The 56,379-nt window shown below is 43.8% G+C and overlaps 1 protein-coding gene across 1 annotated transcript; it reads left to right on the forward strand.

Moving 5' to 3' along the window:
• Positions 1 to 16,130: 16,130 nt before the first annotated feature.
• Positions 16,131 to 54,494, forward strand: LOC148042269 (serine/threonine-protein kinase MRCK gamma-like). Its single transcript, XM_087703067.1, has 9 exons — positions 16,131 to 16,296; positions 35,511 to 35,602; positions 38,802 to 38,885; positions 40,129 to 40,224; positions 41,717 to 41,865; positions 44,632 to 44,725; positions 45,830 to 46,030; positions 50,501 to 50,749; positions 54,411 to 54,494. The coding sequence occupies exons 1-9, from the start codon at positions 16,131 to 16,133 to the stop codon at positions 54,492 to 54,494; spliced, it is 1,215 nt and encodes a 404-aa protein (XP_087559193.1).
• The last annotated feature ends 1,885 nt before the right edge of the window (positions 54,495 to 56,379 follow it).

The raw sequence follows: 56,379 nt of genomic DNA on the forward strand, positions 1-56,379 counted from the left end.
CAAGATTTGGGAGGGGCAAGATTAGCTGCATTTCTACCCCCCTCTTTGCAAAAGGACAAGAACCTATTTCCTCACCACAAATCCCAATTAATCTCTAATCTCTTTAATCTCCACCTGTTGTCCCCTGCATTAAAAGCTGAATTCAAGAGTTGTGCGTCTGGATATTTGTCCTCCCTGAAATCCAGCGCTTGTCCGTTCCACATCCATTTTCAGCCCCCACAGATTCTTCCTGGAATTTTTTTTTTTTTTAATTTCCCCGCTTGGGGCTCGTTTTGAATGTGGAGGACTAGAAACTTGGGTTGGGGTTTGATTTTTTTGCAAGCCTGGTCAGAAATTCCAGCTGGGGCCGAATTAGGCATGATGGTGAGGTGGATCCCAAAAGCAGGAATGATTTTGAGTGCCCCCCCCTTTTTAGTTTTCAAATTTTTGCCATTCAACCTCCTGAATCTTGGAAAAGCTGCTCTAAATAAATCCCTCACACCTCCCCGTTTCTCGCTCTGCTTGTTTAAATGCCTGTGGTTTCTCCACAAATTGTTCTGCAAACTAAAAGCACCCATCCGTTTGCAGAAAATGTCTAAAAAAAAAAAAGTACATTAAAAAAAAACACCACACAACCTATAATGTATTCCCAATATCTGTACAAAGCCTTTGGAAACTTTTAGGAAAAATTAATTTACGGCCTGGCTTAAAATAGAAGCATCTGTTTTGTCAAAGACAGAATTGGTTTCAGTCACTCCTTCGCTTGGAGACCTATGGATAATGTTCAACTCTGTTTCCACATTACTTTCCCACTGAGCTGGCTGGGGATAATGAGGACTGTAGTTCCTAGTTAAATGTTTGGATTGGAGACTGATATTTGGGGGGGGGGGGTGTACAGCCATCTGTAGCTTGCAGTGCAATTTTATTTGGGGGGGGAGTGGAACGGTGTGTTTCTAAGCACTTTTCAAACAAGCCATGATTAAGAAAATAGGGGTTCTGGATCTGATCGACATTTACTTTAGCAAGGTTTCTTTAGCTTTTAGGCCGGCAACTTTAAACACTCAAAAGAGCAGTTTGGATCATTTCCAACTCAAAAATAAAACAGGAGCCACAAAACCTCAATAAAAACTCAATAAATTGCATGCCAATGGGTGTTGCGCACTGGCGTGGTGACACATTGTGAGCAACACGGAGCCACAGCAGAGGGGTGAAAGAGCCACAGGTGGCTGTCCCCTCCTCTTAACCAGTGGTTCCCAAACTTGGCAACTTTAAGACTTGTGGCCTTCAACTCCCAGAATTCTCCAGCCAGCAGAGCTTAAAGTTGCCAAGTTTGGGAACCACTGCTCTAAACAATGCACCAGTGTTATTGGTGGAAATGTTAAGAGCAACCCACCACTGGCCCTGCCCCCTGCACACGAGGACTCCCCACTCCCCTCCAAAGCATGCGCAGTAGAGGCCCGAAAACCAGGGGGCCCAGCGGGAGGCAGGCACACATCCGCAGGGGAGCTGAGCCATCCCACAAGCTGGCGATCACGGCTGTAGGTCATCTAGTCCAACCCCAAATCTTGCCGACTTTGGGGTTAGGTTCTCTCAGCCACCCTGGAGAAAAAACGGGTTGAATTTTGGTTTAGTGCAGAGTTTTTCAAGTTTGGCAGCTTTGAAGAGGCGTGGACTTCAGCTCCCAGAATTCCCCAGCCAGCATGGAGTCGAGGTCCACCCCTTAAATCATGTTGGCTGGGGAATCCTGGGAGCTGAAGTCCATGCCTCTTCAAAGCTGCCAAGCTTGAAAAACTCTGGTTTAGTGTGTTGTGTTATATCTGTATACTTTTTGGGGGGGTTCTCTGGTGTACGAAAGAGGCACCCTGGTGCTACACAACGGGCAGGGCAGGGCCAAGACAAAGCTTAATTTTGATTTATAAGAGTATTCCTTATTTATTTGGGCTTTTTCTCCATGATATTCTTTTAAATTTTTCTTGATACTAAGATGTAGCAAGTGGGTAACAGTTATCAACCACACTTAATTAATCCTGTCTGACCTTAAAAAAGCAAAACCTCAATGGGAGACTGGGTAATCCTCGGCGTATGAGCACAATTGGGACTAGAATCTCAGTCACTAAGCGATGCGGTCCTTAATTAAGTCACACTACCTTTTTCCTGGGATCGTTGAACAAATCTAATTTCTGGAGGCCAGTTGCAATGCTAAGCGCATGCATTTTGATCACATGTACAGGGGTGATTCTGCAGTGGTTGTAAGTGCAAGGACCGGTCATAAGTATGAGGACTGCTTGTACGTGTGAGGACCGGTCACAAGTAATTTTCCTCAGCATCGTTGTAACTGCAAATGGTGGTTAAACAAATGAGCGTAAGATGAGGACTAAAGGAATTCCAGAGTTGTAGTAGAGATGGAGAAGTTGGAAAATTCTCTCTACGAAAAAGCAATAAAATAAAATCATGTTTTAACGCTGAGAGGTCACCAAATCTTTGAAGGCAGCTGAATTTTGCCTCTGTGAAGAATTCTCAGGATTCTAGGGCTGGAAGGGACCTCAGAGGTCTTCTAGTCCAACCCCCCTGCTTAAGCAGGAGACCTTATACCATTGTGGGCAAACGGCTGTCAAATCTCTTCTTAAAAGCCTCTAGTATTGGAGCACCCACAACTTCTGGTGGCAAGTTGTTCCACTGGTTAATTATTTTTCACTTTCAGGAAATTCCTCCTGTGGAACTGCATGCTCCATGATGCAAGGAGCCATCTACAGATTATACTTGACTCCAACCAAAACTGGTACTGGAATTCTGTAAATAGTTAAGGTTGGAAGTCAAGGCACCATGAGATGGGACCAGAATTTTTTTGTTTTAAATCCTGGTTGTTAAACAGATCTTGCAGTCATAAGCTGAATACACTTTCCCGAATGGGCATTTTTTGTTGATAAAATGCCTGGTTGTAAATTGAGGATTACCTGTACTACAGTCTTTCAAGAGGGAATTGAGCTTGCCTTGGGGGTAGGGTGGGATAGATGACCTCTTAGGTTCTTAACTCTAATTCTGGGGACGTTGCTCCCTCTTATTTATTTATTTTTTTGAAGGTGCCGTCCAACTGAATGATGGTAAAAAGCAATTTCTCCACAATTGTGAGCAGGAGAGGTGAGTCTTGTTGGGTTTAAGTTCCAGGCGTATTTGGCACTCCCAAAATGTCAGTAAATCCCGCTCCCCTTTCGCACACAGATTTCCCAAACTCGATTCAGAAGGGAAACAGATCTCGATGCCCAGCAGGATTTCGGAAGTGCAAAATGACTCACCATGATGTCATCTGCCAAGGGCTCTTCCTTCCTTCCAACTTTTGCTCCCTACAGAACAATCGTATGGAAGGAAACTTAGGTTACCAGGAAGAAATATCTGGAGGTGGAAAACTGGCTGAAATTCTTGGCTAAGTTTGCACAGGACAAAACACCAACACCAACACACTAGGTCAAATAATAAGTTGTGAGAAGCAGGCCTGCTGTGTGTCTCAACTCAGCATGTCAATCAGACGATTTCGTTCCCATTCAATCAAAATCTGGATCTAAAGCAGTGTTTGTCAATGCACACTGCAAGTCAATTCAGCAACCAAGTTCTAAGCGTTTGTGAGAATCTAACCCTTCAGCCAATATCCCTAAATAAGCATTTCTCAAACTTCTCAACTTTTATGATAGGTGGACTCCAACTCCCAGAATTCCTTCATGCTGGCTGGGGGATTCTGGGAGCTGAAGTCCACCCCTCTTAAAGCCTGCTGGCTGGGGGATTCTGGGAGTTGAAGTCCACCCCTCTTAAAGCAGGCTGGCTGGGGGATTCTGGGAGTTTTAAGTCCATCCCTCTTAAAGCATGCTGGATGGGGGATTCTGGGAGCTGAAGTCCACCCCTCTTAAAGCCTGCTGGCTGGGGGATTCTGGGAGTTGAAGTCCACCCCTCTTAAAGCAGGCTGGCTGGGGGATTCTGGGAGTTTTAAGTCCATCCCTCTTAAAGCATGCTGGCAGGGAATTCTGGGAGCTGAAGTCCACCCCTCTTAAAGCAGGCTGGCAGGGAATTCTGGGAGTCCACCCTCTTAAAGCTGGCTGGCTGGGGGATTCTGGGAGTTGAAGTCCACCCATCTTCAAGTGGACAAGGTTGAGAAATACTTCTTTAGAGATCACAAGCAAGGGCATTGTGCGCTACCAGCCTAAAGCTGGTGGATTTATTGCGGGGGAGGGGGGATTCCAGACCTTTGGGGACGTTAACCCTGGTTTATGGCTGAGAGCAACCATGGGAGTAAAGTGTTAGTCCTTGATAGCCAAAACAACAACAACAACAGAAGTTAGGTGAGATAACTCATCATTCACCTAACAATTCCGCCTTTTAATCACACTTGTAAATTGGAAAATATGCTAAAGGGGGTGAATCACTTTTATCAGTGTCGCTATTGTTTCATCCTAACAATAAGCCTTCCTACCCCACTCGGGGTTTGACTCATTCAATCACAAGGTTGGAAGGGACCTTAAAGGTCTTCTAGTCCAACCCTGCCACTCAAGCAGGAGACCCGCACACCATTTCAGACAAGGGACTGCCCAATCTCTTCTTGAAAAACTCCAGCGATGGAGACCCCCACAACCTCTGGAGGGAAGCTGTTCCACTGGTTGGTTGCTCTCGCTGTCAGGCAGGGGGATTCTGGGAACTGAAATCCACCCTTCTCCTGAATTCTAGGTTGAATTCTGCTTTAATGATCCTGCTATATCCAGGGCGATGGATTCGAAAGGAGGCAGGGCCTGTATCTGCAGCAGTTGTGTAGAATATGTACACATCTGGCTAGTGGTGCAATGAACTGGGCTCAGCAAAACTGTGGCTGAAAAACATGACAGCAGCCTTCCAGTATTTGAGGGGCTGCCCCAAAGAAGAGGGGGTGAAATTATTCTCCAAAGCACCAGAAGGGCAGGACAAGAAACAAGGGATGGGAACTAACCAAGGAGAGAAGCAACCTGGAATGAAGGAGAAACTTCCTGACAGTGAGTGATGCTCCATCACTGGAGGTTTTTAAGAAGAGACTGGACACTTGTTTGTCTGAAATGGTGTAGAGTCTCCTGCTTGAGCAGGGGGCTGGTCTAGAAGACCTCCAAGGTCCCTTCCAATCCTGGGGTTCTCCTGCCTCGACCTCTCGATTTTATTTCAAGAGCCCCGCTAGGGGGCAGCAGCTGACCAATCTTGGCTGATCTTTGGCTAGGAAAGAAAAACCACCCCTGAATTGTAAGCGCAGGGAAAGCGTCCTCCTCCTCCTCCTCCTCCTCGGCCGGGACAGCCAGCATGTGCAGCCCGCTGGAGCGGCGCCTGGCCGGGCTGCGGGCTCTGCTGGGGGGCGAGGGGGCGGCGGGCCTGGAGGGGCTGCTCGACCTCCTGCTCTGCGTCCACCAGGAATGCAGCGCCGCCCCGCTGCGCCGCGAGAGGAGCGTCCAGCAGTTTCTGGAGTGGGGTGAGTCGGGGGCTGGATGGGGAGGGGGCTCCTGGGCACGTGCAGAGTGCGGAGGCTCCAGCGGAGGAGCCTCTGAGCGGGACGAGCCTGGGACAGAGGTTGCTTCGGAGCCTCCAGGCTAAGGGAGGGAGGTGGAGGGGGGGGGCTTGGCTAGGACTGGAGAGAGTTTAGCCCACCCCGCTTTTGGAGAGGGGTCTTGGCTGGAAGAGGTCCCTCTTTCTTCTTTCTTTCTTTCTTTCTTTCTTTCTTTCTTTCTTTCTTTCTTTCTTTCTTTCTTTCTTTCTCTCTCTCTCTCTTGCCCATCTCTGCAAATGATCTTCCTTCCTTCCTTCCTTCCTTTCTCTCTTCTTTCTTTTCCTTCCTTCCTTCTCCCTCTCTTCTTTCTTTCGTTTTATTTATTTCTTCTCTCCCTCTTGCTCATCTCTGCAAATGATCTTTCTTTCTTTCTCTTTCCTTCCTCTTCCTTTCTTTCTTTTCCTTCCTTCCTTCCTTCCCTCCCTTCCTTTCTTCTTTCTTTTTTTACTCTCTCTCTCTTTCTCTTCCTTCCTTCCTTCCTAGACCTGCTTTCACCCCAGTTCTTGCAAAGTTCTGGGAGTTGAAGTCCATATTTCTTAAAGCACGTTGACTGGGGAATTCTGGGAGTTGAAGTCCGTATTTCTTAAAGTACAATGACTGGACAATTCTGGGAGTTGAAGTCCATGAATCTAGAAGCATGCTGAGTGGGGAATTCTGGGAGTTGAAGTCCCTATATCTTAAATTGAGATGACTGGGGAATTCTGGGAGCCGAAAGCCACACTTCTGAGGTGGCTATGGTTGAGAACCATTGCCCTAAGCACTTTCCCATCTCGAGGCTATGGTAAATTCCCAGCAGATGCCAGGCAGGATGAGCATCCAAGGGAAAAAAAGGTGTAAAGAAGATTTCAAACGTGTTTGCTGAAGAAACCACAGTCCATTGGGGCTATGAATCACCCTGAGCGGGAAGCTGAGGCTAGCAAACAGCAGTTGCCGAGTTCCCACAAACAAACCACTGTGTGGCTCAGTCGAAGAGCCAAGCCTGAGTTAAGCCTGCATTGATTGACTCTTCCTTGCTTCTCCGGTTCTCTTCGGGGAGCATCTGTGGTTGGGTTCCCTTTGGTAGCTGCCCGGTGGCAATTCCAGCTCCTGCGTGGGAGGCTGAGCAGATGCTAACAGGGCAACTGAGGGGTCATTATTAACCCCGGGGTGGCCGACCTTGGCCACTTTAAGACATGTGGACTTCATCGGGGCGGGGCGGCGGGGCTGAGGCTGCTCCCATTGCGGGCTCCGCGGAGGATCCGGCCCGGCGCCCGCGTCCTCCTCCTCCTCCTCCTCCTCCTCCTCGGCCGCGACAGCCAGCATGTGCAGCCCGCTGGAGCGGCGCCCGGCCGGGCTGCGGGCTCTGCTGGGGGGCGAGGGGGCGGCGGGGCTGGAGGGGCTGCTCGACCTCCTGCTCTGCGTCCACCAGGAATGCAGCGCCGCCCCGCTGCGCCGCGAGAGGAGCGTCCAGCAGTTTCTGGAGTGGGGTGAGTCGGGGGCTGGATGGGAAGGGGGCTCCTGGGCACGTGCAGAGTGCGGAGGCTCCAGCGGAGGAGCCTCTGAGCGGGACGAGCCTGGGACAGAGGTTGCTTCGGAGCCTCCAGGCTAAGGGAGGGTGGTGGTGGTGGGGGGGCTTGGCTAGGACTGGAGAGAGCTTAGCCCACCCCGCTTTTGGAGAGGGGTCTTGGCTGGAAGAGGTCCCCTTTCTTTCTTTCTTTCTTTCTTTCTTTCTTTCTTTCTTTCTGTCTGTCTGTCTGTCTGTCTGTCTGTCTGTCTGTCTGTCTGTCTGTCTGTCTGTCTGTCTGTCTTTCTTTCTTTCTTTCTTTCTTTCTTTTTTTAATTATTTTTATTTTTTTGTTACATAGACAACAATGGGAAAGGGAGAGGATGGAGAGAAAAAAAGGGGGGGAGGGAAAACCAATCTTCACATACAATATGTCGTTTAATCACAGGTGCATCCCTACTAAGTTTATACATCCCGTATCTCTCTATTGTATATTTAATAAGCACCACAATAAGCTAGGGTTTAAAAAACAAAAAACAACAAAGTAAAACAAGGGAGAGAGGAAGAAAAAAAAAGGGTGGGGGAAGGGAGGGGAGGCCAAAAAGGACAAAAGAAAAAAAAAAGTTCAAAAAGAGAAGGGGAAAAGAAAAAAAAAGGGTGGGGGGAGGGGGGAAGGCCAAAAAGGACAAAAAAGGTCTAAAAAGGGAAGGGGAAAAAACAAAAAAAACAAAAACAAAAACAAAAAAAGAAAAAGAAAAAAAACCATCATCACATGCAGCATGTCGTTTGATTACGGTTGTTTTAACATCTACATCTTCAAATAATGTTTACCATCTCAGATATTTCCTCTAATGTAACTAAAGGTCTCATTTTCCTTCTACCATATATATTCAGTTAACATTAGCATTGTTTTCCCCCAGAGAATATACTTCTATTCATTGTTAACCTTGCATTTCATACCTTCAAACAGAGATCTTATTCCTTCATTGTTCAACAAGGCATTGCTGCCTATATATACCAGTTTTCATTTGTTCCCCTACTAGAATTACCTTATCAGCAGCGAAATATCATTATAATAAATTCTTAACCTTATACATTATATCACCAGACCTTATATTAGTACTTCCTTATATCATTGTTGAATTATTTCACAGCATAATTATATCATCATTTACTTTTTCCAATTAAAGCATAAGTATATCATTTTTCATTTCCAAAATTTTGTTCTTTTTCCCTTAGCCATTGATAAAACAGGTCCCATATCTTATAAAATTGTTCATCCTCTTGCTCTCTAATTTCAAATGTCAATTTACTCATTTCGGCACAGTCCATTATTTTTCAAATGATTTCTTCCTCTTTTGGTATTGTTTCATTTTTCCAGTTTTTTGCAAATACAATTCTGGCTGCTGTTACAACATTTACAATCAAATATTTTAAGTCTTTATTGTAGGTTTCTGGTAAAATTCCCAATAAAAAGACCTCTGGTTTAAAGTCTATTTGTTTATGTATCATTTTCTCCAACCACATGTGGATTTTAGTCCAGTATCTTTTGGCTTCAGTGCAAGTCCACCACATGTGGTAGTATGAGCCAGGTATCTGGTGACATTTCCAACACTTTTCTGATTTATTCTTAAACATTCTTGCGATTCTGGTCGGGGGTAGATGCCACCTATAAAACATCTTATACAAGTTTTCTCTATATGCAGTAGACATTGTCATTTTGTAATTTTGAGACCACAATTTCTGCCAATTCTCTAAATCAATCCCATACTTAAAATTTTTCCCCCAAGCAATCATAGTTTCTTTAACTTGTTCTTCATGCAATTTAAACTCCAATAAATATCCATATAGTTTTTTAATTACTTTTTCATCGGTACCTGTTAGAATTTTATCTAGCTCAGTCATTTTATTATATAGACCTTTAGTTTTTCTATCTTCATTATATCTAGATTGTATCTGTACATATGAATACCAGTTCATTTCCATCCCTTCTTGCTTCAACTCTTGACTAGATTTGAGCTCACCCTCTGCATTCAATAATTCTATATATCTAACTGTTTGTTCCTTTTTATGTATTATCGGATACGAGAATGCTTCAATTGTTGATGTCCAGACTGGAATTTTTAAATAATGTAATTTTTTAATCTTTTCCCAATTTAACAACAATGCCTCCCTTATATAATGTCTTCTAAAGTAACCATGTGGTTTAGTTCCCTTATACCATAAGAAGGCATGCCATCCCAACAGCAAATCATGACCTTCTACGTTCAATAATCTAGAGTTTTTTAATGATATCCACTCCTTAATCCACATCAGGTTTGCTGCCTGATAGTATAGCTCCCAATCGGGTAAACCAAAACCTCCTCTTGATCTAACATCTTGTAGTAATTTAAGCTTTATTCTAGCTTTTTTCCCTTGCCAAATAAATTTCAAAACTATTTTATTTAAGTCTAGAAAAAAATCCTTACCCAGTCTAATTGGGATTGTCTGAAACAGATATAAAATTCTAGGTAGAATGTTCATTTTAATTGTAGAAATTCTTCCCATCATTGATAAATGCAAGTTTCCCCATTTCTCCAAATCGATTGCTATTTGTCGTTTTAATCTGGTATAATTATCCTCTTTAAGAGTGCTACATCTAGGTGATAAATGTATCCCCAAATATTTAATTTTACTTGTGTTTTGAATCTGCAACATTTCTGACAACTGATCCTTTTGTGTAGCTGGGATATTCTTTGTCATGATCTTTGTTTTATCTTTGTTTATTTTCAAGCCTGCTACTTCTCCATATTCCTCTATTCTTTCTAACAATTTGGGTGCAGTTTCTAATGGGTCTTCAAGAATGAAAACTAAGTCGTCTGCGAACGCTTGCAGTTTATACTCTTCTCTCTTAATTTTCATTCCTCTTATTTCTTCTTCTTCTCTAATCTTTCTGTTTAAGACCTCTAGTGTTAGGACAAAAAGTAGCGGAGATAGTGGGCAGCCTTGTCTTGTACCTCTCTTTATTTCAATCGGTTCTGTTAGTTCTCCATTTACCATTATCTTTGCTGCTTGTTTCTGGTATATCGTTCGTATACTTTGAGTGAATTTCTTGCCAAAGTTCATCTGCTCCAGTTGCAAAAACATAAACTGCCAATTCACATTATCAAAGGCCTTCTGCGCATCGAGGAACATCAGTGCCAATTGTTTTTCTGGGTGGGCCTCATAGTATTCCAAGGTATTCAAAATTATTCTCATATTGTCTTTGATTTGTCTTTTAGGTAAAAAGCCATTTTGATCTGAATGGATGAAGCCATTTAAGTATTTTTTAAGTCTCTCAGCTAGTATAGATGCAAATAGCTTGTAGTCTGAGTTTAATAAAGAGATTGGTCTATAATTCTTGATTTGTGTTAAATCAGTCTCTTCCTTGGGTAGTAATGTGATATACGCTTCTGACCATGACTTCGGTATTTGGTTCTCAGTCATCACTTCATTCATGACTTGTAGGAGTGGGAGGGTCAATATTTCTTCAAATGTTCTGTAGAATTCCACGGGTAGACCATCTGGTCCTGGGGCTCTCCCATTATTTTGTTTTTTAAGTGCCTCTGTTAGCTCCATCATTGTTATTTTACTTTCTAACATTGTTCTAGTTTCATCTGGTACCTGGGGGAGATTGGCATCTTGTAGATACTTTTTGACTCGTCCCTCCTCCACCTTCTCTTGTTCATAAAGTTTAACGTAGTAATCATGTATAATTTTTTTCTTTTCGGTATTTCCATATTGAATTTCTCCTTGTTTGTCTCTTAGTTGTAGTATTTTCTTTGTTTCTCTCTCTTTTTTCATCTTATATGCTAACCACCTGCCTGGTTTGTTCGCATTTTCAAAATAATTCTGTTTGGCACCTCTAATTTTTTGTGCCAGTTCTTCCTTTTCTAATAAGTCCATTTTGTGTTTAATTATGTCCATCTTTATTTTAACATCTTTTTTTTGTGGTGCTCTCTGTAGATCTCTTTCAAGTATTTTATAGTCGTTGTCTAAAGCTTTATGCATTTGTCTTTTTTTGGAGTTTCTCTTCCTTGTGTAGTCTATTGTCAAACCTCTAATAACAGCCTTCATTGTGTCCCAGAGATTCTGCAACGACGTATCTTCTTTCCTATTTTCTTTAAAAAAAAGGACTAACTCTTTTTCCATTTTTTGTACAAACTCTTTTTCTTTCAATATAGTGTTATTTAGTGTCCATCTAGATCTTACCCTTTGTCCTTTCCATTTAATTAAAATTGGATTATGGTCCGCCCAGGTGCTAGCTTCGATCTCAATTTCTTTTATGTTGGAGCTCAGGTCCGCTGAAACCCATATCATATCTATTCTGGAGAGTGAAGAATGTCTATTTGAGTAGAAGGTATATTGTTCTTTTTTAACGTTTCTTTCTCTCCATATATCTTTTAAATTTAGTTCATCTGTCATCCTGAAAAAAGATTTTGGCAGAGGCTTCCTGTTTAATTTTTTTGTTTTATGTGTTTTATAGTCCATATTTGGATTCACAATGCCATTAAAGTCTCCCATCATACAAATATCAGCATAGTCTAGTTCCAAAACTTTTTTGTGTAGTTTTTTGTAGAATTCATCTTGTTTTTCATTAGGGGCGTAGATTCCAATTAGGAGTGTCTTTTTGGTGTCCATAATTTCCACCATCAAAATTCTTCCCTCTTCCTCTGCGTATACTACTTTTGTTGGGATGTTGCCTTTAATATAGAAGACCACTCCTCTTTTCTTACAATTTGCCAATGATGAAAACATTTTCCCAAGCTTTGGTTGAGTTAATAAATGTTCATATTTCTTTTGGATATGTACTTCTTGCAGACAAATTATGTCGTTGTAACTTCTCTAATTTATGAAATACTTTCTTCCTTTTAGCTACCGAATTGAGTCCATTAATGTTAATTGTAATCATTTTTCTTTCTTCCATGTTTATACTTTATATACAGGGTTTATTGCTCTAGTGGATCTAGGTTCTCGTTTTTCTTTGCAGCTCCCATTCCCTATCTCCCCTTCTTTCTCACTTCCACCTACTGCTCCTTCTATTTTTTCGGCCGCGGTTACAGGTGGTTCCAGTATTTGTATCACTGCATCGTCTTTCCCAGCTTTCTCCGCCGTTTCTCTGAAGTATTCTTCGTAGAAAGCTTCTGCCTTCTCAATTGTATCTATCCTGTGTCTTTGTCCTTGCCAAGTACATAATAAACCTTCCGGTATGAGCCATCTGTAGTTAACACCTTTTTTTATCAATACTTTGGTCAGAAATTGATATTCTCTTCTCCTCTCTCTCACCTCTCTTGGGATTTGTTTAAGTACTACAATCTCCTTTCCTTTATATTCTAATTTTCTGTCTCTCATTTTCTGTAGGATTTGTGATTTAATTGTTTTCTTAGTAAATCTTACATGCACTTCCCTTGGAAGAGCATTTCTCATTGCATACCTTGTGTATACTCTAAAAGTCTCATCAATTGTTTCTTTTATTTGGTCCTGGGACATCCCCAGAACATCTATCAAAATATTTGAAATTATCTGGACTAAGTCCTCTCCTTTTTCTTCTTCTATGTTTTGGAATCTTAAAAAAAATTCAGACCTGTCCATCTCCCATCTTAATATTCCACTGCTCTCTCTTTCTACATCACTTAGTCTAATCTCTAGCTTTTCAGTTTTCTTCTCTCCTTCTTGAATCTTATTTTCAATTTTTTGAATCCTATTTTCATATTTCAGCATCCAGTTGTGTATACTTTCTACTTTTCCTTCCATATTATCAACCTTTTGTACAATACTTAGATTTTGTTGTTCCATTGCCTCCATTTTTTTTACAAGGGTATCGTTTCCTGCTTGCATTTTCTGCATCATTTGTATAAGTGTTTCAAAGTTGGCTTCCTTCTCTTTTTCCTGATGAGACGTCATCTGTGTTGTCCTCTGGCCTCCCGCAGGTGAGGGGGCAGGGGTTGATGTAAAGCCAGGGGCAACTGCTTTTCTACTCATAGCCAATTAGTATTAGAGGGTAGAGGGTTATAAGTATAGTGGATTAAGTACGTAAAGTACACAGAGGAGGGAGAGGGGAAATAAGAAAAGGGGGGAGGGAAAAAAGGAAGGAAAAGAGAGAAGGGAAAGAAAAGGAAGGAAAGAAGAGGAAGGTTTTTTTTTTTGTTTCAAGGATGAAATGCAGTAGAGTGCAATAATATATATATATATAAGTAAGAGAGTATGAAATAGTAATAAAAAAAAAAGGAAGATACCCCCCCTCCAAAAAGGGGAGAAGGGGTGCTTCAGTTACAAGTGAGAAAAGAAAGAAGCAGAAAAAATGTAGATAGTCAAGAGGTGATCCAGAGGTTAAAAAAAAATCAAAACAGAGAAGAGAAAAAAAAATATGTAAAAGATCAAAAGGTCGATGGTGATGATCAAAAAAGAAAAACTTGGTGTTGATATCTCCACAGCCGGTAATATGAGAATGGTGTTGGGAGATGAAAGGATGCCAACAAGCTAAAACAAATGATTTTTCCCGGACTCTTTTTCCCCCCCCCTAAGATAAGAGTCTCTTCAAGGTCACGGTCAGCTTTGCTGTTTTATCTCAGTTTGCCAGCTGCGTAAACACGTAAATCAAGTACATTACAGGGGGGATTTTAATAACAAAGTCCAAGTCCACAAGATGGCAGTGTTGGCTTGTAGTTTGTAATTTACAGCTTGTTTTAGTCCATTCCGTTTGTTAATTACTAATTGTAAAAAAAAAAGACAAACCTCAAAAGGGCTAAAAGGCAACGAAGAAAAGCAAGCCAAAGAAAAAAAAAACCAATCTTCAAAGCACTTTAAGTTTAAGATTTAGTGCCCCAATAAATTCAAAGTTAAAGGTGTCGACAACAAAGAGAAGGAATGCAAAAAGCCGATTCAAATTACAGGAAAGTCCAGCCCGGCTTAGGAATTAGAAAAAAGGAACAGAAAAATAAACTTCCAAATGGCAAACATTTATCTCCGCCGCTTTTCTCACTTCTCAGCCTTATTTTAAACTAAGTTTCCAAATTTAGGGTGCTCTCTTTCCAACAAAAAAAAAGGATTTAAAACTCACATCAAACGACCTGCTCATATTCTGCTCTCTCTCTGGGTCTTCGCAGTTACAGTCGGCATTGTTTAGCCGATCCGGAAGCCACTGGATTAGGAAGGCTTTCCTTAGGTTCCCAGAGATTTTGCGGGTACCTCTGGGACCGTGGAGTTCCTCCCACGTCACTGTCTCTTCGGGACAGCTTAGATTCAAAAGAATCCTCCAAAAAAGACTCCGGTATAGATGGTCATTCAGGAAGTGCCTGAAAGTCCATCTTCTCACTGCTAAGCCCCCTCTTTCTTTCTTTCTTTCTTTCTTTCTTTCTTCCTTCCTTCCTTCCTTCCTTCCTTCCTTTCTTTCTTTCTTTCTTTCTTTCTTTCTTTCTTTCTTGTTTCCAAAAACAAGGACACTTTCTGACTCACGCAGAATTATCAGGCTGGCTTGGGAGGACGAAAACAGGTGGAATCTGCGTAGGAAACACTGCCCAGATGCCAATCTTGGCTACCCAAAACCCCATTGGCCTAATCCTTATCTCTGCACCCACTTTCTCGGCCTGCATTCGCACAATCCCCAGGACTGCCTTTTTGTAGGAAGGGAAATCTCAGAATTGTGGGTTGTGTATCACAGAAGGGAGAACTGAATCCTGGCAGGCCCTAAACGAAAAATTGGAGCCTGGCGGATGCTGCTCACCCCACAATACACACCCATGGATCACCCATCTCATTTCATTGATGTCATTGGGTGCTTGCTGGCCAAGCCTTGCTCACGAGAGGTGTGAGCAGATGGAGCTTCAGTGTAATCCAGAAGTAATTAGCCAAGGAAGGGAGGGAGGAGAGAGGGGGGGGAGAGATGATAGGTAAATAGAGAGGGGGTGGAAGAAAAAGAGAGAGAGAGAGAGAGAGAGCCCCTCCCAAGATAATCAGAATAGACCTGGAAAGGGACCTTGGAGGCCTTCTAGTCCAGCCTCCTGCTCAAGCAAGAGACCCTATCCTATTTCAGTGTCCTCTTGGTGCTTCTGGAGTTGTGAAAGAGTGTTGAACCACCCCCCTCCCTTATGCTGCAGGAAAATTTTAAAAAAGGAAAGATCTCTGTGTGTTTTATAGACTTGTGCCTTCTGGAATAGTGTTGTTCGATCTTTGCAACTTTAAGATGGGTGGACTTCAACACCCAGAATTCTCCAATCAGTTGTATTCTGGGAGTTGAAGTCCATATATTTTAAAGCACGATAATTGTAAATTCTGGCAGTTGAAGTCCATATTTCTTAAAGCACAACCACTAGGGAATTCTGGGAGTTGAAGTCCATATTTCTTAAAGCACGTTGACTGGGGAATTCTGGGAGTTGAAGTCCGTATTTCTTAAAGTACAATGACTGGACAATTCTGGGAGTTGAAGTCCATGAATCTAGAAGCATGCTGAGTGGGGAATTCTGGGAGTTGAAGTCCCTATATCTTAAATTGAGATGACTGGGGAATTCTGGGAGCCGAAAGCCACACTTCTGAGGTGGCTATGGTTGAGAACCATTGCCCTAAGCACTTTCCCATCTCGAGGCTATGGTAAATTCCCAGCAGATGCCAGGCAGGATGAGCATCCAAGGGAAAAAAAGGTGTAAAGAAGATTTCAAACGTGTTTGCTGAAGAAACCACAGTCCATTGGGGCTATGAATCACCCTGAGCGGGAAGCTGAGGCTAGCAAACAGCAGTTGCCGAGTTCCCACAAACAAACCACTGTGTGGCTCAGTCGAAGAGCCAAGCCTGAGTTAAGCCTGCATTGATTGACTCTTCCTTGCTTCTCCGGTTCTCTTCGGGGAGCATCTGTGGTTGGGTTCCCTTTGGTAGCTGCCCGGTGGCAATTCCAGCTCCTGCGTGGGAGGCTGAGCAGATGCTAACAGGGCAACTGAGGGGTCATTATTAACCCCGGGGTGGCCGACCTTGGCCACTTTAAGACATGTGGACTTCATCGGGGCGGGGCGGCGGGGCTGAGGCTGCTCCCATTGCGGGCTCCGCGGAGGATCCGGCCCGGCGCCCGCGTCCTCCTCCTCCTCCTCCTCCTCCTCCTCGGCCGCGACAGCCAGCATGTGCAGCCCGCTGGAGCGGCGCCCGGCCGGGCTGCGGGCTCTGCTGGGGGGCGAGGGGGCGGCGGGGCTGGAGGGGCTGCTCGACCTCCTGCTCTGCGTCCACCAGGAATGCAGCGCCGCCCCGCTGCGCCGCGAGAGGAGCGTCCAGCAGTTTCTGGAGTGGGGTGAGTCGGGGGCTGGATGGGGAGGGGGCTCCTGGGCACGTGCAGAGTGCGGAGGCTCCAGCGGAGGAGCCTCTGAGCGGGACGAGCCTGGGACAGAGGTTGCTTCGGAGCCTCCAGGCTAAGGGAGGGTGGTGGTGGTGGGGGGGCTTGGCTAGGACTGGAGAGAGCTTAGCCCACCCCGCTTTTGGAGAGGGGTCTTGGCTGGAAGAGGTCCCCTTTCTTTCTTTCTTTCTTTCTTTCTTTCTTTCTGTCTGTCTGTCTGTCTGTCTGTCTGTCTGTCTGTCTTTCTTTTTTTAATTATTTTTATTTTTTTGTTACATAGACAACAATGGGAAAGGGAGAGGATGGAGAGAAAAAAAGGGGGGGAGGGAAAACCAATCTTCACATACAATATGTCGTTTAATCACAGGTGCATCCCTACTAAGTTTATACATCCCGTATCTCTCTATTGTATATTTAATAAGCACCACAATAAGCTAGGGTTTAAAAAACAAAAAACAACAAAGTAAAACAAGGGAGAGAGGAAGAAAAAAAAAGGGTGGGGGAAGGGAGGGGAGGCCAAAAAGGACAAAAGAAAAAAAAAAGTTCAAAAAGAGAAGGGGAAAAGAAAAAAAAAGGGTGGGGGGAGGGGGGAAGGCCAAAAAGGACAAAAAAGGTCTAAAAAGGGAAGGGGAAAAAACAAAAAAAACAAAAACAAAAACAAAAAAAGAAAAAGAAAAAAAACCATCATCACATGCAGCATGTCGTTTGATTACGGTTGTTTTAACATCTACATCTTCAAATAATGTTTACCATCTCAGATATTTCCTCTAATGTAACTAAAGGTCTCATTTTCCTTCTACCATATATATTCAGTTAACATTAGCATTGTTTTCCCCCAGAGAATATACTTCTATTCATTGTTAACCTTGCATTTCATACCTTCAAACAGAGATCTTATTCCTTCATTGTTCAACAAGGCATTGCTGCCTATATATACCAGTTTTCATTTGTTCCCCTACTAGAATTACCTTATCAGCAGCGAAATATCATTATAATAAATTCTTAACCTTATACATTATATCACCAGACCTTATATTAGTACTTCCTTATATCATTGTTGAATTATTTCACAGCATAATTATATCATCATTTACTTTTTCCAATTAAAGCATAAGTATATCATTTTTCATTTCCAAAATTTTGTTCTTTTTCCCTTAGCCATTGATAAAACAGGTCCCATATCTTATAAAATTGTTCATCCTCTTGCTCTCTAATTTCAAATGTCAATTTACTCATTTCGGCACAGTCCATTATTTTTCAAATGATTTCTTCCTCTTTTGGTATTGTTTCATTTTTCCAGTTTTTTGCAAATACAATTCTGGCTGCTGTTACAACATTTACAATCAAATATTTTAAGTCTTTATTGTAGGTTTCTGGTAAAATTCCCAATAAAAAGACCTCTGGTTTAAAGTCTATTTGTTTATGTATCATTTTCTCCAACCACATGTGGATTTTAGTCCAGTATCTTTTGGCTTCAGTGCAAGTCCACCACATGTGGTAGTATGAGCCAGGTATCTGGTGACATTTCCAACACTTTTCTGATTTATTCTTAAACATTCTTGCGATTCTGGTCGGGGGTAGATGCCACCTATAAAACATCTTATACAAGTTTTCTCTATATGCAGTAGACATTGTCATTTTGTAATTTTGAGACCACAATTTCTGCCAATTCTCTAAATCAATCCCATACTTAAAATTTTTCCCCCAAGCAATCATAGTTTCTTTAACTTGTTCTTCATGCAATTTAAACTCCAATAAATATCCATATAGTTTTTTAATTACTTTTTCATCGGTACCTGTTAGAATTTTATCTAGCTCAGTCATTTTATTATATAGACCTTTAGTTTTTCTATCTTCATTATATCTAGATTGTATCTGTACATATGAATACCAGTTCATTTCCATCCCTTCTTGCTTCAACTCTTGACTAGATTTGAGCTCACCCTCTGCATTCAATAATTCTATATATCTAACTGTTTGTTCCTTTTTATGTATTATCGGATACGAGAATGCTTCAATTGTTGATGTCCAGACTGGAATTTTTAAATAATGTAATTTTTTAATCTTTTCCCAATTTAACAACAATGCCTCCCTTATATAATGTCTTCTAAAGTAACCATGTGGTTTAGTTCCCTTATACCATAAGAAGGCATGCCATCCCAACAGCAAATCATGACCTTCTACGTTCAATAATCTAGAGTTTTTTAATGATATCCACTCCTTAATCCACATCAGGTTTGCTGCCTGATAGTATAGCTCCCAATCGGGTAAACCAAAACCTCCTCTTGATCTAACATCTTGTAGTAATTTAAGCTTTATTCTAGCTTTTTTCCCTTGCCAAATAAATTTCAAAACTATTTTATTTAAGTCTAGAAAAAAATCCTTACCCAGTCTAATTGGGATTGTCTGAAACAGATATAAAATTCTAGGTAGAATGTTCATTTTAATTGTAGAAATTCTTCCCATCATTGATAAATGCAAGTTTCCCCATTTCTCCAAATCGATTGCTATTTGTCGTTTTAATCTGGTATAATTATCCTCTTTAAGAGTGCTACATCTAGGTGATAAATGTATCCCCAAATATTTAATTTTACTTGTGTTTTGAATCTGCAACATTTCTGACAACTGATCCTTTTGTGTAGCTGGGATATTCTTTGTCATGATCTTTGTTTTATCTTTGTTTATTTTCAAGCCTGCTACTTCTCCATATTCCTCTATTCTTTCTAACAATTTGGGTGCAGTTTCTAATGGGTCTTCAAGAATGAAAACTAAGTCGTCTGCGAACGCTTGCAGTTTATACTCTTCTCTCTTAATTTTCATTCCTCTTATTTCTTCTTCTTCTTCTCTAATCTTTCTGTTTAAGACCTCTAGTGTTAGGACAAAAAGTAGCGGAGATAGTGGGCAGCCTTGTCTTGTACCTCTCTTTATTTCAATCGGTTCTGTTAGTTCTCCATTTACCATTATCTTTGCTGCTTGTTTCTGGTATATCGTTCGTATACTTTGAGTGAATTTCTTGCCAAAGTTCATCTGCTCCAGTTGCAAAAACATAAACTGCCAATTCACATTATCAAAGGCCTTCTGCGCATCGAGGAACATCAGTGCCAATTGTTTTTCTGGGTGGGCCTCATAGTATTCCAAGGTATTCAAAATTATTCTCATATTGTCTTTGATTTGTCTTTTAGGTAAAAAGCCATTTTGATCTGAATGGATGAAGCCATTTAAGTATTTTTTAAGTCTCTCAGCTAGTATAGATGCAAATAGCTTGTAGTCTGAGTTTAATAAAGAGATTGGTCTATAATTCTTGATTTGTGTTAAATCAGTCTCTTCCTTGGGTAGTAATGTGATATACGCTTCTGACCATGACTTCGGTATTTGGTTCTCAGTCATCACTTCATTCATGACTTGTAGGAGTGGGAGGGTCAATATTTCTTCAAATGTTCTGTAGAATTCCACGGGTAGACCATCTGGTCCTGGGGCTCTCCCATTATTTTGTTTTTTAAGTGCCTCTGTTAGCTCCATCATTGTTATTTTACTTTCTAACATTGTTCTAGTTTCATCTGGTACCTGGGGGAGATTGGCATCTTGTAGATACTTTTTGACTCGTCCCTCCTCCACCTTCTCTTGTTCATAAAGTTTAACGTAGTAATCATGTATAATTTTTTTCTTTTCGGTATTTCCATATTGAATTTCTCCTTGTTTGTCTCTTAGTTGTAGTATTTTCTTTGTTTCTCTCTCTTTTTTCATCTTATATGCTAACCACCTGCCTGGTTTGTTCGCATTTTCAAAATAATTCTGTTTGGCACCTCTAATTTTTTGTGCCAGTTCTTCCTTTTCTAATAAGTCCATTTTGTGTTTAATTATGTCCATCTTTATTTTAACATCTTTTTTTTGTGGTGCTCTCTGTAGATCTCTTTCAAGTATTTTATAGTCGTTGTCTAAAGCTTTATGCATTTGTCTTTTTTTGGAGTTTCTCTTCCTTGTGTAGTCTATTGTCAAACCTCTAATAACAGCCTTCATTGTGTCCCAGAGATTCTGCAACGACGTATCTTCTTTCCTATTTTCTTTTAAAAAAAGGACTAACTCTTTTTCCATTTTTTGTACAAACTCTTTTTCTTTCAATATAGTGTTATTTAGTGTCCATCTAGATCTTACCCTTTGTCCTTTCCATTTAATTAAAATTGGATTATGGTCCGCCCAGGTGCTAGCTTCGATCTCAATTTCTTTTATGTTGGAGCTCAGGTCCGCTGAAACCCATATCATATCTATTCTGGAGAGTGAAGAATGTCTATTTGAGTAGAAGGTATATTGTTCTTTTTTAACGTTTCTTTCTCTCCATATATCTTTTAAATTTAGTTCATCTGTCATCCTGAAAAAAGATTTTGGCAGAGGCTTCCTGTTTAATTTTTTTGTTTTATGTGTTTTATAGTCCATATTTGGATTCACAATGCCATTAAAGTCTCCCATCATACAAATATCAGCATAGTCTAGTTCCAAAACTTTTTTGTGTAGTTTTTTGTAGAATTCATCTTGTTTTTCATTAGGGGCGTAGATTCCAATTAGGAGTGTCTTTTTGGTGTCCATAATTTCCACCATCAAAATTCTTCCCTCTTCCTCTGCGTATACTACTTTTGTTGGGATGTTGCCTTTAATATAGAAGACCACTCCTCTTTTCTTACAATTTGCCAATGATGAAAACATTTTCCCAAGCTTTGGTTGAGTTAATAAATGTTCATATTTCTTTTGGATATGTACTTCTTGCAGACAAATTATGTCGTTGTAACTTCTCTAATTTATGAAATACTTTCTTCCTTTTAGCTACCGAATTGAGTCCATTAATGTTAATTGTAATCATTTTTCTTTCTTCCATGTTTATACTTTATATACAGGGTTTATTGCTCTAGTGGATCTAGGTTCTCGTTTTTCTTTGCAGCTCCCATTCCCTATCTCCCCTTCTTTCTCACTTCCACCTACTGCTCCTTCTATTTTTTCGGTCGCGGTTACAGGTGGTTCCAGTATTTGTATCACTGCATCGTCTTTCCCAGCTTTCTCCGCCGTTTCTCTGAAGTATTCTTCGTAGAAAGCTTCTGCCTTCTCAATTGTATCTATCCTGTGTCTTTGTCCTTGCCAAGTACATAATAAACCTTCCGGTATGAGCCATCTGTAGTTAACACCTTTTTTTATCAATACTTTGGTCAGAAATTGATATTCTCTTCTCCTCTCTCTCACCTCTCTTGGGATTTGTTTAAGTACTACAATCTCCTTTCCTTTATATTCTAATTTTCTGTCTCTCATTTTCTGTAGGATTTGTGATTTAATTGTTTTCTTAGTAAATCTTACATGCACTTCCCTTGGAAGAGCATTTCTCATTGCATACCTTGTGTATACTCTAAAAGTCTCATCAATTGTTTCTTTTATTTGGTCCTGGGACATCCCCAGAACATCTATCAAAATATTTGAAATTATCTGGACTAAGTCCTCTCCTTTTTCTTCTTCTATGTTTTGGAATCTTAAAAAAAATTCAGACCTGTCCATCTCCCATCTTAATATTCCACTGCTCTCTCTTTCTACATCACTTAGTCTAATCTCTAGCTTTTCAGTTTTCTTCTCTCCTTCTTGAATCTTATTTTCAATTTTTTGAATCCTATTTTCATATTTCAGCATCCAGTTGTGTATACTTTCTACTTTTCCTTCCATATTATCAACCTTTTGTACAATACTTAGATTTTGTTGTTCCATTGCCTCCATTTTTTTTACAAGGGTATCGTTTCCTGCTTGCATTTTCTGCATCATTTGTATAAGTGTTTCAAAGTTGGCTTCCTTCTCTTTTTCCTGATGAGACGTCATCTGTGTTGTCCTCTGGCCTCCCGCAGGTGAGGGGGCAGGGGTTGATGTAAAGCCAGGGGCAACTGCTTTTCTACTCATAGCCAATTAGTATTAGAGGGTAGAGGGTTATAAGTATAGTGGATTAAGTACGTAAAGTACACAGAGGAGGGAGAGGGGAAATAAGAAAAGGGGGGAGGGAAAAAAGGAAGGAAAAGAGAGAAGGGAAAGAAAAGGAAGGAAAGAAGAGGAAGGTTTTTTTTTTTGTTTCAAGGATGAAATGCAGTAGAGTGCAATAAAATATATATATATAAGTAAGAGAGTATGAAATAGTAATAAAAAAAAAAGGAAGATACCCCCCCTCCAAAAAGGTGAGAAGGGGTGCTTCAGTTACAAGTGAGAAAAGAAAGAAGCAGAAAAAATGTAGATAGTCAAGAGGTGATCCAGAGGTTAAAAAAAAATCAAAACAGAGAAGAGAAAAAAAAAATATGTAAAAGATCAAAAGGTCGATGGTGATGATCAAAAAAGAAAAACTTGGTGTTGATATCTCCACAGCCGGTAATATGAGAATGGTGTTGGGAGATGAAAGGATGCCAACAAGCTAAAACAAATGATTTTTCCCGGACTCTTTTTCCCCCCCCCTAAGATAAGAGTCTCTTCAAGGTCACGGTCAGCTTTGCTGTTTTATCTCAGTTTGCCAGCTGCGTAAACACGTAAATCAAGTACATTACAGGGGGGATTTTAATAACAAAGTCCAAGTCCACAAGATGGCAGTGTTGGCTTGTAGTTTGTAATTTACAGCTTGTTTTAGTCCATTCCGTTTGTTAATTACTAATTGTAAAAAAAAAAGACAAACCTCAAAAGGGCTAAAAGGCAACGAAGAAAAGCAAGCCAAAGAAAAAAAAACCAATCTTCAAAGCACTTTAAGTTTAAGATTTAGTGCCCCAATAAATTCAAAGTTAAAGGTGTCGACAACAAAGAGAAGGAATGCAAAAAGCCGATTCAAATTACAGGAAAGTCCAGCCCGGCTTAGGAATTAGAAAAAAGGAACAGAAAAATAAACTTCCAAATGGCAAACATTTATCTCCGCCGCTTTTCTCACTTCTCAGCCTTATTTTAAACTAAGTTTCCAAATTTAGGGTGCTCTCTTTCCAACAAAAAAAAGGATTTAAAACTCACATCAAACGACCTGCTCATATTCTGCTCTCTCTCTGGGTCTTCGCAGTTACAGTCGGCATTGTTTAGCCGATCCGGAAGCCACTGGATTAGGAAGGCTTTCCTTAGGTTCCCAGAGATTTTGCGGGTACCTCTGGGACCGTGGAGTTCCTCCCACGTCACTGTCTCTTCGGGACAGCTTAGATTCAAAAGAATCCTCCAAAAAAGACTCCGGTATAGATGGTCATTCAGGAAGTGCCTGAAAGTCCATCTTCTCACTGCTAAGCCCCCTCTTTCTTTCTTTCTTTCTTTCTTTCTTTCTTCCTTCCTTCCTTCCTTCCTTCCTTTCTTTCTTTCTTTCTTTCTTTCTTTCTTTCTTTCTTGTTTCCAAAAACAAGGACACTTTCTGACTCACGCAGAATTATCAGGCTGGCTTGGGAGGACGAAAACAGGTGGAATCTGCGTAGGAAACACTGCCCAGATGCCAATCTTGGCTACCCAAAACCCCATTGGCCTAATCCTTATCTCTGCACCCACTTTCTCGGCCTGCATTCGCACAATCCCCAGGACTGCCTTTTTGTAGGAAGGGAAATCTCAGAATTGTGGGTTGTGTATCACAGAAGGGAGAACTGAATCCTGGCAGGCCCTAAACGAAAAATTGGAGCCTGGCGGATGCTGCTCACCCCACAATACACACCCATGGATCACCCATCTCATTTCATTGATGTCATTGGGTGCTTGCTGGCCAAGCCTTGCTCACGAGAGGTGTGAGCAGATGGAGCTTCAGTGTAATCCAGAAGTAATTAGCCAAGGAAGGGAGGGAGGAGAGAGGGGGGGGAGAGATGATAGGTAAATAGAGAGGGGGTGGAAGAAAAAGAGAGAGAGAGAGAGAGAGAGCCCCTCCCAAGATAATCAGAATAGACCTGGAAAGGGACCTTGGAGGCCTTCTAGTCCAGCCTCCTGCTCAAGCAAGAGACCCTATCCTATTTCAGTGTCCTCTTGGTGCTTCTGGAGTTGTGAAAGAGTGTTGAACCACCCCCCTCCCTTATGCTGCAGGAAAATTTTAAAAAAGGAAAGATCTCTGTGTGTTTTATAGACTTGTGCCTTCTGGAATAGTGTTGTTCGATCTTTGCAACTTTAAGATGGGTGGACTTCAACACCCAGAATTCTCCAATCAGTTGTATTCTGGGAGTTGAAGTCCATATATTTTAAAGCACGATAATTGTAAACTCTGGCAGTTGAAGTCCATATTTCTTAAAGCACAACCACTAGGGAATTCTGGGAGTTGAAGTCCATATTTCTTAAAGCACGTTGACTGGGGAATTCTGGGAGTTGAAGTCCGTATTTCTTAAAGTACAATGACTGGACAATTCTGGGAGTTGAAGTCCATGAATCTAGAAGCATGCTGAGTGGGGAATTCTGGGAGTTGAAGTCCCTATATCTTAAATTGAGATGACTGGGGAATTCTGGGAGCCGAAAGCCACACTTCTGAGGTGGCTATGGTTGAGAAACATTGCCCTAAGCACTTTCCCATCTCGAGGCTATGGTAAATTCCCAGCAGATGCCAGGCAGGATGAGCATCCAAGGGAAAAAAAGGTGTAAAGAAGATTTCAAACGTGTTTGCTGAAGAAACCACAGTCCATTGGGGCTATGAATCACCCTGAGCGGGAAGCTGAGGCTAGCAAACAGCAGTTGCCGAGTTCCCACAAACAAACCACTGTGTGGCTCAGTCGAAGAGCCAAGCCTGAGTTAAGCCTGCATTGATTGACTCTTCCTTGCTTCTCCGGTTCTCTTCGGGGAGCATCTGTGGTTGGGTTCCCTTTGGTAGCTGCCCGGTGGCAATTCCAGCTCCTGCGTGGGAGGCTGAGCAGATGCCAACAGGGCAACTGAGGGGTCATTATTAACCCCGGGGTGGCCAACCTTGGCCACTTTAAGACATGTGGACTTCAACTCCCAGAATTCAACTTCAACTCCACAGGGCTTAAGATTGGACACCCCTGATCTAATCACCAGCATCGGTTCAATTTCTATGCCGCTTGGAGAAAATGATTTCATTTTGTACGGTTTCTGGGCTCAAAAGAACTCAAGGCCGCTGTCCAAATCTTTTCCTGCCAAGAACAACATCCCTGCGAGGTAGGCCGTCTCAAAGCCCAGCTGAAAGGGGATTTCCCTGCTCCTTGTTTACTACCTTAAGTATTGCACCAGCTGGTCCCCCACATGCCTCGTGCTAGAAGTAGCTTTGCGTTTAATTCTACTGCCGTAAAACAAATGAACAAGCCAACAATGGTCTATTTAAGCTTCCTCCCCACAAGCTCGTGAATCCTGGCTTTTGGCTTGCAAACAAGCAAGGATCCATAAATCAAGGCCAGCCTTTGCTTTGCCACCCTGGGTGTAAGAGGTCTGTGATTCAGCTGGGCATGCAACAAAGCTAAATTCCTCATGCCACTCCTAAGCCAAGATTCCCCCGATGGTTGACTTGTCATATCTCCATGTTTGTCTGAGATGAGAAAGACAGGATCAAAAGTTGGTTGCCTTTAGTTGGCTATAATATAAAATAGTTGGTTATAATAGAATATAGTTGGCTATAATAGAATACAGTTGGTTATAATAGAATATAGTTGGCTATAATAGAATACAGTTGGTTATAATAGAATATAGTTGTTTATAATATAATACAGTTGGTTATAATAGAATATAGTTGTTTATAATATAATACAGTTGGTTATAATAGAATATAGTTGTTTATAATATAATACAGTTGGTTATAATAGAATATAGTTGGCTATAATAGAATACAGTTGGTTATAATAGAATATAGTTGGCTATAATAGAATACAGTTGGTTATAATAGAATATAGTTGTTTATAATATAATACAGTTGGTTATAATAGAATATAGTTGGCTATAATAGAATACAGTTGGTTATAATAGAATATAGTTGTTTATAATATAATACAGTTGGTTATAATAGAATATAGTTGTTTATAATATAATACAGTTGGTTAGAATAGAATATAGTTGGCTATAATATAATACAGTTGGTTATAATAGAATATAGTTGGCTATAATAGAATACAGTTGGTTATAATATAATACAGTTGGTTATAATAGAATATAGTTGGCTATAATAGAATACAGTTGGTTATAATAGAATATAGTTGTTTATAATATAATACAGTTGGTTATAATAGAATATAGTTGGTTATAATATAATACAGTTGGTTATAATAGAATATAGTTGGCTATAATATAATACAGTTGGTTATAATAGAATATAGTTGTTTATAATATAATACAGTTGGTTATAATAGAATATAGTTGGCTATAATATAATACAGTTGGTTATAATAGAATATAGTTGGCTATAATATAATACAGTTGGTTATAATAGAATATAGTTGTTTATAATATAATACAGTTGGTTATAATAGAATATAGTTGTTTATAATATAATACAGTTGGTTTGAATAGAATATAGTTGGCTATAATATAATACAGTTGGTTATAATAGAATATAGTTGTTTATAATATAATACAGTTGGTTATAATAGAATATAGTTGTTTATAATATAATACAGTTGGTTAGAATAGAATATAGTTGGCTATAATATAATACAGTTGGTTAGAATAGAATATAGTTGTTTATAATATAATACAGTTGGTTATAATAGAATATAGTTGTTTATAATATAATACAGTTGGTTAGAATAGAATATAGTTGGCTATAATATAATACAGTTGGTTAGAATAGAATATAGTTGTTTATAATATAATACAGTTGGTTATAATAGAATATAGTTGTTTATAATATAATACAGTTGGTTATAATAGAATATAGTTGGTTATAATATAATACAGTTGGTTATAATAGAATATAGTTGGCTATAATAGAATACAGTTGGTTATAATAGACTATAGTTGGCTATAATAGAATACAGTTGGTTATAATAGAATATAGTTGGTTAGAATATAATACAGTTGGTTAGAATAGAATAGAATAAAGAAAAGAAAAGAAAATATAGAATAGAATAGGAATATGGAATAGAATTAGAATAGAATAGAAATATGGAATAGAATTAGAATAGAATAAAGAAAAGAGAAGAAAATATAGAATAGAATAGGAATATGGAATAGAATTAGAATAGAATAGAATATGATGATAATGATAGATGATCGATGGATGGATGGATGGATGGATGGATGGATGGATGAGTGGGTGGGTGGGTGGATAGAGATGATAACAGGTAGATAAAGAGGGAGAATAAGATGATAGGCAGACAGATGGAAAGATGATAACAGATGAATAAAGAGATAGAGAGAATAAGGATGGATGGATGGATAGAGATGATAACAGATAGATCCATAGAAAGAAAATAGACAGACAGACTCCCCAATCAATCTGTGATTCAGCCTAGTGTGCAAAAGAAAAAACATCTGAAGGCATTGTTTCATTGGGGTGGGTGGGAACCTGTTGGATCTTTATCTGAGGGGTAGGAATGCCATAGAGAAGAGCAACCAGGGTGATGAGGGGATTGGAGGCTCAAACATCCGATGAACGGTTGCAGGAACTGGGCCTGGCCAGTCTAGGGAAGAGAAGGACCAGGGGAGACAGGAGAGCATCTTCCAATATTTGAGGGGCTGCCACAGAGAGGAGTTAGGGGGTCAAGCTATTTCCCAAAGCCCCCGAAGGCCAGACAAGGAACAACAGATGGAAACTGACCAAGGAGAGGTTCAACCTGGAAATAAGGAGGAATTTCCTGACAGGGAGAACAATCAACCCATGGAGCAGAAGTTGTGGGATCTTCATCCCTGGAGGCTTTCAAGAAGAGACTGGACTGTCCTCTGTCAGAAAGAGTGTAGGGTCTCCTGGTTGGGTGGGGGTTGGACTAGGTGACCTCCAAGGTCCCTTCCAGCTCTGTTCATCTGAGTAGTGCCACAGAGGCCCTGCCCCATGGAAAGGCTCCATCAGCCGCTGGGAGGGCACCCACAGCCTGCCTACAAGCAGGTCAAGAGAGTGGGGTGATTTCCTGCTTCTCTTTGGAACGAAAACGGTGGGTGTACTACTTCCTGCCCCCCCATGCCCCCCACATCTGGAATTCACTTTATGCACCAGGAGGGATCTCATCTCCTCACACACCTGCCCATCTCAGATATTTGGCTTCACACATTTGATGTGGGGAAAATACCTTGTGCAGGGATGTCCAAACTTGGGAACTTGAAGACTTGTGAGTTGAAGTCCACAAGTCTTAAAAGTTCCCAAGTTTGGAGACCCCTGCCCTTGCGTCTTTTGATTCAAGATAATCCCCCAAAGCCCGGATTCAAATGCCAAAATGCCTTTTGTTTTTGCTTTGAAACCAGATTGTCTTATTTGACATTGCGGGTCTGGTTCACACAACCGGCAAAGACGAGGCTGGACAAGAATGCTGTGTGAATCTAGGTTTAAACCTGGACAAGGGATTCCCCAACACCTTAAACACCTTAGAAGGTTAGTCAGAAAGTGAGTGGGTCAGCTTGAGAGGTCGGAGAAGGTCTCCTGTAGTTGCTGTCCTACCCTTCTGAAGTGTCTCTTTCTGAGAAAGCTTCTAGTCCTCATGTTTCTCTTGATTTAAACAGGAATCTACCTTGATACAAGAGAATCTCTGTATTTAGATTAGTTTAACAGAATTGGAAGGGATCTTGTAGGTCATCTAGTCCAATACCTATACCATTTGAGAGATCAGTCCCGTCTCCCCACCAGGGAGGTTCACAAGTGGACTTATGGCCATTTGTGGGGTCTGTGGTGCTCTCTGAGCCTGGTGGTTTTCTTGCAGATATTTCATTACCCAACTTGCTAATGACATCAGTTCTAGAAGGAGGAGGGGAGGAGGAGGAGGAAGAAGAAGACTATGGCTTCTTGGTGCTTTCTGAGTTCGCATTCTTGCAGATGTTTCATTACCCATCTAGGCAATATCATCAGTGATAAGAGGAGAGGAAGAGGAGGAGGAGGAGGAGAAGGGTGGAGAAGGGGTCCTTGGTGCTCTCTGAGCCTGGTGGTTTTCTTGCAGATGTTTCATTACCCAACTAGGTAATAGCATTAGTGATAGAAGGGGGGAGGGGAGGAGAAGGGTGGAGAAGAAGGAGGAGAAGAAGATGAAGAAGGGCAAGGAGGAGGAGAAGAAGAAGGACAAGAAGGAGGAAGAGAAGGAGAAGGAGGAGGAGGAGGAAGAGGAGGAGAAGGAGGAGAAGAAGAAGGAGGAAGAGGAGAAGGTGGAGGAGGAGGACAAAGGGGAGAAGAGGTGGAGGAGGAGGAAGGAGAAGAAGGAGGAGGAGGAGAAGAAGAAGAAGAAGGAGGAGGAGGACAAGGAGAAGAAGAAGAAGGAGAAGGAGGAGGAGGAGGAGAAAAAGAAGGAGGAGGAGGAGAAGGGCGAGGAGGAGGAGGAGGAGGCAGAGAAGAGGAGGAGGAGGAGGAGGACGGCTTCTTGGTCCTTTCTGAGCTCGGTTATTTTCTTGCAGATGTTTCATTACCCAACCAGCCAACATCATCAGTGACAGAAGGGAGTAGGGTAGGAAGAGGGGGAGGAGGAGGAGGAGGAGGAGGAGGAGGAGGAGGAGGAAGAAGAAACGGACTGTGGTTCCTTGGTGCTCTGTAAGCTTGGTGGTTTTCTTGCAGATGTTTCAGTCTATGGAGATCCTCCACCATCCAGGCCCTGGTTGCCCCAAAGTTCCTTTTCCAACTGGGCTTCCCTGGAAGACCTTTCGCTTCTCATCCAAGATGCTTCTTCAGTTTTGATGGGAAGCTGAAGAAGAACCGAAGAAGCTTCTTGGATGAGAAGCGAAACGTCTTCCAGGGAAGCCCAGTTGCGTTTTTTTTGGGGGGGGGGGGAAACCACCATTAGAATTGCAAACGTTTCATCGCCCAACTAGGTAACGTCATCAGTGCTGGAAGGAAGTGTGGTTTTACTCTCAGTTGATACATTTGTGGCTCAGCACGCTTGCTTAGTGATTATTCGGAGTTATGACGGTAGTGAAAAAAAAGCGACAGGGCCCCTGTTCAGAGTGATAACCGTCGCACCAGCCTTGCAGACGAGCGATGGCAATTGGGGGCAAATTTACGATGGATGCGGCCTCTTGCAGTCACGTGATCAGGTTGTGCGCCCTTGCCAGCCGTCTTCCTCCAAGCAAAGTCTATTGGGGAAGCCAGACTCACTTAACAGCCACCTGATTCGCTTTATGACCATGTTATTGTTTAACAACCGTTAAAAATTGGGGTCCGGCCCTGAAATGATTCATTTCAGTCATGGAAGTGCTTCATTGCGGTCGTAAGCCGAGGACTTACCTGGATTGGCTTGTTGGTTGAGGACATTTTAATTTGAAGATACGAATGAGGTTTGGCTGTAGCGAAAGATTTTACTTTTAAAAAAATCAGTCTACAGGTAGTTCTCAACTTACAACAGTTTGTTCAAAGTTACGACGGCCATGAAAAAATGACCGTTATTCACACTTACGATCTCTGCAGCATCCCCCTAGCCATGGGATAAAAATTCACGTAAGTATGAGTCAATTGCCAATTTATGCCAATTTATGCCAACTATTTATGACGGTCCCGGGATCAGGTGATCTCCTTTTGTGACCTTCGGACAAGCAAAGGCAATGGAGAGGCCAGAGGTGCTCAACAGCCATGTTACTATCTTAACAACTGCAGGGATTCACTTAACGATGGTGGCAAGAAAGGCCGCAAAGAGGGACAAAACTCACTTAGCAAATGCTTCCCTTAGCAACAGAAATCTTGGGCTAAGTTGTAGTTGTATGTTGAGGATCACCTGTATTTGGGATGCACCCCAGGCATAGACCAAAGATTCCCTAATGTGGTTTCATCCTGGTTGCTCTTCTCTGCACTCTTTCCAGAGTCTCAACATCTTTTTATATACCATGGAGAAAAACAAAACTGGATACAGAAAAACAGAGTGGGAAGGGATCTTGTAGGTCATCTAGTCCAACCCCCGGCTCATTGGTCGATTGTTCTTAGGGGATTTCTCCTGAATTCCAAAGTGCTTCTCTCCTTGGTTAATTTCCATCCCTGTCTTCCCTTCTGGTGCTTTGGAGAGCAGGGGAACCCCCTCTTCTTTGGGGCAGCCCCTCAAATATTGGAAGACTTTTATCATCTCAAGAGAGGTCTTGTCTTCATTCGATTAGAGATACCCAGTCCCTGCAACCCTTCTTCATATGTTTTAGCCTCCAGTCCTCTGATCAGCTTCAACCATCACTGAAACTAACCAGTGTAATAGCAATAGCAATAGCAATAGCAGTAGACTTATATACCGCTTCATAGGCCTTTCAGGCCTCTCTAAGCGGTTTACAGAGAGTCAGCATATTGCCCCCAACAATCTGGGTCCTCATTTTACCCACCTCGGAAGGATGGAAGGCTGAGTCAACCCTGAGCCGGTGAGATTTGAACCGCTGACCTGCTGATCTAGCAGTAGCCTGCAGTGCTGCATTTAACCACTGCGCCACCTTGGCTCCTAAGGTGTTATGTGCCAAGAAACGGGGAAAAGTTCTTTTGGCTGGTGGAAGATGCGTGCAGTAGTTCAGCTCTCAGCCAGCTTCCAGTTAAAAGGAATATAATAACTATTATTTTAAAAAAATCTTTGCTCCTGGTTCTTAGCTCCCCATCAGAGCAAACAATGTGAGTTTAATTAATGCACGGATTTAATCTCTTTAAAAAGGGATTTACCAGTTTTAAGTACAGGGCAACCTTGGTGTTTGCTAAGGCTAAATGATAGCCTGCACTGGTGTTGGAATTGGAGCAGTTGGGCAGGACAAAGGTAAATCTCTTTTAAGGTATTGTTTCCAGCTTTCTGGCGGTTCTGCAGGGAGCTGGTTTTTTTAGAGGGGCACAAGGACCCCCCATCCCTGCCATGTCAGGGACTCCTCTGAAAAACAGGCAAAGGGGGAAGGGCCTGTGCAACCTTGAAAGCTGAATTGCTAGGGAGATCACAGGATAGGAACAACTGCTAAGTCCCGGGAGTCTCAGCCTTGAGCTCTCGAAGGTGGGTGGACTTCAACTCCCAGAATCCCCCCAGCCAAAGTTGAGAACTCTACGGGGCCCGAGATGCAGAGGTTCAAGCCACCACAAAGCCAGAGGAGGAGTCAAAAAGTGGACAAAATCTATTAATCCAAAAAGGGTTTTGTTTTTGTTTTTGTTTTTGCAATTGGATCTTGTTTGATTCTATGTTGCTCTCATTGACATCAATCTATTAAGTTCGGTTCACTGATCAAGACATTTCTAAAACGTTTGCACGACTATGTGTCTGTCTATCTGTTTGTCTGTCCACCTATCTCTTTCATCTATCTCTCCCCCTCTCTCTCATCTCTCATCTTTCTCTTTCATCTATCTATCCACCCAACCATCCATCCATCCATCTCTTTCATCTATATCTTCTTTCTGTCTGTCTCTCTGTCTATCCCTCTATCTCTTTCATCTATCTATCCCTCTCTTTCTCATCTCTCATCTATCTCTTTCATTATCTATCTATTTATCCACTCAACCATCCATCCATCCATCTCTTTCATCTATATCTTCTTTCTGTCTGTCTGTCTGTCTGTCTGTCTGTCTGTCTATCTATCTCTCCATCCATCCATCTCTTTCATCTATATCTTTTATCTATCGTATCAATCTATCTATCCATTCATCCATCTTTTCAACTCCCAGAATCCCCCAGCTAGCATCCTTTAAGAAGGGTGGGTTTTAACTCCCAGAATCCCCCATCCAGCATGCTTTAAGAGGGGTGGACTTCAACTCCCAAAATCCCCATCCAGCATGCTTTAAGAGGGGTGGACTTCAACTCCCAGAATCCCCCATCCAGCATTCTTTAAGATGGGTGGGCTTCAGCTCCCAGAATCCCCCAGCCAGCATGAAGGAATTCTGGGAGTTGGAGTCCACCTATCATAAAAGTTGAGAAGTTTGAGAAATGCTTATCTCCATTGTGTTGGAAATGTGGAAGAAAGGATGGCACATTCTACCATATTTGGTGGTCCTGTACTGAGGCCACGAAATATTGGAAAAGGATTAAAAAATGGTTAAAAGAGGTTACCGGGGCAAGCATTGAATGGAGACCCGAGAACCTTCTACTAAGCATCAAACCAGAAAACATAAGCAGTTCAATATGGCACTTGAGCCTGCATATAATTGTGGCCGCAAGAATAACCTATGCACAATTTTGGAAATCCACTACTATTCCGTCGGAAGATGCTATAATTAAAAAGATCTATGAATGTGCAGAAATGGATAGAATGACGGGTTGGCTGAGGGACAAAGGAGAAACAGAACATTATCTTAGCTGGAACCTATGGTATATGTGGGCGACAAAGAGAACAGCAGGGACTTAAAATGGGGAAAGTTAACATAGGTACCGTAATAGATCCCTGAATCTTGCCATGAGAAGATGTGGTTTAGAGACCTAACAATGAGGAAAGAAAGAAAAAACTGGGCTGTGAATGACTGTCACCGTGGGGGGGGGAGGGGAGGGGGGGTTGTATGCTTAAAACGGCATTTGTATCTGTATGTTTTACTTTATATTGTTATGTATGATTTGTCTTGCTTATGTCGTTGTATTTATGTCGCTGTATTTTTTTCCCTGTTTTTTAAAGGTAATAATGTTTAATAAAAATTATATTTTTTAAAAAAAAGATGGGTGGGCTTCCCTCCCAGAACCCCCCATCCAGCATGCTTTAAGAGGGGTGGGCTTTAACTCCCAGAATCTCCCATCCAGCAGGCTTTAAGAGGGGTGGGCTTTAACTCCCAGAACCCCCCATCCAGCATGCTTTAAGAGGGGTGGGCTTTAACTCCCAGAATCCCCCATCCAGCATGCTTTAAGAGGGGTGGACTTCAACTTCCAGAATCCCCCATCCAGCATTCTTTAAGAGGGGTGGGCTTCCACTCCCAGAATCCCCCATCCAGCAGGCTTTAAGAGGGGTGGGCTTTAACTCCCAGAATCTCCCATCCAGCAGGCTTTAAGAGGGGTGGGCTTTAACTCCCAGAACCCCCCATCCAGCATGCTTTAAGAGGGGTGGGCTTTAACTCCCAGAATCACCCATCCAGCAGGCTTTAAGAGGGGTGGGCTTTAACTCCCAGAATCTCCCATCCAGCATGCTTTAAGAGGGGTGGGCTTTAACTCCCAGAATCTCCCATCCAGCATGCTTTAAGAGGGGTGGACTTCAACTTCCAGAATCCCCCATCCAGCATTCTTTAAGAGGGGTGGGCTTCCACTCCCAGAATCCCCCATCCAGCATGTTTTAAGAGGGGTGGGTTTTAACTCCCAGCACCCCCCATCCAGCATGCTTTAAGAGGGGTGGGCTTCCACTCCCAGAATCCCCCATCCAGCATGCTTTTAGAGGGGTGGGCTTTAACTCCCAGAATCCCCCAGCCAGCAGGCTTTAAGAGGGGTGGACTTCAACTCCCAGAATCCCCCAGCTAGCATCTTTTAAGAAGGGTGGGTTTTAACTCCCAGAACCCCCCATCCAGCATGCTTTAAGAGGGGTGGGCTTCCACTCCCAGAATCCCCCATCCAGCAGGCTTTAAGAGGGGTGGGCTTCCACTCCCAGAATCCCCCATCCAGCATGCTTTAAGATGGGTGGGCTTCCACTCCCAGAATCCCCCGGCCATCATGGGTGTTGGTCCATCCATTTTAAAACTGCCGGGATGGTGAAAACCCCAGTTTAGATGTAGCTAAGGATTGGAAGGGCTTTGGAAGGGAGGCCACCAAGCGATCCCCGGGGTATCAGCTAGGCCGGGTATTCCCCAAAGTGAAAACAAACCAGGCCAGAAGTAAGTGACAGGCACATCCTTTCCACATTGCTTCCAAGAAAACCAGGGCTTGGCTAGTCTGACGAACCGAGTCATGTGTGAAGCCACAACAACATCCAATAACCAGGTTAACTTTACGACGTGAAACAGGCAAAGATGTCAAAATTAGGAGAAAGTCCTTATTTTTAGCGGTCTCCTGGCAGAGGTGCAGAATTAACTCTCTTCTGGCTGTCCCTGAATCACCCAAGCAAGCACCCAACTAACTAAAGTTTAAAAGAAATCAAGCTTGACACGCAGAACGGCTGCGGCTTTTCAAGCCTCCGGTTCAGCCGGTTTTCCGCTGGTGCCGTTGTGGCGAAGGACTCCGTAAAACAAGTTTCTTTCTTTCTCTTTTTTTAATTTCTCCTCTCCACAGCCTCCCCGTTGGTTTCCCGGGTGAAACAGCTGAGTTTGCGTCGTGACGACTTCGAGATCCTGAAGGTGATCGGGAGAGGAGCCTTTGGGGAGGTGAGTCCCCAGAAATGGGGGGGATTTAAAGCCACGGCGACCTCAGGAGTCAGGAGGCACTTCGGCACTGATAAAAAGTGACATAAGAATGATCCTCGCACTTATGACTGCCACCGGGTTCCCCCACTGTCACATTAACAAAATTTGGGCACTGGGAAACCATCCTATTATTTATGACATTTGAATTATCCTGGATTCATTAGATCGCCATTTACGGCTTCCCCAGCCAGTTTCCCACAAGCAAGGTGACGGGTGGAAACTGGATCCATTTAAAGACTGAATGTTTCACTGAATGATTGCAGTGATTCACTTATCAACCCGGAGAAAAATAAATCATAATATCGGGCCCGATTCACTTAGCCATAATATTATTTTTTGCTTTTAATGACTCCGTAATCCCTTGTATCGGGGTAGAGTCAGGGCAACTGAATGGAGCCATGTGTTTACTGGCCAGATGCCCTTTCTGTCGCCAGGGCAGAGTTCGCAGCAGATATATTCTCATTGTGCCCAGAGAAGAAACTATATATTTGCCCGATTTACTTAACCATCTAGCTTAGCAACAGACATACCGGCAAAAATGGATGTTATATGCTGAGAACTCACTTTTCTGCGTAAACTCATGTTTCATTTCTGCCCTTGGATTGTACACTCGATCTGGGGGGATTCACAAAATGCCGTAAGCAGAAACATTGACCGAGCTTCCTGCTGTTGATGTCTTTGCAGAGGGGCAGAATCTGCGTCCACTGAAGCAAAATTCCTAGGTTGCATCAACAGAGGGTCTTCTAGTCCAGCCCCCTTGCTCAAGCAGGAGACCCTTACAGAATAACAGAGGTGGAAGGGACCTTGGAGGTCTTCTAGTCCAGCCCACTTTGCTCAAGCAGGAGAGCCTTACAGAATAACAGAGGTGGAAGGGACCTTGGAGGTCTTCTAGTCCAGCCCCCTTGCTCAAGCAGGAGACCCTTACAGAATAACAGAGGTGGAAGGGACCTTGGAGGTCTTCTAGTCCAGCCCCCTTGCTCAAGCAGGAGACCCTTACAGAATAACAGAGGTGGAAGGGACCTTGGAGGTCTTCTAGTCCAGCCCCCTTTGCTCAAGCAGGAGACCCTTAGAGAATAACAGAGGTGGAAGGGACCTTGGAGGTCTTCTAGTCCAGCCCCCTTGCTCAAGCAGGAGACCCTTACAGAATAACAGAGGTGGAAGGGACCTTGGAGGTCTTCTAGTCCAGCCCCATTTGCTCAAACAGGAGACCCTTACAGAATAACAGAGGTGGAAGGGATCTTGGAGGTCTTCTAGTCCAGCCCCCTTGCTCAAGCAGGAGACCCTTACAGAATAACAGAGGTGGAAGGGACCTTGGAGGTCTTCTAGTCCAGCCCCCTTTGCTCAAGCAGGAGACCCTTACAGAATAACAGAGGTGGAAGGGACCTTGGAGGTCTTCTAGTCCAGCCCCCTTGCTCAAGCAGGAGACCCTTACAGAATAACAGAGGTAGAAGGGACCTTGGAGGTCTTCTAGTCCAGCCCCCTGGATCAAGCAGGAGACCCTTACAGAATAACAGAGGTGGAAGGGACCTTGGAGATCTTCTAGTCCAGCCCCCTTGCTCAAGCAGGAGACCCTTACAGAATAACAGAGGTAGAAGGGACCTTGGAGGTCTTCTAGTCCAGCCCCCTGGATCAAGCAGGAGACCCTTACAGAATAACAGAGGTGGAAGGGACCTTGGAGGTCTTCTAGTCCAGCCCCCTTTGCTCAAGCAGGAGACCCTTAGAGAATAACAGAGGTGGAAGGGACCTTGGAGGTCTTCTAGTCCAGCCCCCTTGCTCAAGCAGGAGACCCTTACAGAATAACAGAGGTAGAAGGGACCTTGGAGGTCTTCTAGTCCAGCCCCCTTTGCTCAAGCAGGAGACCCTTACAGAATAACAGAGGTGGAAGGGACCTTGGAGGTCTTCTAGTCCAGCCCGCTTTGCTCAAGCAGGAGACCCTTAGAGAATAACAGAGGTGGAAGGGACCTTGGAGGTCTTCTAGTCCAGCCCCCTTGCTCAAGCAGGAGACCCTTAGAGAATAACAGAGGTGGAAGGGACCTTGGAGGTCTTCTAGTCCAGCCCCCTTTGCTCAAGCAGGAGACCCTTAGAGAATAACAGAGGTGGAAGGGACCTTGGAGGTCTTCTAGTCCAGCCCCCTTTGCTCAAGCAGGAGACCCTTAGAGAATAACAGAGGTGGAAGGGACCTTGGAGGTCTTCTAGTCCAGCCCCCTTGCTCAAGCAGGAGACCCTTACAGAATAACAGAGGTGGAAGGTACCTTGGAGGTCTTCTAGTCCAGCCCCCTTTGCTCAAGCAGGAGACCCTTAGAGAATAACAGAGGTGGAAGGGACCTTGGAGGTCTTCTAGTCCAATCCCCTGCTCAGGCAGGAGACCCTTACAGAGTAACAGAGGTAGAAGGGACCTTGGAGGTCTTCTAGTCCAGCCCCCTGGATCAAGCAGGAGACCCTTACAGAATAACAGAGGTGGAAGGGTCCTTGGAGATCTTCTAGTCTAGCCCCCTTGCTCACTCAGGAGAACCTTACAGAATAACAGAGTTGGAAGGGACCTTGGAGGTCATCTAGTCCAGCCCCCTGCTCAGGCAGGAGACCCTTTTCCATTCCAGACAAAGAGCTGTCCAGTCTCTTCTTGAAAACCTCCAAGGATGGAGCGCCCACAATTTCTGGTGGCAAGCTGTTCCACTGGTTAATAATTGTTCACTAGTTAATTGTTGATTGTATCAAGGTCACATGAAGTGCTAGCACCATTTTATACTGAACTGGTCAGACCACACTTGAAATGCTGCATCCAATTCCGGGTACCCCGATAGAAGAAAAGATGTGGGGACTCTGGAAAGAGTGCAGAGAAGAAATAGTCAGGACAAGAAGCAATGGATGGAAACTAATCAAGGAAAGAAGCAACCTGGAATTAAGGAGAAACTTCCTAACACTAAGGACAATTAACCAGTGAAACAGCTTGCCACCAGAGGTTGTGAGAGCTCCATCACTGGAGATCTTCAAGAAGAGACTGGACTGCCACTTTTTAGAAATGGTGCAAGGTCTCCTGCTTGAGCAGGGGGTTGGACTACATGACCCACAAGGTCCCTTCCAGCTCGCTTATTCTATGATTCTGTGTTCTTATTCTAATGGCTCCCCTGCCCCATCTCTCTCCTGCTCTCTCCCCTCCCAGGTGGCTGTTGTGCGAATGAAGCAGACGGAGGAAATCTACGCCATGAAGATTCTGCACAAGTGGGAAATGCTGAAGAGAACCGAGGTGACAATTCCCAGGCCCTGCCAAAGTCAAAACCAGTGATCTCAGCAAGTTAGATCTCCTCGGATGGGAGACCACTACGAGATCACCAAGCTAGCCCGGGAAAGCAGCTGGAGAAAGGCGGCATTAAAACCATTTTTGTGCCGTTGTCAAGAAAATGACCGATGTGGAATTCGGCCATTTGGGGGTCCCTACTTCTAATTTTCATTGATTCCTTTGTTTGATAAATCCAGAAACTTTCTTAGCCATCAAGTGGGCTGGTTGGTTGTAGGAAGATGGGGATAGGGGATCCCAACCTCGCCACGCACACACACAAAGACCCCGCCCTTCTTTGAATTCAGATTGAATTATTGTCACTTCTTTCTTGGTTGTGAGCCTTGCGGAGTCGCTGAGAGTCGGTGGCATATAAATGGAATAAATTATGATCATTGTGGGTAGTGAAGAGTGAAGGTTCACGATCTGAGGTGGGAGAAAACTTCAAGTCCTAACCAAAGACCTAAGAATTATTTTTGTAATTAGGATTTATTAAGGTGATTTTCAGGGACGTGGCGGCTCAGTGGCTAAGACGTTGAGCTTGTCGATCAGAAAGGTCGGCAGTTGGGCGGTTCGAATCCCCAGTGCCGCATAACAGAGTGAGCTCCTGTTCCTTGTCCCACCTTCTGCCAACCTAGCAGTTCGAAAGCACATAAAAATGCAAGTAGAAAAATAGGAACCACCTTTGGTGGGAAGGGAAGAGCGTTCCATGCGTCTTCGGCATTGAGTCATGCCCGCCACATGACCACGGAGACGTCTTTGGACAGCGCTGGCTCTTCGGCTTTGAAACAGAGATGAGCAGCGCCCCCTAGAGTCAGGAACGACTACCACAGATGTGCAAGGGGAACCTTTGCCTTTTACCTTGATTTTATTAGCTTATTCAGGTTATTCATTATTTGCTTTCATATTAATATTTTACATTTTATAGTTTTGGGGGGCCTTCCCAGCCAGTTTCTGGCAAGCAAAATCAGTGGAGAAGCTGACAGGGAAGGTTGCAAGCTGTGGGCATGTGATGTCCCGCTTAATGACTGCACCACTTAACGACTGCACCACTTAATGACAAATAGTCCTCGACTTAACGGCCACACTGACACCACCAAAATTTGCGATCGTAAGTCGAGGAACGTCTGTATCCTTTTTCTGCGCCTGAATAGCATAGGTTTCAGGTGTGTTAAGTAGAGATGTGTCATCTTTTGCACCCGTCTCCTTTCAGACGGCCTGTTTCCGAGAGGAGCGGGATGTCCTCGTGCATGGAGATCGACAGTGGATTACCACGCTGCATTACGCCTTCCAGGACGAGCACTATCTGGTGAGACGAGGATGCGTTTTTGAATCCTGTGGGGCAGGAGATTTTGAACTGGGTTTCCTCTCGGATGTCGGTCTGTTGGGAACCAGCATTGGTGGTTTCCGTCTGTGGAGTGGAGCCTGGGGACGAAGTGAATGGAGAAAGGGATTCTGTGCAGTGGATGCTTGGCCCCATTTTGGCCTCTGAGTCAGTTGTTTGCAAACCTGATTTCCTCGGTTCACATGACATGCTAACCCCAGCTTCCAGGTTTTGTGTGTGTGTGTGTGTGTGTGTTGTGTGAATCGAGAATATCGGGCGCCAATAGAGGGAGACGCTTGTAAAATTTTGGACCTGCTTTGGAAGGAGGGAGGGTGCCATGATAGTGCAATAGATTTGTTAAGGTTCAACTAGGAGGGGGAAATAAGGGTTTTTGTCCTTTTTAATTCTCATTTTTTCTTGTCCAGTTTTGATTTGCCTTTGTTAAATGTTTTTCTTTTTCTTTTGGGTTTTGCATTTTCTTCTTTGAATAAAATAAAAAATTAAAGGTGGAGGATAGAAAAGTGGATTCATTTCCCTTCTGTTGCATGGTTCCCTCTCAAGCCCAACCCTTCCAGTCAGGAGCATCTGTGGGGCTGGCTTCAATTGTTGCTAAAAGCGATGGAAAAATGGTCATTTCTTTGCAAAATTTCAGAAAATTGGCCTGTCACCTCGCTGCCCACTGATCATGACTGCCCAGTGCTTTTCTTGATGCCCTGCTCCCCAAAATGTCTTTGGAAGAGTGTAGTGTCAGAAAATCTTGTAACGATTCAATGCCAGCAAAACTGATTTGTACCATCTTTCCTCACAGTGGACTAGAAACCTGAAAAGGCCACTGGCCTCTGGTTCTAACTGCAGCTTGAAGTAACCAGGTGAACCTGAGGTAAAAAATGAAGGATTGGCAATCCTGATTTTCCTCACTAGTCTTTCTCAATCTGGGCAGCTATAAAATGAGTGGACTTCAACTCCCAGAATTCCCCAACCAGCTGGGCTGATGGATAGACTTCAACTCCCAGAATTCCCCAACCAGCTGGGCTGATGGATAGACTTCAACTCCCAGAATTCCCCAACCAGCTGGGCTGATGGATGGACTTCAACTCCCAGAATTCCCCAACCAGCTGGGCTGATGGAATTCTGGGAGTTGAAGTCCACCCGTCTTAAAGCTGCCCAGATTGAGAACACAATTCCACACTCTGACCCATGTGCAAATATTGTCCCACAATTCTGGTCGGCAGTGCAAGCTGAGGATGCTGGGCTTTGCAGTCTCCACCAAATGAGAATTTTGCACCAAAACATTCCCAGAAGCCGCCAGGAGTTCAGTTCATTCAGACTTCCGTATTCACCACAGGGAAGGTGTGAACTTCAGCTCCCAGAATTCTCAGCAAGCCCCTCGCCGACTGGGGAATTCTGGGAGTCGAAGTCCCCACCTGCAGAACGCAGGTTGGGAAGGGATGCTAGAGGTTGGCACTTCTTTTGACAGTACCTGGTGATGGATTATTACGCCGGAGGAGACCTACTCACTCTGCTGAGGAAGTTTGAGGACCGGCTGCCAGAAGACATGGCCTGTTTCTACCTGGCGGAGATGGTCCTGGCCATCCATTCCCTCCATTCCCTCCAATACATCCACAGGTAAGTCTAGGCGGTTGATTTGAGCTCCAAGCTTGGCAAACGTTTCATCACTGTTCGAGGAGACATTGTCAGTGTGCTCTGAAGTGTGCTCGTCTGTGAGGTCTTTAAATCCCTTTTTATGAGATGCAAATTAGTCTGAATCTTGTTTGTTCGGAAGTTCAGTTTGGACAGGTAAGTCTCTTCTTCCTTTTTCCTTCTGTTAACGTTGAGCGTGGACGGGGAGGCTCCCTGGGATGGGTCAGAAAGCCACAAGGCGACTTATGACAGCACAATTGCACTTCGTAGGTTGTCCTTGACTTACGACAGTTATTATTATTATTATACAATTGTATCACAGCGGCCAGTTGTTTCGCCGGATTTGGCATTGGTTACTAGTCGGGCCCCACCCAGGGGCCTAGGACGTCGTAACGTATTTTCGTAATATGCGTGCAGATCCAAGCAGTGCGGCTTTTTGCATTTGACTGATGGTGATTTTGTCAATTTTTAACTGTTTTAAATGTAATTCCAGTGCTTTTGGAATAGCACCCAGTGTGCCAATTACCACTGGAATTACCACTGCTGGTTTGTGCCATAGTCGTTGAATTTCGATTTTTAAGTCCTGGTATCTTGCAATTTTTTCATGTTCCTTCTCGGCGACCCTGCTATCACCTGGTATTGCGATGTCTATGATTGTGACCTTATTTTTCTCAACCAGTGTGATGTCTGGTGTATTATGCGCCAGTATTTTGTCGGTTTGTATACGGAAATCCCACAAGATCTTGACCATCTGATTTTCGGTGACTTTTTCAGGCTGATGTTCCCACCAGTTTGTTGCTGTTTTAATATTATAATTTTTGCACAAATTCCAATGGATCATTTGTGCTACTGAATTGTGCCGCAATTTATAATCAGTCTGCGCGATTTTTTTACAGCAGCTGAGTATGTGATCAACAGTTTCATCAGCTTCTTTGCAAAGTCTGCATTTGGCATCATCAGAGGATTTTTCGATTTTGGCCTTAATGGCATTTGTGCGGATAGCTTGTTCTTGCGCAGCCAGGATTGGTGACTCTGTTTCTTTCTTTAATGTACCTGTTTTTAACCATAACCAAGTTTGTTCACTGTCCACTTTATCTTTTATTTTTTCCAGAAATTGACCATGCAGTGCTTTGTTCTGCCAACTCTCCATTCTTGATTTTATCACATCTTTTCTGTATTCTTGTTTTGTCTGTTGGGCCTTCAGTAGATTTTTGTTCTTTACTTCGATTAATAGATGTTCTTGACTTTCTTTTAAATAATCAGCCAGTGCATGTTTTTCCTCTTCAACTGTTTGCTTCACTTGTAATAATCCTCTGCCACCTGATTTTCGGGGCAGGTACAGTCTATCAGTATCACCACGTGGATGTAAACTGTAGTGCATTGTCATTAGTTTCCTGGTTTTTCGGTCTAAAAGGTCCAAATCAGCTTGTGTCCACTTAACTATACCAGCTGTGTATCTTATAACTGGTATTGCCCAGGTATTTATGGCCTTGATTGTATTTCCACCATTCAATTTAGATTTCAAAATTTTCCTAACTCTGTTGGTGTACTCTCGCCTGACAATAGTTTTTACTTCTCCATGCTTGATGTTATCCAACTGCAGAATGCCTAAGTATAACATTATAAATTATTATTATTATTATTATTATTATTATTATTATTATTATTATTTTGAGCCATGGTGGCACAGTGGTTAGAGTGCAGTACTGCAGGCTACTTCTGCTGACTGACAGCTGTCTACAATTTGACAGTTCAAATCCCACCAGGCTCAAGGTTGACTCAGCCTTTCATCCTTCCCGAGGTCAGTAAAATGAGGATCCAGATTGTTGGGGGCAAGAGGCTGACTTTGTAAACCGCTTAGAGTGGGCTGTGAAGCACTTTGAAGCAGTATATAAATGCTACTGCTACCTTCCTTTCTCCCTGCTTGGTAATTTCTGGGGAGTTTTACGGAAAGTGAGGGAGAAAAATCACACAGCAATGTTGTAACCACCATAGTAGGGGGGTTTCACCATATTTGCAGACCCCTGTGCTCTAGCCGGGAATCCCTGAAGTTAGGTTGGAAAGAAACTGAGATGGCTTGCCAAAATTGGTCAGCTTACCCACTCCCCACCCCCCGCTTGGTCCATAACAGAAACAGCACTTAGACTTATATACCGCTTCACAGTGCTTTCCAGCCCTCTCTAAGTGGTTTACAGAGTCAGCCTCTTGTCCCCCAACAATCTGGGTCCTCATTTTACCCACCTTGGAAGGACGGAAGGTTGAGTCAACCTTGAGTCGGTCGGGATCGAATTCCTAACTCTGGGAAGAGTTTGCTTGTAATTCTGTATTCCAACTAGAGGAAGGAAGGAAGGAAGGAAGGAAGGAAGGAAGGAAGGAAAATAGCAGTAGCACTTAGATGTATATCCCGCTTCACAGTGGTTTTACAGCCCCCTCTAAGCGGTTTACAGAGTCAGCCTCTTGTCCCCCAACAATTTTGGTCCTCATTTTACCCACCTCGGAAGGATGGAAGGCTGGGTAAATCATGAGTCGGTCAGGACTGAACTGCTGGCAGTTGGCAGAGTTAGTCTGCAATACTGCATTGTAATCACTGTGCCACCATGACTCTAAAAGTCACCCCCCCACCATTGTTTACCATGTTTGAGGGAAGGAGCGGGTGGCACCCTGGTCCTTCCCCGAGAGCCCAACAGCCCCCCAACCTTTCTACATTTCTGAGGTCCCACCACTTACCAAGGGGGGCCCTTCCCTCCACAGGGACATCAAGCCCGACAATATCCTGATTGACACCAGCGGGCACATCCGCCTAGCGGACTTTGGTTCCTGCCTTCGCCTGGCTCCGGACGGCACGGTGAGCTTGGCCTGGGGTCGGATGGGGATTGGCGTCCAGCCATGGTTGGGGAAGGCTGCCCTGGATGGTCGTGGGGTAGACAGACCGCCCCCCACCACCACCAGGCAGCTCAGGAGTGTCAGAGCGAAGAGGGTGGGGTCTTTGCCAGTGTATTGTGGGCATCAGTTTTGGTAGGAGGCCATTCATTTCCTGAAAATGGTCTTTTTAATTGCACACGGCATGTTTTGTTAAACTAAGACCAAGTTTAGAGTGCACCCAAGTTTAGAATTAAGCCAGGTTTAGAACTAAGCCATGTTTAGAGCTAAGCCAGGTTTAGAGCTAAGCCAGGTTCAGAATTAAGCCAAGTTTAGAGCTAAACTAGGCTTAGAGCTAAACCAGATTTAGAGCTAAGCAAGGGTTAGAGCTAAAATGGGTTTAGAGCTAAGCCAGGTTCAGAATTAAGGCAGGTTTAGGGCTAAACCAGGTTTAGAGCTAAGCCAGGTTTAGAGTTAAGCCAGGTTTAGAGTTAAGTAAGGTTTAGAGCTAAGACAGGTTTAGAACTAAGCCTGTATAGAGCTAAGCCAAGTTCAGAATTAAGCCAAGTTTAGAGTTAAACTAGGCTTAGAGCTAAACCAGGTTCAGAATTAAGGCAGGTTTAGAGTTAAGCAAGGTTTCGAGCTAAGCCAGGTTTACAGTTAAACCAGGTTTACAGTTAAACCAGGTTTACAGTTAAACCAGGTTTACAGTTAAACCAGGTTCAGAGTTAAGCTGGTTCTGGGAACTGTAACCATAGGGGTCTACGGAGAGGGGGCGGGAGAGCAAGGAGTGGTTTTGGGTGTCAAATGATGTCAAGTGTCATCAAGCCAACACACGAAATACGTCGAGGGCATCCGCTATGCTCCAAATAAATCAGCATTTGTATAAAGCCACGTTTTTTTCCCAACCTTGGCGACCTTTGGAAGGGTGGACTTCAACTCCCAGAATTCCATGCTGGCTGGGGGGGGATTCTGGGAGTTGAAGTCCACCCTTCCAAAGGTTGCCGAGAGGCTCTTTCGATCTTAATCCAAAGGATAAACTTGAAAGGTGGCAGAATCTGAACTGGGCTCTGCCTTTCCTTCCCCCCAGGTGGAGTCATCGGTGGTGGTGGGCACCCCCGATTACGTCTCCCCAGAGATCCTGCAAGCCATGGAGAACCGCAAGGGCAAATACGGCCCCGAGTGCGACTGGTGGTCCCTGGGCGTCTGCATGTACGAGCTGCTTTTCGGGGAAAAGCCTTTCCACGCCGAGTCCCTGGTGGAGACCTACGGCAAAATCATGAACCACGAGGTGAGCCAGGCGGGCACCGGGGGGGGGGGGGAGAAAGACCGCGGGAATGATTTTTAAAAACGTTCTACAGGTAGCCCTCAAGGGTAAGATTCAGCTGGTTTTGCATCTCGTTTGCCGAACCGGTGGTTGCAAGGAGTGGCTGGCCCCACCCCGCCCAACCCTCCCTTCCCAGGAGTCCGCATGCGGTAGGGGTGGGCTCCGGCAGCCGCTACTGCTGGTTTACTTCTGGGCGGGCCACGCATGCACACGCACACCACAATAAAAATTGTTCTGCGCATGCGCAGAAGCCAAAAGCGAGATGGTGCGGCCGTAGAAGAACCAGTTCGGGGACGTGGCCAGCCTGGGTCACTTTGTTTCTAGCAACCCAGGCCACCAAACCACTACCAGTTTGGGGTCCGTTCATCATACCGAGTAAGTGCAGGGCCCACACGGAGGCTCCAGGAGGGCGAAAAATGGGCCTCCTGGAAATTCCAGAAGTCCGGAAACGGGTGCGTTTTTGGCTTCCGGAGGGCCTCTGAAGCCCTGGGGAGGCCTCCCGGAAGCTCAAGGAAAGCCTCCGGAGCCTGGGGAGGCTGAAAGCTCCCCCTCCATGGTGCAGGAGGCCGAGTAGGCCACGCCCACCATGGCCACACCCACCCAAGCCGAGAACCATTTGCTAACGTTTTTCAATCCCATCCCTGGTAGTCCTCGATTTACGACCACAATGCAGCCCCCACATTACTGACAACTCAGCAAGACAGTGGTTAAATGAGTCCCCCCCCAATTATATGACTTTTCTTGCTGTGGTTGTTAAATGAATCACTGCAGCTGTTTCAGTTAGTAACCCGGTTGTTAAATGAATCGGGCTTCCTCCTTGATTTGGCTTGTCAGAAGGTCGCAAAAGGGCGAATCACCTGACCCCTTGGGACGCTGCGGCCGTCGTAAATATGAGTCGGTTGCCAAGACTCTGGATTTCGATCACACCTGCCACAGGGATGCTGTAATGGTCATAAGTGTGGACAAAGGTCCTTTTTTTCAGGGTCTTCGGACGGGCACCAAATGACCCGTTGTAAGTCGAGACTGCCTGTACTTACTTGTTTTGCAAGTGCTTGTTATGCACACGTGATGGCCAAACCCTCGTTTGCAATTGGTTTGCAACTGGCAGGAAGAGCCAACACCCAAAAAGAGAAGCTGGGGATCCAGAAAGATCTTGATGGACTTGAACAATGGGCCCCGTCCAAGAAAATGAAATTTAATGGGGAGAAAAGCAAAGTTTCACACCTATGCAGGAAAAACCAAAGGTTCAAGTACTGGTTTGGCGCAACCTGGCTCAACAACAGGAACTGGGGGGGGGGGGACCCTGGAGTCAGGTAGACAGTTTAGACAGGGTTGGAAGGGGGATTCCAGATGTGGGGGGCATGGGGGGGCAGGAAGTAGTACACCCACCGTTTTCATTCCAAAGAGAAGCAGGAAATCACCCCACTCTCTTGACCTGCTTGTAGGCAGGCTGTGGGTGCCCTCCCAGCGGCTGATGGAGCCTTTCCATGGGGCAGGGCCTCTGGTGGCACTACTCAGATGAACAGAGCTGGAAGGGACCTTGGAGGTCACCTAGTCCAACCCCCACCCAACCAGGAGACCCTACACTCTTTCTGACAGAGGACAGTCCAGTCTCTTCTTGAAAGCCTCCAGGGATGAAGCTCCCATAACTTCCGAAGGCAACTTCTGTCCCATGAGTTTATTCTCACTTGTCAGGAAATTCCTCCTTATTTCCAGGTTGAATCTCTCCTTGGTCAGTTTCCATCCATTCTTCCTTGTCTGACCTTAAAAGGTGCTTTGGAGAATAGCTTGGCCCCCTTCCTCCTCTCTGTGGCAGCCCCTCAAATATTGGAAGACTGCCATCCTGTCTCCCCTAGTCCTTCAGATTAGCAGAATTGGAAGGGAGCTTGGAGGTCATCTAATCCAACCCCCACCCAACCAGGAGACCCTACACCATTTCCGACAGAGGGCAGTCCAGTCTCTTCTTGAAAGCCTCCAGGGATGAAGCTCCCATAAAATGATCCCTTAAACGTGAGCCAGCCGTGCACGGCAGCAGCCAAAAAAGCGAATACAATCCTTGGTTGTATAAACAGAGGCATTGAATCAAAACCGTGTGAAGTCTTAGTATAAAATTTGATAAATCCTCGGTACGGCCACACCTGGAATACGGCATCGAGTTTTGGTCACCAGACTACAAAAATAAGATGTTGAGACTTTGGAAAAAGTTCAGAGAAGAGCAACTAAGATGATTAAAGGCCTGAAGAGTAAAACATATGAGGAACGGTTGCAGGAATTGGGTCTGGCTAGTCTAAAGAAAAGAAGAATTAGGGGTGACATGATAGCAGTCTTCCAAAATTTGAGGGGCTGCCCCCAAGAAGAGGGGGTTAATTTATTCTCCAAAGCACCAGAAGGCAGGACAAGAAACAATGGATGGAAACTAATCAAGGAGAGAAGCAGGAGAAGGAATTAAGGAGAAACTTCCTAACAGTGAGGACAATTAGCCAGTGGAACAGCTTGCCACCATAAATCGTGGGCGCACCATCCCTGGAGGTCTTCAAGAAGAGGCAGACAAGGAAGAATGGATGGAAAATGACCAAGGAGAGATTCAACCTGGAAGGAGGAGGAATTTCCTGACAGGGAGAACAATCAACCCATGGAACAGAAGTTGCCTTCGGAAGTTTAGGGAGCTTCATCCCTGGAGGCTTTCAAGAAGAGACTGGACTGTCCTCGGTCAGAAGTGGTGTAGGGTCACCCGCTTGGGCCGGGGGTTGGACTAGATGACCTACAAGGTCCCTTCCAACTCTGTTAGTCTGCAAAGAACAGAAGTTGTGTGAGCTTCATCCCTGGAGCCTTTCAAGAAGAGACTGGGCAGCCACTTGTCTGAAATGGTATAGGATCTCCTGCTTGAGCAGGGGGCTGGACTAGAAGACCTCCAAGGTCCCTTCCGGCTCTATCCTGATTCTGATTCCTTGTGTATACAATCTGAGAGACACGGCTCAGATCAGGAGGGAAGACCAAGCGTTAAGCCGTTAGGACGAGAAAGAGCTACGGAGCGAAGGAATTGGTCCCCATTGTGAAATCTTCAGATCTAGGAAACCGGGAGGCCCCTAGGGCAATTCAACTGTTGAGCCCGACCAATGGAAGATGGGCTGTGTGGTCCTCCAGGTTGCTTAGCAACCAGGAGGACCCCAACGCCCATCTTCCGTTGGTCGGGCTCAACTGCTGGATTTTGCACCCGTTCAGTAGCTGATGGGTTTTTTTGCCTGGGGCAAAAGATTCAGGCAACTCCCTCCCTGAGTCAAATTGGCTGCCAGCCCTGGGTGTGATCTCTTCCACTTCCCCTCCCAAACGTAGCTTGGCTCGCTTTCACGAGTCACCTCAAACGATCCCACGGCAGGGCCTTTCTTCTCCACCCAGTCGTGGCCACCTTTCGGCTCGACATTTCCGTGGCTGAGCGAGACACTCGCGAAGTGAGCTCCGCCCTGTTTTACGACCTTCCTCGCCCCGGCTGCTCAGTGAATCACCGCCGTTGTTAAGCTGGTAACATGGTTGTTAAGTGAATCCGGCTCCCCCATGGATTTTGCTGGCCAGAAGGTCGCAAAAGGGGATCGCGTGACCTCCAGGAGGACGCAGCTACCGTCATAAATGCCAGTCGGCTGTCAGGCTTCTGAATGGTGATCACGTAACCATGGAGATACTGCAACGGTTGTAAATGCCGATAAATCACTTTTTTCGGTGCTGTTGCAACTTCAAATGGTCACTAAGTGAATGGTTGTAAGTCGAGGACTGGCTGTAGCCCGTTCTTGAAGGGTGAGCTTGCCTCTTCACTTCTGTTAATGCAGGGTGAATTCTGACAGCTGTGCAACCTTTCTCTTGCCCTTATTTAAACCCTGATTTGTTGTTTTCATGATCTTGGTTACCTTGCTTAAACCCTGATCTGTTGTTTTCATGATTTTGATTACATTGCTTAAACCCTGATCTGTTGTTTTCATGATCTTGGTTACCTTGCTTAAACCCTGACCTGTTTTTTTCATGATTTTGATTACCTTGCTTAAACCTTGATCTGTTTTTTTCATGATTTTGATTACATTGCTTAAACCCTGATCTGTTTTTCATGATCTTGGTTACAATGCTTAAACCCTGATCTGTTTTTCATGATCTTGGTTACAATGCTTAAACCCTGACCTGTTGTTTTCATGATCTTAGTTACCTTGCTTAAATCCTGATCTGTTGCTTTTATGGTTACCTTGCTTCAACTCTGATCTGTTGCTTTCCTGATCTTGGTTACCTTGCTTCAACCCCGATCTGTTGCTTTCATGATCCTAGTTACTTCCAGGAATGTTGGTTTCCGGAATCCCCGGCAGAGCACAGCGCCCCCTATCGATACCAGCTGCCCAAGGCTAGCAGATAGACCCTCTGAGATGTCGGCATCCCTGCTTCTCTTTCCTCTTCCAGGACCACCTGCAGTTTCCTCTGCATATCACCGACGTCTCAGAGAGTGCCAAGGACCTGATCCGCAAGCTCTTGTGCCGCCAAGAAGTCCGCCTGGGCCAGAAGGGCATCGAGGACTTCACGCGCCACCCCTTCTTCGAGCGCATCGCCTGGGAGGACCTCCGCAACAGCCCTCCCCCCTTGGTCCCCAAGGTAGCCAGTCCGGCCGACACTTCCAACTTCGATGTCGACGACGACACCCTCAAAGAAGCGGTAACGATCCATGATGCCAAGGGCGGATGCCAAGGGCCTTGTGCCAGGCTGGTGTGTGTGTGTGTGTGTGCGCGAGATGGGCAGGAACCCCAGGAGTTGCCAAGCAGATCCTGACCTCCCTGCCCTAGAGAAAGAGAGCGGGATGGGTGGGTGGGTGGGGGGGTTGGCTGGGTTTGAGATCTGATGGAAACTTGGGAGGCTACAGGACGGAAAGGAGATGCCACAGAGGGCTGGCAACCCATGCTCAGTGCCACTGCTTCAGTGCCACTGCATTTGTGGTCAGGCCTAAACCCAAAGATGCCACTGAAAATCCAGTCTAATCCAACCCTTTATTAGCTTACACCTTAGATGTAGAGTTCGATGGATTTTTATTGTCACTAACTGGCGTAGGTTAAAATGAAATTTCATTGCACACAGCTCTCCAATCCAGGTAGTCCTTGAATTGTGACCGATGACATCATCCATGCCACCCCTTTGGGAGTGAATGGAAAAGTAGGGAGTCACTGCTGGGGGGTGGGATGGCGGTGGCAGCTGCCGCTATAAAAACAAAACATGTACATGCATCCCCTCAATAACAAGAAGTCCTCCCTTTAGGACTAGAATCAAGGCCAGAATAATGGTGGCAAGTTACGTTGCTCGCTAAGTGGGACGCCGTGCAGGTAGTCCTCGACGTACGACCACAATTGAGCCCAAGATTTCTGTGGCTAAGCGAGAGTTTTTAAGAAGTAACAGCAATAGCTGTTAGACTTCTATCCCGCTTCACAGTCCTTTTACTAAGCGGTTTACGGAGTCAGCCTCTTGGCCCCCCAACAATCTGGGTCCTCATTTTACCCAGCTCAGAAGGACGGAAGGCTGAGTCAACCTTGAGCCAGTGAGAATCGAACTGCTGGCAGTTGGCAGAATGAGCCTGCAATCCTGCATTCAAGCCACTGCACCACCATAGGAATTCAATAGAATTGGAATGAGAATGAGAATAGAATAGAATAGAATTGAATTGAATTAGAATAGGATAGAATTAGGATAAGATAGGATAGAATTAGGATAGGGTAGATAGGATAGAATTAGAATATAATTTAATAGAATTAGAATAGAATTAGAATAGGATAGAATTAGGATAGGATAGAATTAGGATAGGGTAGATAGGATAGAATTAGAATATAATTTAATAGAATTAGAATAGAATAGAATTAAAGTAGAATTAGGATAGGGTAGAATTAGAATAGGGTAGGATAGGATAGGATAGGATAGGATAGAATTAGAATATAATTTAATAGAATTGGAATAGAATAGAATAGAATTAAAGTAGAATTAGGATAGGGTAGAATTAGAATAGGATAGGATAGGATAGAATTAGAATAGAATAGAACAGAATAAGAATAGAATAGAATTAGGATAGGATAGGATAGGATAGAATTAGAACAGAACAGAACAACAGAACAGATAAGAATAAAATAGAATAGAATTAGAAAGAATAGGATGGGATAGAATTAGAATTAGGATAAGATAGGATAGAATTAGAACAGAACAGAATAAGAATAGAATAGAATAGAACAGAAAGAATAGAATGGAATGAAATAGAATAGAACAGAATTCTGAATAGAATGGAGTGGAGTGGAGTAGAATAATAACTTTATTGTCACTTTGAACGTACACTAATTGGCATACATTTAAATGAAATTTCTTTGCATACAGCACCCAAAGTGTCACCACCTCCCATATACACTACATAAACATGAAAAGATATATAAATAAATGCAAAATTATGCAGATACCCACATATATTATATGACACAGAGAAACAACACAATCTAGTTTGGATGCACACATGTACATGGAGAGAGAAACAAGTCTTGCGAGTTTACAAGATTGATGGTATGAAAGGAGCAAAGCTCTCCCAGAATCTGCTGGTCCTGCTAGAAATCCTTCAAAACTTCCTCTCAGAGGGGAGCAACCGAAACAGAACATGGCGTGGGTGTGTGGGGTCTCTAACAATGCTTCAAGCTCTAAGCACAGAGCGCTTATAAGCAGCAACCTGAATAACGGAGAGCAAGCTTTGTACAATCTTCTCCACTGTCCTTACCACTCTCTGTAGGGAGTTTCTAGCTGAGGCACTGCAGCCACCAAACCAAATAGGGATGCAGTTTGTTAAAAGGCCCTCAATTGTGCTCTGTAAAAAGTAAAAAGAACAGAGCTGTAAGGGAGGTAGGCAAATCCCTTGTCCACAATAGATGCTTTTTGCTAGAAACTGGAAGTGACACCCCCCCCCCCAAGTTTCCGACAAAAAAATGTACATTGTGATGACATGATTGTGGGACGCTGGAAACAGCTAACCCCGAATGCAGGGTTATTCTTGGGGGAGGCCGGTGAAAGTTCATCTCTGGGTTTAAGAATCCCTGGGGAGATCCGTCGTAACTTTGTAAGTCAAGGACTATTATAGTGGCCCCGGCAAGGAGGCATGGGATAAAATGGAAGTCGTGGTGCAAACACTGTGCAAATACTGGGACATGAGTTCCCGCACCAGTATCAGTTACACAAATACATAAATGCAGCCGTTACAGGATAACGTTACTCTGCGGGTGCCGTTGTTTAGGCTTCATTCTGACTGGATGCAGACACCGATGGCTTTTAAGTCATTTTGCAAGGCCAAAAAACAGGAGCAACTGAATGTATTTTGAAAAAAATGCAGGAAATTTAGCCCTTAGAGCAGGATTTCCCAACCTTGAGCTCCTTCCTTCCTTCCTTCTTTTTTTCTCTCTCTTTCCTTCCTTCCCTCCCTCTCTTTCTTCCTTTCCTTTTTTCTTTCCCTTCCTTTCTCCTCCCTTTCTTTCATTCTTTTTCCTTCCTTCTTTCTTTCTTTTTTCTTTCTTTCCTTCCCTCCCTCCTTCTCTCATTCTTCCTTTCCCTTTTTCTTTCCCTTCCTTTATTTCTTCCTTTCTCCTCCCTTCCTTTCTTTTTCCTTCCTTCCTTCCTTCTTTTTCCTTTCTTTCTTTCCTTCCTTCCCTCCCTCTCTCATTCTTCCTTTCCTTTTTTTCTTTCTCTTCCTTTCTCTCTTCCTTTCTCCTCCCTTCTTTCTTTTTCCTTCCTTCTTTATTTTTCTTTCTTTCTTTCCTTCCCTCCCTCCCTCTCTCATTCTTCCTTTCCTTTTTTCTTTCCCTCCCTTTCTCCTCCCTTTCTTTCATTCTTTTTCCTTCCTTCTTTCTTTCTTTTTCCTTCCTTTCTTCTCTCTCTCTCTCTTTTTCTCCCTTATTTATTTCGTCATGTTTATGTAGTGTATATTGGAGGTGGTGACCCTTTCAGAGTGGTATGCAACGAAATTTCATTTTAATGTGTGCTGATTAGTGTATATTCGTGTATATTCAAAGTGACAATAAAGTCAGTGTAAGGCATGTGGACTTCAACACCCAGAATGCCCCAGCCAACTAAGCTGAGCTAAGCTGGCTGGGGAATTCTGGGAGTTGAAGTCCACACACCTATCTTACAGTGTCCCCCAGATCATGTTGTCGACCGTGTGTGTATATTAACTTTGAACACAGACCCTGCAAGGAAGACCCTGCCCCTAACGACTCCTCCTGCCCTCGCTTGCATACCCAGGAGAGCAGGGGCATTTGGGGGGGGGGAGGGGAATGGCGCCTGATTTTTCTCCTCTGTTCCTGATTTTTAGGAGACGCTTCCACCAATTTCCCACGCTACGTTCTCAGCCCATCACCTCCCCTTCGTTGGATTCACCTACACCTCCGGGATGTGAGTACGCCTGTGTTGCTTTGATTTCCACCTTGCTCCCACTTGGCTTTTCATGCTCCGGGCAGCGTAGAGCCTTCAGCTTTAGCTGCAGCCTATCTCAAAACTGCTGTCCGCCGGCCACAGGGGTGGGTTCCTGCTAGTTCTAACCTCTTCTATAGAAGAGCTTCCACAAATCTACTGTGCCGTTTTTGAACTGGTTCCAGCTCCCTCCCCCCATCCGTCCGCACATCATCAAGATGAAGAGCGAGAGGAGGAATTCTGGGAGTTGAAGTCCACAAATCTTAAAGCTGTCAACTTCAACATCCCTGGGTCTTTTTTCCCTAAAAGGTTAGGGGTGCAAGGGTCTTGTAACTTGACAGCTTTAAAACTTGCACACTTCAATGCCAGAGTTCCTTGAGCCAACATTACTGGAGGAGGAATTTTGGGAGTTGAAGTCCATAAGTCTTAAAGCTGTCAAGTTTGAACACCCCTGGGGTTTTTTTTCCTAAAGGGTTAGGGGTGCGAGGGTCTTGTAACTTGACAACTTTAAGACTTGTGTGCTTCAAATGCCAGAGTTTCTGAGCCAACATTTCGGTTGCTAAGCAAGAGTGTTGTTAAGTGAGTTCCACCACATTTTACAAGTTGGCCACGCCACCCAGTCATGTGACTGCCAAGCCACTCCCACCAGGTCACATGGTCTTCAAGCCACTCCTACCCGGTCACGTGGCCAGCAAGCCACTCCCACAAAGCAGGCCACACCTACAGAAGAGGTTCTAAAAAAATTTGAAACCCTCCACTGGCCGGCCAATAGGGAGCTGCGGCCGTCTGCTTTCTGCTGGGCATCTGGGATTGTGCGAGGATAAGATGGCAGGGTGATTTAGTCTTTCAATGTGATGGGGATTTCTGATGCTTTCCATCATTTTGATTTTCGCAGCCGGAGGTTGCTGCATTCAGACAGCCAACTGCATGTATTAAATGCTCCTGTGCATGTATTAAAAAGTGGTTCAATGTGTTAGTCGGTCCCCAGTTCCTGTAAGGCAGAGGTGTCCAAACTTGGGAACTTTAAGACTTGTGGACTTCAACTCCCAGAATTCCCCCATGCAGGGAAATCTTAAAAGTTCCCAAGTTTGGACACCCCTGATATAAGGTCTCTAAATTGTGAATACAGGCAGAGTCCTCAACGTACAACGTTCAAAGTTGCAACAGCACTGAAAAAAGTGACTTACGACAATTTTTCACACTTAATGACCATTGCAGCCCCCTGTGGCCACGTGATCAAAATATCAGTCAGCTTGGCAACTGACTCATATTTACGATGGCCGCAGGGTCCCTGGGTCCCCATTTTGTGACCTTCTGACCAGCAAAGTCAACGAGGAAGAATCCAGGTTCACTTAACAACGCTGAGAGTCAGAGTGATTCACTTAACAACTGTGGCCAGAAAGGCTGGACAGGGGGGGCAAAATTCGGTGGTGGTTGTAAGTTGAGGACTATCTGTATTACAAAACAATATTGTGATTTCCACCACCACCACCACCCACCTTTTATTTTATTTTATTTATTTAATTTTTTTGCTGGAGTTTGCAAATTGTAGGCATCGAACTGGCTTAGCTCGTTTCCCAGCAAATAAGTTTTACTGAATGAATTCACAGGAAAATACTGGAAAAGATAATTAAAAAACAGACCTGCCAACACCTAGAAATGAATAAAGTAATAAAGTAATAAGTAATAAGTAATAAGTAAAGTAATAAGTAATAAAGTAATAAACACAGGTTTGTTAAAAACAAACAGATCATGCCAAACCAATCTTATTTTATTCCTCAATATAGTGACTAAATTAGCAAAATACTGTGGACATAATAAATAGACTTCAGCAAGGCATTCTACAAAGTAGACCGCAACCCATTTCTTGG

The sequence above is a fragment of the Thamnophis sirtalis genome, unplaced genomic scaffold (genome assembly GCF_051295495.1).
Source record: "Thamnophis sirtalis isolate CommonGarterSnake01/CBP01778 unplaced genomic scaffold, rThaSir2_p1.2 scaffold_19, whole genome shotgun sequence".
In the NCBI taxonomy this organism is placed as follows: Eukaryota; Metazoa; Chordata; class Lepidosauria; order Squamata; family Natricidae; genus Thamnophis; species Thamnophis sirtalis.

Excerpts from the sequence above, each read along its gene's own strand:
- LOC148042269 (XM_087703067.1), top strand. The coding sequence starts at position 16,131 with ATGTGCAGCCCGCTGGAGCGGCGCCCGGCCGGGCTGCGGGCTCTGCTG. Across the intron at positions 38,886-40,128 it reads AAATGCTGAAGAGAACCGAG|ACGGCCTGTTTCCGAGAGGA; the intron begins GTGACAATTCCC and ends GTCTCCTTTCAG. Across the intron at positions 50,750-54,410 it reads ACGACACCCTCAAAGAAGCG|GAGACGCTTCCACCAATTTC; the intron begins GTAACGATCCAT and ends CCTGATTTTTAG.